The sequence below is a fragment of the Triticum aestivum genome, chromosome 3B, assembly GCF_018294505.1.
Source record: "Triticum aestivum cultivar Chinese Spring chromosome 3B, IWGSC CS RefSeq v2.1, whole genome shotgun sequence".
NCBI lineage: Eukaryota > Viridiplantae > Streptophyta > Magnoliopsida > Poales > Poaceae > Triticum > Triticum aestivum.
Window position 1 is genome coordinate 690,403,348 of NC_057801.1, and position 65,350 is coordinate 690,468,697.

Genomic DNA, 65,350 nt, shown 5'->3' on the forward strand with positions numbered 1-65,350 from the left:
GGGTTTCGCCTAAGAACCGCAAAAATATGACCAGAGGCGTAAACTGTGGAAGGGGGCACCGCACACGGCTTGGAGCAATTGGTGTGTCTTCTAGCCCCCCCCCCCACGTATATAAAGGAGGGAGAGAGAGGAGGCCGGCCCTAGGCGCGCCCTAAGTGGGAGGGAGTCCCACTTGGACTCCTAGTTGGATTCGGCCCCCCTTCCTTTTACCGAAGGAGGAAAGGGGGAAGGAAAGGGAGTAACAGAAGGAAAGGGGGGCGCCACCCCCTTCCCTAGTCCAATTCGGCCTCCTCCCTTGTGGGGGGCGCCAGCCCCTTGTGGGCTGGTTAGCCTCCCTCCAATGACCCATATGGCACATATCTTTCCCCGGGGGGTTCCGGTAACCCCTCCGGTACTTTGGTATGTACTCGATACACTCCGGAACCCTTCCGGTGTCCGAATACTACCTTCCAATATATCAATTTTTACCTCTCGGCCATTTCAAGATTCCTCTTCATGACCGTGATCTCATTCGAGACTCCGAACAACCTTCGGTCACCAGAACACATAACTCATATAATACATATCATCATCGAACATTAAGCGTGCGGACCCTACGGGTTCGAGAACTATGTAGACATGACCGAGACACCTCTCCAGTCAATAACCAATAGTGGAACCTGGATGCTCATATTGGTTCCCATATATTCTACGAAGATCTTTATCGGTCGAACCGCAATGTCAACATACGTTATTCCCTCTATCATCGGTATGTTACTTGCCCGAGATTCGATCATCGGTATCTTCATACCTAGTTCAATCTCGTTACTAGCAAGTCTCTTTACTCGTCCTATAATGCATCATCCCGCAACTAACTCATTAGTCACATTGCTTGCAAGGCTTCATATGATGTGCATTACCGAGAGGGCCCAGAGATACCTCTTCGATACTCGGAGTGACAAATCCAAATCTTGCCAACCCAACAAACACCTTCGGAGATACCTATAGAGCATCTTTATAATCACCCATTTACATTGTGACATTTGATAGCACATAAGGCATTCCTCCGGTGTCCGGGAGTTGCATAATCTCGTAGTCGGAGGAATATATATTTGACATGAAGAAAGCAGTAGCAATAAAACTGAACGATCATTATGCTAAGCTAACGGATGGGTCTTGTCCATCACATCATTCTCCTAATGATGTGATTCGGTTCATCAAATGACAACACATGTCCATGGCTAGGAAACTTGATCATCTTTGATCAACGAGCTAGTCTAGTAGAGGCATACCAGGGACATGGTGTTTTGTCTATGTATTCACACATGTATCAAGTTTCCGTTTAATATAATTCTATCACGAATAATAGATGTTTATCATGATATAAGGAAATATAAAATAAAAACTTTATTATTGCCTCTATGGCATATTTCCTTCAGTCTCCCACTTGCACTAGAGTCAATAATCTAGTTCACATCGCCATGTGATTTAACACCAATAGTTCACATCGCCATGTGACCAACACCCAAATGGTTTACTAGAGTCAATAATCTAGTTCACATCGCTATGTGATTAACACCCAAAGAGTACTATGGTGTGATCATGTTTTTCTTGTGAGAGAAGTTTAGTCAACGGGTCTGCCAGATTCAGAGCCGTATGTATTTTGCAAATTTTCTATGCCTACAATGCTCTGCATGGAGCTACTCTAGCTAATTGCTCCCACTTTTAATATGTATCTAGATTGAGACTCTGAGTCATCCGGATGGGTGTAAAAGCTTACATCGACATAGCTCTTTATGACGAACTCTTTATTACCTCCATAACCAAGAAATATTTCCTTAGTCCTCTTAGGTAACTAAGGATAACTTTGATCGTTGTCCAGTGATCTACTCCTGGATCACTATTGTACCCCTTTGCCAAACTCATGGCAAGGTACATAATAGGTTTGGTACACGGCATGGCATACTTTATAGAACGTATGGCCGAGGCATAGGGAATGACTTTCATTCTCTCTTTATCTTCTGCCGTGGTCGGGTTTTGAGTCTTTACTCAACTTCACACCTTACAGTACAGGTAAGAACTCCTTCTTTGACTGATCCATTTTTGAACTCCTTCAAAATCTTGTCAAGGTATGTACTCACTGAAAGTCTTATCAAGCGTCTTGATCTATCTCTATAGATCTTGATGCCCAATATGTAAGCAGCTTCACCGAGGTCTTTCATTGAAAAAAACTCTTATTCAAGTATCCTTTTGTGCTATCCAGAAATTACATATCATTTCCAATCAACAATATGTCATCCGCATATAATATCAGAAATGCTATAGAGCTCCCACTCACTTTCTTGTAAATACATGCTTCACTGTAAGTCTGTATAAAACCATATACTTTCATCGCCTCATTAAAGTGTATATTCCAACTCCGAGATGCTTGCACCAGTCCATAAATGGATCGCTCGAGCTTGCACACTTTGTTAGCACCTTTAGGATCGACAAGACCTTCTGGTTGCATCACATACAACTCTTTTCTAAGAAATCCATTAAGGAATGTCGTTTTGACATCCATTTGCCAGATTTCATAATCATAAAATTCGGCAATTGCTAACATGATTCGGACAGACTTTAACATCGCTACGGGTGAGAAAGTCTCATCGTAGTCAACTCCTTGAAATTGTCGAAAACCTTTTGTGACAAGTCAAGCTTTATAGCCAGTAACATTACCATCAGCATCAGTCTTCTTCTTGAAGATCCATTTATTCTCTATGGGTCGCCGTTCATCGGGAAAATCCACCAAAGTCCACACTTTGTTCTCATACATGGATCCTATCTCAGATTTCATGGCCTCAAGCCATTTATCGGAATCTAGGCTCATCATAGCTTCTTCATACTTTGTAGGTTCATCATGGTCAAGTAACATGACTTCCAGAACAGGATTACCGTACCACTCTGGTGCGGATCGTGCTCTGGTTGACCTATGAGGTTCTGTAGCAACTTGATATAAAGTTTCATGATCATTATGATTAGCTTCCTCTCCAGTTGGTGTAGGCATCACGAGAACGGATTTCTTGGATGAGCTACTTTACAAATTGAGAGAAGGTATAATTACCTCATCAAGTTCTACTTTCCTCCCACTCACTTCTTTCGAGAGAAACTTCTTCTCTAGAAAGTTTCCATTCTTGGCAACAAAGATCTTGCCTTCGGATCTATGGTAGAAGGTGTACCCAATTGTTTCATTAGGGTATCCTATGAAGACGTACTTCCCCGATTTGGGTTCGAGCTTATCAAGCTGAAGCCTTTTGACAAAAGCATCGCATCCCCAAACTTTAAGAAACGAAAGCTTAGGTTTATTAACCAACCACAGTTCATATGGTGTCATCTCAACGGATTTTGATGGTGCCCTGTTTAATGTGAATGCAGCTGTCTCCAATGCATAACCCCAAAATGATAGTGGTAAATCGGTAAGAGACATCATAGAACGCACAAAATCTAATAAAGTACGGTTACGACGTTTGAACACACCATTAAGCTGTGGTGTTCTAGGTGGCGTGAGTTGTGAAACTATTCCACATTGTTTTAAATGAAGGCCAAACTCGTAACTCAAATATTCACCTCCACGATCAGGTCGTAGAAATTTTATTTTCTTGTTACGATGATTCTCCACTTCACTTTGAAATTCTTTGAACTTTTCAAATGTTTCAGACTTGTGTTTCATTAAGTAGATATACCCATATCTGCTCAAATCATCTATGAAGATAAGAAAATAACGATACCCTCCACGAGCCTCAACACTCATCGGACCGCATACATCGGTATGTATTATTTCCAATAAGTCATTAGCTCGTTCCATTGTTCCGAAGAACAGAGTTTTAGTCATCTTGCTCATGAGGCATGATTCCCAAGTATCAAATGATTCATAATCAAGTGATTCCAAAAGTCCATCTGTATGGAGTTTCTTCATGCGCTTTACACCAGTATGACCTAAATGGCAGTGCTACAAGTATGTTGCACTATCATTATTAACTATGCATCTTTTGGCATTAATATTATGAATATGTGTATCAATATGATCGAGATTCAATAAACCATTAACATTGTGTGTATGACCTTAGAAGGTTTTATTCATGTAAACAGAATAACAATTATTATCGGTCTTAAATGAATAATTGTATTGCAATAAACATGATCTAATCATATTCATGCTCAACACAAACACCAAATAACATTTATTTAGGTTCAATACTGATCCCGAAAGTATAGGGAGTGTGCGATGATGATCATATCAATCTTGGAACCACTTCCAACACACATCGTCACTTCACCCTCAACTAGTCTCTATTTATTCTGCAACTCCTGTTTTGAGTTACTGATCTTAGCAACCAAACAAGTATCTAATACCCAGGGGCTACTACGAGCACTAGTAAGGTACACATCAATAACATGTATATCAAATATACCTTTGTTCACTTTGCCATCCTTCTTATCCGCCAAATATTTGGGGTAGTTCCACTTTCAGTGACCATTTCCTTTGCAGTAGAAGCACTCAGTTTCAGGCTTAGGTCTAGCTTTGGGCTTCTACACAGGAGTGACAACTTGCTTGCCATTCTTCTTGAAGTTCCCTTTCTTTTCCTTTGCCCTTTTCTTGAAACTAGTGGTCTTGTTTAATCATCAACACTTGATGCTTTTTCTTGATTTGTACCTTCGTTAATTTCAGCATCACGAAGAGCTCGGGAATCGCTTTTGTCATCCCTTGCATATTATAGTTCATCACGAAGTTCCAGTAACTTGATGATGGTGACTAGAGAACTCTGGCAATCACTATCTTATCTGGAAGATTAACTCCCACTTGATTCAAGCGATTGTAGTACCCAGACATTCTGAGCACATGCTCACTAGCTGAGCTATTCTCCTCCATCTTTTAGGTGAAGTTCTTGTCAGAGGTCTCATACCTCTCGACATGGGCATGAGTCCGAAATACCAATTTCAGCTCTTGGAATATCTCATATGCTCCATGGCGTTCAAAATGTTTTTGAAGTCCCGATTCTAAGCCGTAAAGCATGGTGCACTAAACTATCAAGTAATCATCATATTGAGCTAGCCAAACGTTCATAACGTCTACATCTGCTCCTACAATAGGTATGTCACCTAGTGGTGCATCAAGGACATAATTCTTTTCTGCAGCAATGAGGATAAACCTCAGATCACGAACCCAGTCCGCATCATTGCTACTATCATCTTTCAACTTAGTTTTCTCTAGGAACATATCAAAAAACATAGGGGAGCTACAACGCGAGCTATTGATCTACAACATAATTTGCAAATACTATTAGGACTAAGTTCATGATAAATTAAAGTTCAATTAATCATATTACTTAAGAACTCCCACTTAGATTGACATCCCTCAAGTCATCTAAATGATACGTGATCCAAATCAACTAAACCATGTCGGATCATCACGTGAGATGGAGTTGTCATCAATGGTGAACATCACTATGTTGATCATATCCACTATATAATTCACATTCAACCTTGCGGTCTCCAGTGTTCCGAGGCCATGTCTGTACATGCTAGGCTCGTCAAGTTTAACCCGAGTATTTCACATGTGCAAAACTGGCTTGCACCCATTGTATTTGTACGTAGAGCTTATCACACCCGATCATTACGTGGTGTCTCATCATGAAGAACTTTCGCAACAGTGCATACTCGGAGAGAACACTTATACCTTGAAATTTTAGTTACGGGATCATCTTATAATGCTACCTCCGTACTAAGCAAAATAAGATGCATAAAGATAAACACCACATGAAATAAAAATATGTGACATGATATGGCCATCATCATCTTGTGCTTTTGATCTCCATCTCCAAAGCAACGTCATGATCTCCATCATCACCGGCTCAACACCTTGATCTCCATCGTAGCATCGTGGTCGTCTCGCCAACTATTGCTTCTACAACTATCGCTACCGCTTAGTGATAAAGTAAAGCAATTACATGGCGTTTGCATTGCATACAATAAAGCGAAAACCATAAGGCTCCGAGCAGTTGTCGATAACTTTTACAAAACATGATCATGTCTTCACCATATCACATCACAACATGCCCTGCAAAAACAAGTTAGACGTCCTCTACTTTGTTGTTGCAAGTTTTACGTGGCTACTACGGGCTTCTAGCAAGAACCGTACTTACCTACGGCACAAAAACCACAACTATGATTTATCAAATTTGCTATTTTAACCTTCACAAGGAGCAACTGCAATCAAATTTGATTCAACTAAAGTTGGAGAAATAGACACCCGCCAGCCACCTTTATGCAAAACTAGTTGCATGTCTATCGGTGGAACCGGTCTCATGAACGTGGTCATGTAAGGTTGGTCCGGGACGCTTCATCCAACAATACCGCCGAATCAAAATAAGACATTGGTGGTAAGCAGTATGACGATCACCGCCCACAACTCTTTGTGTTCTACTCGTGCATATTATCTACGCATAGACCTGGCTTGGATGCCACTATTGGGAAATGTAGCATGCAATTTCAAAAAATATCTTATGCTCACGCAAGAGATGGATAGCAACGAGAGGGGGAGAGTGTGTCCACGTACCCTCGTAGACCGAAAGCGGAAGCGTTTGCTCAACGCGGTTGATGTAGTTGAACATCTTCTCGTTCTGACCGATCGAGTATCGAACATACGACACCTCCAAGTTCTGCACACGTTCAACGTGATAACGTCCCTCCAGCTCTTCATCCAGTAGAGTGTTGAAAGAGTAGACGAGTTTCGTCAGCACGACGGCATGGTGACGGTGATGGTGATGTGATCCATGCAGGGCGTCGCCTAAGCACCGCGGGAATATGACCGGAGGCGTAAACTGTGGAGGGGGCGCCACACACGGCTTGGATCAATTGGTGTGTCTTCTAGGGGCGCCCGCCCGTATATAAAGGAGGGAGAGAGAGGAGGCCGGCCCTAGGCGCGCCCCAAGTGGGAAGGAGTCCCACTTGGACTCCTAGTTGGATTCTCCCCCCTTCCTTTTATCGGAGGGGGAAAGGTGGAAGGAGAGGGAGTAGGAGAAGGAAATGGGGGCGCCGCCCCCTTCCCTAGTCCAATTCATCCTCCTCCCTTGTGGGGGGCGCGCCAGCCCCTTGTGGGCTAGTTAGCCTCCCTCCTATGGCCCATATGGCCCATATCTTTTCCCGGGGGGTTCCCGTAACCCCTCTGGTACTCCAGTATGTACCCGATACACCCCGGAACCCTTCTGATGTCCCAATACATCTTCCAATATATCAATTTTTACCTCTCGGCAATTTCGAGACTCATTTTCATGTCCGTGATCTCATCCGGGACTCTGAACAACCTTCGGTCACGAAAACACATAACTCATATAATAAATATCGTCATTGAACGTTAAGCATGCGGACCCTACGGGTTCGAGAACTATGTAGACATGACCAAGACACCTCTCTAGTCAATAATAACCAATACCGAAACCTGGATGCTCATATTGGTTCCCACATATTCTGTGAAGATCTTTATTGGTCGAACCGCAATGTCAACATACGTTATTCCCTTTGTCATCGGTATGGTACTTGCTCGAGATTCGATCGTCGGTATCTTCATACCTAGTTCAATCTCGTTACCGGCAAGTCTCTTTACTCGTTCCATAATGCATCATCCCGCAACTAACTCATTAGTCACATTGCATGCAAGGATTCATATGATGTGCATTACCGAGAGGGCCCAGAGATACCTCTCCGATACTCGGAGTGACAAATCCTAATCTTGATCTATGCCAACCCAACAGACACCTTCGGAGATACCTGTAGAGTATCTTTATAATCACCCAGTTACGTTGTGACATTTGATAGCATACAAGGCATTCCTCCGATGTCGGGGACACTAGTAGAAAATAGGGCTTTCGTTCGGGCCAGACTAGACCATTAGTCCCGGTTCAGTCACAAACCGGGACCCATGGGGGCATTGGTCCCGGTTCGTGCGGCTAAAGGCATTAGTCCCGGTTCAAAGGAACCCTTTAGTCCTGGTTTGAGACACGAACCGGGACTAAAGGGTGCGATGCCATTTAGTCCCGGTTCGTATCTCAAACCGGGACTAAAGACGAGACCTTTAGTCCCGGTTTCAGACACGAACCGGGACTAAAGGGTGCAATGCCCTTAAGTCCCGGTTCATATCTCAAACCGGGACTAAAGGTCCCATTTTCAAACTCTACCCCCTCCCCCCTGTCAGTGTCAAAACCGGCGGATCTCGGGTAGGGGGGTCCCGATCTGTGCGTCTTAGGCTGATGGTAACAGGAAGCAAGGACACAATGTTTACCCAGGTTTGGGCCCTCTCGATGGAGGTAAAACCCTACTTCCTGCTTGCTTAATATTGAAGATATGAGTAGTACAAGAGTAGATCTACCATGAGATCATAGAGGCTAAACCCTAAGAGCTAGCCTATGATGGTATGATTGCAATTGTGATCGGCCTTCTAAGGACCATGCTCTCCGGTTTATATAGACACCGGAGAGCTAGGGTTTACATGGAGTCGGTTACAAGTAAGGAAACATAATATCCGGATCGCCAAGCTTGTCTTCCACGCAAAGGAGAGTCCCATCCGAACACGAGCTGAAGTCTTGAGTCTTGTATCTTGACGCTTCTATAGTCCGAACGATGTATACAGTCCGGCTGTCCGGATACCCCCCTTATACAGGACTCCCTTAGTAGCCCCTGAACCAGGCTTCAATGACGATGAGTCCGGCGTGCAGTCTTGTCTTCGGCATTGCAAGGCGGGTTCCTCCTCCGAATACTCCAATGTACCTATCATGACGAACAGTGTCCGGCATCTCATCAATGTTGTACTCCTCGGCTTCAGTGTTTCAATAATGACCATTTCCACGTGTCTAGCAAATGCGAGGAGTCGAGGCATTTTTGCATTTGCCACCCTCGGTCCTTCGGGCTAACCATCTATTTGAAGAGACGGGGATTCCCAGATCCAAACCTCACTCTCCCTCCTCGAGCGAGCATCCAACAGAGCGCCCAGAAAAAACTATTCCAACATGGCCGGTTGTCGCAGCTCTTCTGCTCGCTCCCCTTGCCCCAAGCCAGGGGACTAGGGAGAGTGTTTAGTTTCCCATAGTCGTTTGATAAAGCTACAAACCTAAGGGCTCCTTCTGCCGGCGTTCATGGTCCCTGTTCGAGCCGGAGTAGCCACCTATAACGGCGGAGAACAGGCGGAGAGATCCCTCAATCCGTCTCCAGAGGAGCGAATATGCCTAATTCCGCATCTGTTAAGGGGCGTCGGGTTTCCTGTTCATCCATTTCTTTGTGGGCTTCTAGTGTTCTACGGCCTCCAGTTGCACAACTTTACCTCAGCCTCCCTACTACATATAACAGGGTATGTCGCCCTTGGTGAGCTATTTCTAGGCTGCGAGGCTCATTTTGGATTGTGGAAGAAGCTGTTCTGCCTTGTCCCCCGCAACCAGGGAGAATCCCTATGTCAAGTGGGCGGGGACGAAGTATGGCCTATCGCTGAGACCGGATACCTATCCAGTACTCCCAAGAAGGCACCAGATAACTAGGCTTCAGAGTGGTTTTATATTGACAACGCTCCCCTTTCGGATCCAGTCCGGACAGGACTCCCCAAGTTAAGTAACACCCCGCCGAGGGCACGTCTAAACTGGCGCCCCCGAGGCCCCCAAGAAGAGGATTCCAGGGAAGTACATTTCCTGATGAGCAGGATAAAGTTACTGGCCAAATCCGGACTGACGATAGTCGAGGTCATGGCAATTTTCATAATGCGGGGAGTGCAACCGCTTCAATATCGGAGCAATCCCATGTGGCACTACAATGGGACAGACAATGCCACCCGTTGTGGCCGTAAGGGTCCGGACTCCCTCACCGCTCTAGCAAGGATACTGTCTGACCTGTACAAAGGAGAAGGGGAAGACTTCCTCCATATCAAACCGCGGGACGGATTCTCCATGTACAATCCCCCCAACTGGGTAAGTCTTCATTTATTTTGTCGCTTAACTTATTGTGGCGTTCTTTGCTAAAGTTACCTGCATCGATATTTCCGAGCAGGAGCTGAGGAGGGCCGTAGAAGGAATCTCCAGCCCTTCCCCGCAGCCAGAGGACCCTGAAAGGGCCCTGGATCCAGGACTCGAAGAAGACCCAGATGCGGCCGTGGAGCTTGTCGATGGGATATTTTATCGGGCGAGCAGTGACGGCGCCTCAGTGGCCATTACTGCTGATTATCCCGGACTGCTACCCTCGTCGCCTGTAAGCCAAGCCGAAGACTCGATCCTCCGAAGAGGACTCTTTCCTGATGTCACGCCTTATCCCTGAAGTGTCGTGTTTTTGTAGAAGCGACGTTACGAACGCAGGGCCGAGCCCCTAGGGACCCATAAGCCATAGGCGTTTGGATTGGGCAGGCTCAAGAGGAAGGCGGTTAGGACCGACACGCCTCTACAGAGGTAAGGAAACCATCTGTCATGTAATTTATTGTTATTTGAAGTATAACAGTGCCCTTCTCATCCTGACAGGAAGAGGAGTATCTGGACTATATCCGGAGATCCTTCCAACCACGCCTCCACCAGTCGGACTCCAGAACCGACTTCGAGAGAGGAGGCGGACGTGGGGCTAATGCCGCATAGTCCTCCGACAGAGGACGCAGATATGCTCTCTGCCACGAATTCTGAAGTAGAGAGCGCCATGAATCACCGGTGTCGACCGGCCGTGCTTCGCCACAACATCTTTTCCGAAGAGGCATTTAATGCTTTCAATTCAGGAGACGCATATATCCGAGCTGCTCAAAGTGGACTCGCCCGGGCGATAGTCCAGTATACCAAAGATATACGGGTAAGAAAGTTTGATGAGCATGTATAGCAGTAGCCCCTGAGACTTGAAACGGTTGAAACAATAGTTTTAAGTATCAATTTATGCGCAGGTTCTTGTAGATAAGAATGAGCAATTGTCTCGGGAGCTAGAGGAGTGCAAGACTCAACTCAGGGCCACGGTTGCCAAGCTAGAGGAATCCCAAAAGGCCTCCTCCGGTAACATTTATCTTGAGTGTACGAAAGTGAACCGGTTAGCAACTGGCTGGTATGACGAATTTAACAGAAAATTCTGCAGATAACCCTGGAGTGAATCCGGAGGGCGGCAGGGATGACGAGTCGCATCTCCAGAGGCAACTAAAGGCCGGTGAGCGCATTCTTACACAAGTGAAGCATGATAAGAATACGCTCCAAGATTCCAATGTTCGGCTGGATGTGGAATTGAAGGACGTCCGCGTGCAGCTGGAAGACTCCGTGAAGGAGAACAGAAGGCTTCGCCGCAGCATTTATTGTAAGTGCCTAAACGAACTGTAGCATAGTTCAGCGAGGAAGTATATTGAAAAAGTTGTGTTTGTAGGAATGCTAACGGGTCGCCCTGAGGAGGAGATGCCCGCATCTGCAGGTGCTTTACTGCAGGACCTCTCACAACTGCATGAGCGAGCTCGGCAGGTGATGCAGGGCATTGCGCAGTCTCTATGGCCATCAAGCTCCCTACCAAATGGCATGGGGGGGGGGGCTTGTGGACATGCTTCAAGGAGCACGGCGGCGCTTCCGTTTGTGGAAGATATCAGCCTGCCGGCAAGGTGCAAGAGAAGCATGGGCTATGGTGAAGATGCGCTACACCAAGCTGGACCTGAACCATATGGCCGAAGTTGGACCGGCCGGGTCAGATGGGCAAGAAATTCCCGTGAGTCTGGTATATCACCAGGTGGCGTTAGCCGCAAAGTATTCTCAACAGGATTGTAAGCTAGATAGCTTGTTGGATGGTATAGAGGATGAATATAATCAGTCCAAATGACTGTGTAATTCGATGGACATAAGTATCCCCTAGCCGGATTAAAATCATTTGTCATGGCGGACCTTTTCGCTTCAGCCCCCGGATCCGAAAGTCCGGGGTGTGTCCGAATACCCGCTCGGTTATACAAAACCAGAGTATGCATGGAAACCAGGCGTAGGGGTCATAAGTGCTTGAACAGACAAGTACCCAGCTAGTTATGTTATATTACATGGATAGTAAGAAACATCTTCCAGGGAGAATAGATCCGTTAAGGGTTCCTTTCCCTGGGTAAGCATGTGTCAAGGCACATGTCCAGACTGCGAACCAAAGCGTAGGAAACAAAACTTCTAGGGATTAATGTTATAATAAACGAAGACATCTTTTGTTCACCGACCGAATATTCTCTTAAGGAAACTAGCTTTCGGCTTCACCCAGTCTGAGGTACACATCCGACTCAACCGGCAGTAACAATCGCAGAGGTGCTCCCCTTATGCCCTAGCTAAATTAACGGGAACGTAGGGCATAAACACAGGAGCCAGGCAACCCATCTTGGCCACGTCTTAAGTCATATCTATGCATATAATGGTGAAGAAAAGGCACACATGGAAAAAGAAACGCATGTGTGACGGGCAAAAAGCCCTAAAAGTAATTTATATTTAGCTTCCGTATAGGAAGCCCCCAGGTAAAGCTTACACACATAGTGCGTCCGGAGTAATCCGGGAGTCCGTACTGTATTAAATAATGTGTGTGAAAAGAAAAAGATCGAGAAAGGAAAAGGGAGGGAGCATAATTGAAAAAGGAGGGTTAAGGAGACGAACACTGAGTTCGGCGCTAGGCGTAGAATCTCCGGAGTCTGGCCCCGTTCCATGGGTTCGGCTCGAGTCTGTTATCAGACGCATTACGTAAGCGGTACGCTCCTCCAGTGAGAACTTTGTCGATTATGAAGGGACCTTCCCACTTGGGTTTGAGCTTGTCCTTCTTCTTCTCCGGTAAGCGTAGAACGAGTTCGCCAATATTGTAAGTTTTGGCCCGCACTTCTCTGCTTTGGTATCGTCGAGCCAGTTGCTGATAGAATGCGGAACGGGCCTTAGCAACATCGCACTCCTCCTCCAGGGCATCCAAATTATCCCGCCAATCTAACTCGGTTTCCTTCTCTTCGTACATGCGTACGTGATACGTCTCCAACGTATCTATAATTTTTTATTTCTCCATGCTACTTTATCTACTGTTTTAGGCAATATTGGGCTTTATTATCCACTTTTATATTATTTTTGGGACTAACCTGTTAACCGGAGGCCCAGCCCAGATTTGCTATTTTATGCCTATTTCAGTGTTTTGAGGAAAAGGAATATCAGATGGAGTCAAAACGGAACGAAATCAACTGGAGAACTTAATTTTGGAAGGAAACCCACCTGATAGACTTGGAGTGCACGTCAGGGGAGTCTCGGGCTGCCCACGAGGGTGCCCCCCTAGGGCGCACCCCCCTGCCTCGTGAGCACCCCGGAGGTCCACCGACGTACCCCTTGCACCCATATATACCTACGTACCCTAAAACTTCCAAAACAGAAGATAGATCGGGAGTTCCGCTGCTGCAAGCCTCTGTAGCTACGAAAAATCTCTCGGGAGCCCGTTCCGGCACCCTGCCGGAGGGGGAACCCATCGCCGGTGGCCATCTTCATCATCCCGGCGCTATCCATGACGAGGAGGGAGTAGTTCACCCTCGGGGCTGAGGGTATGTACCAGTAGCTATGTGTTTGATCTCTCTCTCTCTCTCATGTTCTCTCTCATGTTCCCTCTACGGCACGATCTTGATGTATCCCGACCTTTGCTATTGTAGTTGGATCTTATGATGTTTCTCCCCCTCTACTCTCTTGTGATGAATTGAGTTTCCCTTTTGAAGTTATCTTATCAGATTGAGTCTTTTATGAGAACACTTGATGTATGTCTTGGTGATCAACTTGCGGGTTTCGTGACATTGGGAACCTATGCATAGGGGTTGGCACACATTCTTGACTCTCCGGTAGTAGCTTTGGGGCACTCTTTGAAGTACTTTTATGTTGGTTGGATGAATCTAAGATTGTGTGATGCATATCATATAATCATGCCCACGGATACTTGAGGTGACAATGGAGTATCTAGGTGACATTAGGGTTTTGGTTGATTTGTGTCTTAAGGTGTTATTCTAGTACGAACTCTTTTATAGATCGATCCGAAAGAATAACTTTGAGGTGGTTTCGTACCCCTACCATAATCTCTACGTTTGTTCTCCGCTATTAGTGGCTTTGGAGTGACTCTTTGTTGCATGTTGAGGGCTTGTTATATTATCTATCTATGTTATTATTGTTGAGAGAATTTGCACTAGTGAAAGTATGAACCCTATGCCTTGTTTCCTATCATTGCAATACCGTGTATGCTCACTTTTATCGCTTGTTACCTTGCTGTTTTTATTATTTCAGATTACAAAAACCTTTATCTACTATCTATTTTGCACTTGTATCACCATCTCTTCGCCGAACTAGTGCACCTATACAATTTACCATTGTATTGGGTGTGTTGGGGACACAAGAGACTCTTTGTTATTTGGTTGCAGGGTTGTTTGAGAGAGACCATCTTCATCCTACGCCTCCTACGGATTGATAAACCTTAGGTCATCCACTTGAGGGAAATTTGCTACTGCCCTACAAACCTGTGCACTTGCAGGCCCAACAACGTCTACAAGAAGAAGGTTGTGTAGTAGACATCAAGCTCTTTTCTGGCGCCATTGCCGGGGAGGCTAGGTAAAGGGTACTCACACTCCGTCAACTAAGCTCTTTTTTGGCGCGGTGAGTGCTTGAAGGTATATCTTGAGATCTTGCAATTGAATCTTTTTGTTTCTTGTTTTATCACTAGTTTAGTTTATAAAAGAAAACTACAAAAAAATGGAATTAAGTTTGTCTCACACTCTTCATCTTTTTAATATCTTCCGTCAGAATGATGGAAAGGAAAATTGTGCTCAAGTGCTAGAAGAAGAAATCTATAAAATGTTTGTCACTAAATCTTTGAATGATGAGCATGCTTGCAATGTTGTTAGTATCAATTCCTTGAATATCCATGATGCTAATGATATGCAAAGCCACAAGCTTGGGGAAGCTATGTTTGATGAATATGATATTTTTTGTCCCCCAAGTTTTGATGAGAATATTTATTATGTGAAAGCATGCCTCCTATTTATGATGATTATATTGATGAAAGTGGATTTGGAAGAGTGTCAACTTTATTTAGTGATGATTCCACTATTTCAGAAGAGGTTCCAATTGATTATGACAACAAAGTTGCTATTTATGATGATTATTGTGATGACTTGTATGCTATTAAGGATAATAATAACCATGAAACTTGTCATCATGATTTTAGTTTTCAATTGGATTATGCCTCACATGATAATTATTTTGTTGAGTTTGCTCCCACTACTATTGATGAGAAGAATTTTGCTTATGTGGAGAGTAGTAAATTTTCTATGCTTGTAGATCATGAAAAGAATGCTTTAGGTGCTGGTTATATTGTTGAATTCATTCATGATGCTACTTAAAACTATTATGAGAGAGGAACATATGCTTGTAGGAGTTGCAATAATGTCAAGTTTCCTCGCTATGTGTTGAAAATCTTGAAGTTATGCTTGTTTTACCTTCCTATGCTAGTTGATTATTGTTCCCATAAGTTGTTTGCTCACAAAATCCCTATGCATAGGAAGTGGGTTAGGATTAAATGTGCTAGTCATATGCTTCATGATGCTCTCTTTATGTCTCAATTCTTATCTTTTATGTGAGCATCATTGTCATCATCATGCCTAGCTAGAAAAGGCATTAAAGAAAAGCGCTTGTTGGGAGACAACCCAATATTTACCCTTACTGTTTTTGTGTATCCACATGATTATTATACTGTAGTAATCATGTTTTATAGCTTTTGTTTCAATAAAGTGCCAAGTAGAACCTTTGGGAAGACTTGGGTGAAGTTTATATGATCTTGCTGTAGAAAACAGAAACTTTTGCGCTCACGAGATTAGCTGCCATTTTTTTTACTGGAGAGTGATTTTAGGTTGATTCTTTTTGCAGATGATTAATAGACAAATTTCTCAGGTCCAGCAATTTATTTCATAATTTTTGGGGTTCCAGAAGTATACATTTTATACAGATTACTACAGACTATTCTGTTTTTGACAGATTCTGTTTTCTATGTGTTGTTTGCTTATTTTGATGCATCTATGGCTAGTATTAAGTGGTATTAACCATAGAGAAGTTAGAATACAGTAGATATTACACCAATATAAATTTAGAATGAGTTAATTACAGTACCTAAATGGTGGTTTTATTTTCTTATACTAACGGAGCTTACGAGTTTTTGTTTTGAGTTTTGTGTGGTTGAAGTTTTCAAGTTTTGGGTAAAGATTCTATGGACTATAGAATAAGGAGTGGCAAGATCCTAAGATTGGGGATGCCCAAGGCACCCCAAGGTAATATTCAAGGACAACCAAGCAACTAAGCTTGGGGATGCCCCGGATGGCATCCCCTCTTTCGTCCTCGTTCATCGGTAACTTTACTTGGAGCTATATTTTTATTCACCACATGATATGTGTTTTGCTTGGAGCGTCATTTTATTTTGCAAGTTTTTGCTTGCTCTTAGTTAGAATAATGTTTTGAATCTTTAGTTTCAATAAAAAAGTCAAGGATAGCCTTTGCCATGCTTATTTTGCTAGTATACATGTTGCTGTTTGAAAACGGAAAGTTTACTGCTGTTGCAAAAATTCCCTAGAAAAGTAAGAGAATGGTATAACGTTGAATCTTTTTGCATATTAAGCTCTGAAAAATTTATTACAGTGGGAATTTTAGTTAATAATTTTTTGAGGAAGGGAAGTATTGTTACTCTTGCATTCTTTACAAACTGTACTGTTTTGGCAGATTGCTGTTATGTTTGCATTGTTTGCAGATGTTTGCTTGTTTAATGATTCTATTTGAGGATAGGAGTATTAAATATGCAGAGTCATTTAGTATGCAATGTTGAATAATAATTTTAGTGATTTGTTACAGTAGAAAATGATAAGGTTTTGCATTGGTTTATACTAACCTATCTCACGAGTTCTTGTTGAGTTGGTTGTGAATGAAGCTTTTGATAAAAAGAGAATTCATGATATGAGAGGAATTAAGGAGACAAAAAAGCTCAAGCTTGGGGATGCCCAAGGCACCCCAAGATAATATTTCAATAAGTCTCAAGCATCTAAGCATGGGGATGCCCCGGTAGGTATCCCACCTTTCTTCTTCAACAATCATCGGTTAGTATTGGTTGAGCCTAAGTTTTTGCTTCTTCATATGAGTTGTGCTATCCTTGCAATGTAGTTTCCTTTAGCTTTGCTTGCTGTTTGAATAAAGTATCAAGATCTGAAATTATTGATGGGGAGAGTCTTCACATAGTTGCATAATTATTCGACTACTTATTGATCTTCACTTATATCTTTCGGAGTAGTTTGTCATTTGCTCTAGTGCTTCACTTAGATCTTTTAGAGCACGGTGGTGGATTTGTTTTAAAGAAACTATTGATCTCTCATGCTTCACTTAGATTATTTTGAGAGTTGTTAATAGCATGGTAATTTGCTTAAAGATAATATACTTGGTATTCAAGATATGTGAAACTTTCTTTTGAGTGCGTTGAATACTAAGATAAGTTTGATGCTTGATAATTGTTTTGAGATATGGAGCTGGTAATATCAAAGCAATGCTAGTTGGGGTGATTATGAATTTAAAGAATGCTTGTGTTGAAGTTTGTGATTCCCATAGCATGCACGTATGGTGAACCGCTTTGTGATGAAGTCGGAGCACAATTTTATTTATTGATTGCCTTATGAGTGGCAGTCAGGGATGAGCGATGGTCTTTTCCTACCAATATACCCCCCTAGGAGCATGCATGTAATGCTTTGGTTTTTGATGACTTCTAAATTTTTGCAACAAGTGCATGAGTTCTTTTGATTAATGTTGAGTCCATGGATTATACGCACTCTCACCCTTCCACCATTGCTAGCCTCTCTAATACCGCGCACTTTTCGCCGGTATCATACACCCACCATATACCTTCCTCAAAACAGCCACCATACCTACCTATCATGGCATTTCCATAGCCATTCCCAGATATATTGCCATGCAACTTTCCACTGTTCCGTTCAAATGACACACATTACTTTTGTCATATTTCTTTTTGCATGAACATGTAGTTGACATTGTATTTGTGGCAAGGCCACCTTCATAATTTTCATACATGTCGCTCTTGATTCATTGCATATCCCGGTACACCGCCGGAGGCATTCATATAGAGTCATATTTTGTTCTAAGTATCGAGTTGTAATTGTTGAGTTGTAAGAAAAATAAAAGTGTGATGATCATCATTATTAGAGCATTGTCCCAGTGAGGAAAGGATGATGGAGACTATGATTCCCCCATAAGTCGGGATGAGACTCTGGACGAAAAAAAATAGAGTGGCCAAAAAAAAGGAAAAGGCCCAAAAAAGAATAAAAAATGAGAGAAAAAGAGAGAAGGGACAATGCTACTATCCTTTTACCACACTTGTGCTTCAAAGTAGCACCATGATCTTCATGATAGAGAGTCTCATATGTTGTCACTTTCATATACTAGTGGGAATTTTTCATTATAGAACTTGGCTTGTATATTCCAATGATGGGCTTCCTCAAAAGTTCCCTAGGTCTTCGTGAGCAAGCAAGTTGGATGCACACCCACTCAGTTTCTTTTGTTGAGCTTTCATATACTTATAGCTCTAGTGCATCCGTTGCATGGCAATCCCTACTCACTCACATCGATATCTATTGATGGGCATCTCCATAGCCCATTGATACGCCTAGTTGATGTGAGACTATCTTCTCCTTTTTTGTCTTCTCCACAACCACCATTCTATGCCACCTATAGTGCTATGTCCATGGCTCACGCTCATGTATTGCGTGAAAGTTGAAAAAGTTTGAGATTACTAAAGTATGAAACAATTTCTTGGCTCGTCATCGGGGTTGTGCATGATTAAATACTTTGTGTGATGAAGATAGAGCTTGTCCAGACTATATGATTTTGTAGGGATAACTTTCTTTGGCCATGCTATTTTGAGAAGACATGATTGCTTTAATTAGTATGCTTGAAGTATTATCACTTTTATGTCAATATGAACTTTTGTCTTGAATCTTTCGGATCTGAATATTCATACCACAATTAAGAAGATTTACATTGAAATTATGCCAAAGTATCACTCCGTATCAAAAATTCTTTTTTATCATTTACCTACTCGAGGACGAGCAAAAATTAAGCTTCGGGATGCTTGATACGTCTCCAACGTATCTATAATTTTTTATTGCTCCATGCTACTTTATCTACTGTTTTAGGCAATATTGGGCTTTATTATCCACTTTTATATTATTTTTGGGACTAACCTATTAACCGGAGGCCCAACCTAGATTTGCTATTTTATGCCTATTTCAGTGTTTCGAGGAAAAGGAATACCAGACGGAGTCAAAACGGAACGAAATCAACTGGAGAAGTTAATTTTGGAAGGAAACCCACCTGATAGACTTGGAGTGCACGTCAGGGGAGTCCCGGGCTGCCCACGAGGGTGGGGGCGCCACCCCCTAGGGCGCGCCCCCCTGCCTCGTGAGCACCTCGGAGGTCCACCGACGTACCCCTTGCACCCATATATACCTACGTACCCTAAAACTTCCAGAACAGAAGATAGATCGGGAGTTCCGCTGCCGCAAGCCTCTGTAGCCACCAAAAACCTCTCGGGAGCCCGTTCCAGCACCCTGCCGGAGGGGGAACCCATCACCAATGGCCATCTTCATCATCCCGGCGCTATCCATGACGAGGAGGGAGTAGTTCACCCTCGGGGCTGATGGTATGTACCAGTAGCTATGTGTTTGATCTCTCTCTCTCTCTCATGTTCTCTCTCGTGTTCCCTCTATGGCACGATCTTGATGTATCCCGAGCTTTGCTATTGTAGTTGGATCTTATGATGTTTCTCCCCCTCTACTCTCTTGTGATGAATTGAGTTTCCCCTTTGAAGTTATCTTATCGGATTGAGTCTTTTATGAGAACACTTGATGTATGTCTTGGTGATCAACTTGCGGCTTTCGTGACATTGGGAACCTATGCATAGGGGTTGGCACACGTTCTTGACTCTCCGGTAGTAGCTTTGGGGCACTCTTTGAAGTACTTTTATGTTGGTTGTATGAATCTGAGATTGTGTGATGCATATCGTATAATCATGCCCACGAATACTTGAGGTGACAATGGAGTATCTAGGTGACATTAGGGTTTTGGTTGATTTGTGTCTTAAGGTGTTATTCTAGTACGAACTCTTTTATAAATCGATCCGAAAGAATAACTTTGAGGTGGTTTGGTGCCCTACCATAATCTCTACGTTTGTTCTCCGCTATTAGTGGCTTTGGAGTGACTCTTTGTTGCATGTTGAGGGCTTGTTATATGATCTATCTATGTTATTATTGTTGAGAGAACTTGCACTAGTGAAAGTATGAACCCTAGGCCGTGTTTCCTATCATTGCAATACCGTTTACGCTCACTTTTATCGCTTGTTACCATGCTGTTTTTATTATTTCAGATTACAAAAACCTTTATCTACTATCTATTTTGCACTTGTATCACCATCTCTTCACCGAACTAGTGCACCTATACAAATTACCATTGTATTGGGTGTGTTGGGGACACAAGAGACTCTTTGTTATTTGGTTGCAAGGTTGTTTGAGAGAGACCACATTCATCCTACGCCTCCTACGGATTGATAAACCTTAGGTCATCCACTTGAGGGAAATTTGCTACTGTCCTACAAACTTGTGCACTTGCAGGCCCAACAACGTCTACAAGAAGAAGGTTGTGTAGTAGACATCAGTACGTGTGGCGAATCATGTATTATGTCGCAAGGTAGTACTGCTTCCGCACCGTACACCATAAAAATGGTGTATATCCGGTGGTGCAATTCGGCGTGGTCCGCAGCCCCCAGAGTACGGAGTCGAGCTCCTCGACCCAATGAGTATCCGACTCTGTCAAGGATCACACTATTCTGGGTTTGATGCCGCTCATGATGAGACCGTTTGCCCGTTCGACCTAGCCATTTGTTTGAGGATGATAGACGGAAGCATAGTCGAGCTTAATGCCCATTTTGCCGCACCAAGCTTTCACCTCATCGGCCGTGAAATTTGAGCCATTATCGGTGATGATGCTGTGAGGGACATCGTATCGGTGTACGACCCCGGATATAAAGTCTATTACTGGTCCGGATTCGGCCGTTTTCACTGGTTTGGCTTCTATCCATTTGGTGAACTTGTCAACCATGACCAATAAGTATTTTTTCTTGTGGCTTCCCCCTTTAAGGGGTCCAAGCATATCCAGTCCCCAGACCGTGAAGGGCCAAGTTATGGGGATTTTTTGGAGAGCGGTAGGGGGCATATGACTCTGATTGGCAAAGAGCTGGCAACCGACGCAGTGTTGGACAAGGTCCTGTGCATCTGCTCGGGCTGTCGGCCAATAGAAACCTGTACGGGAGGCTTTGCTGACTAATGCTTGAGCCGCAGCATGGTGCCCGCCCAGTCCTGCATGGATTTCAGCCAAGAGCTGCCACCCTTCCTCTTCGGAGATGCACCTTTGGAGCACTCCGGTGGCACTTTTCTTATAGAGTTCCCCTTCATGGACCTTGTAAGCTTTAGAACGCCGAACGATGCAGCGTGCTTCATTTTGGTCTTCGGGGAGCTCCTGCCTATTTAGGTAGGCCAAGAAAGGCTCAGTCCACAGGGCGATAACAACCATTATTTCGTGGGCTGACGATGTTATTTCGGTGGTGGAGCCTCTGATTATGTCCGATAGTTCGGAATCTGGGGATGTATTCGGATCCGTGCTGGTATTGCTGGACTCCTCTTCCCATACCACAGATGGCTTGAACAGCCTTTCCAGGAATATGTTAGGTGGGACAGGGTCGCGTTTAGCGCCGATGCGGGCAAGGACATCTGCCGCTTGATTGTTTTCTCGAGCCACATGGTGGAATTCGAGCCCCTCAAACCGAGCTGACATTTTAAGGACGGCATTGCGATAGGCCGCCATTTTTGGATCCTTGGCATCAAAGTCTCCATTTATTTTTGATATTGCGAGGTTTGAATCCCCGCGCACTTCTAGGCGTTGAATGCCCATAGAGACTGCCATCCGAAGACCGTGCAACAGAGCCTCATATTCGGCTGCATTGTTGGAGTCTGTGTATAATATTTGGAGGACATATTGGACCGTGTCTCCGGTGGGAGAGGTCAGGATTACGCCTGCTCCCAATCCGGCCAGCATTTTAGAGCCGTCAAAGTGCATGATCCAGTTAGAGTACGCGCCGTACTCTTTAGGGAGTTCGGCTTCCATCCATTCGGTGATGAAGTCAGCTAATACTTGTGACTTGATAGCCCGCCGAGGCTTGTATGTTATGTCAAACGGAAGGAACTCGATGGCCCATTTAGCAATCCGGCCCATGGCATCGCGGTTATTTACTATATCGTTTAGTGGTACTTCGGAGGCCACCATAATCAAACACTCTTGAAAGTAGTGTCGTAGCTTTCGGGATGACATGAAGACCGCGTATGCTATTTTTTGATAGTGTGGGTATCGGGATTTGCATGGGGTGAGGACCGTGGATACGTAATAAACCGGCTTCTGTAGCGGGAATTTGTATCCGTCAACCTCTCGTTCGACGATGAGTACTGCGCTTACAACTTGATGTGTTGCAGCTATGTACAACAGCATAGGTTCGCCGATATTTGGCGCTGTTAGGACTGGATTATTGGCCAATAAGGTCTTTATTTCATCGAGTCCGGCCGCGGCTGCATCCGTCCACACGAAGTGTTCGGTACGCCGAAGAAGGCGATAAAGAGGCAATGCCTTTTCTCCTAACCTAGAGATAAAGCGGCTCAAAGCAGCCATGCATCCAGCTAGTTTCTGGATGTGTTTCAGGTCTGTTGGTATAGCCAACTGCGACAAAGCTCGGATTTTTGTCGGATTAGCTTCAATTCCTCTATTGGAAACGATGAAGCCCAGCAGTTTTCCGGAGGGGACGCCGAAAACGCATTTCTCCGGGTTCAGCTTGATGTCGTATGTTCGTAGGTTGTCGAACGTAAGCCTCAAGTCATCTATTAGGGTTTCGACATGTCTTGTTTTTATGACTACGTCGTCCACGTATGCCTCCACTGTTTTGCCGATTTGATTTTCCAGGCATGTTTGAATCATGCGTTGATAGGTTGCTCCGGCATTCTTAAGCCCGAAAGGCATAGTGTTGAAGCAGAAAGGGCCATATGGCGTTATGAAAGTTGTTGTAGCTTGGTCGGACTCTACCATCTTTATTTGATGGTATCCAGAGTATGCGTCGAGAAAACACAGCGAGTCGTGTCCTGCTGTGGCATCGATGATTTGATCGATGCGAGGGAGGGGAAAGGGATCCTTGGGGCAAGCCTTGTTAAGGTCTTTGAAGTCGACGCACAGGCGCCAGGATTTGTCCTTCTTTGGTACCATCACCAAGTTTGCCAGCCAATCCGGATGTTTGATAACTCTGATGAATCCGACCTCAAGTAGCTTGGCTAGCTCTTCCCCCATGGCTTGTCGTTTGGGCTCTGAAAATCGCCTTAGGGTCTGTTTAACAGGTTTGTATCCCTTCAGTATGTTAAGGTTGTGTTCGGCCAATTCGCGTGGGATGCCCGACATGTCCGATGGGTGCCAGGCGAAGATATCCCAATTCTCACGTAAGAAGTCGCGCAGTGCGGCGTCCATAGCGGGGTTCAACTGTGTCTCGAGGGAAGCTGTCTTCATGGGGTCCGTTGGGTGGACTTGGTATTTGACTATCTCAACTGCGGGTTTAAATGAGGTGGACTTGGGTCGCTTGTCGAGTATCACGTCGTCCATGTCCATGGTGGCGCGCAGCAATGTTAATTCTTCTGCCGCTAGGGCTTCGGATAGTGCTTCCAAGGCTAGTGCTGCGGTTTTGTTTTCGGCACGGAGTGCGACGTCCGGATCACTAGCTAGAGTGATGATTCTGTTGGGTCCGGGCATTTTAAGCTTCATATACCCGTAATGGGGTATGGCTTGAAAGCTTGCAAACGCGTCCCGCCCTAGAAGGGCGTGATATCCGCTGTTGAAAGGAGCCACTTGGAAGGTGATTTCTTCGGACCTGTAATTCTCTGGGGTGCCGAATACCACATCGAGTGTGATTTTTCCCGCACACCGTGCTTCCCGACTAGGGATAATTCCCCTGAAGGTTGTGCCGCTTTGTTCAATGCGGCTTTTGTCAATCTCCATCTTCTTGAATGTTTCTTCGTAGATTAGGTTTAATCCGCTTCGCCGTCCATGAGTACTTTAGTGAGCCGAAAGCCGTCCACTATTGGGCTGAGGACCAGAGCGGCCGGCGCCCGGACGGACTGGAATTGGGGTTCGTCACTGGCATTGAAGGTTATAGCAGTGTCGTTCCACAGATTTATTTTTGCCACATGGCAAATTTCAGCGGAGCTTCGATGCGCTCGCTTGCGCCTATTGTTTGAGGCGAAGGTCCCGAAGACTGTTAGTACCATATTGTGTTCCTTGGCGGGATGTGGTTCTGCTTTATGGCTGCCGAGGAGATCCTCGCCACTCTTAGCTACCTGCCGGAGTATCCAACATGCTCTAAGGCTATGGGTCGGCGTTGCATTCGGCGTGCTGTGAAGCTTACATGGCCCGTTGAGCCATTCTTCCAATACGGTTCCACGCCCTGGGGCGGGTTTTGGTTTCTTGGGAATTGAGTTGGTCGACTTACGAGAGTTCGGCCGTTTAGTTCGGACAAAGGTTCTGGTGAGAGACGTACTATCCTAAAATTCTGTTTGGGTCTTCCAGGCACTTTCCATCGCACAATACTTCTGTACTATGGTTGCCAAGTCCGTAAAGTGCACTATGTCACGACGACTTATAGCATTAAGGAGTCCTTTGTTCGTGCAGTTTCTGCAGAAAAGAGAGACTACGTACTCCTTGTGGCAGTCCTTGACCTTGTTAAAAGCAAGGAGGAATCTGGCCCAGTAACGATGTACCGTCTCCTAGGGCTCCTGCCTGATACGGGAGAGACGGTTTAAGTCCGAGCAGGCATCGTTGCCTGAATCCGGATTCTGATCCGATCTGACGCCCGGGGGGGGGGGGCGGGAAGTACCGAGCCTGACAGTTCGGGATATGGAATATTACCTAATCCCTTCGTCCTAACGCCCGATTCTAAGTCCGGGACCTGGGTCATGTCTTCCTTTGGGTGGGTGTTCGGCTCACCGAGTTCGGTGATCCAGACATAATTCGTCCTTAAAGTTGAGGGGCAACCCACATGTGGTTCCTCCACTACCGCTATCTCATGGGTGGCCGGCGGGGATCTAATGTCCCTCTGGTCGGGTTTAAGCCCAATCCGGTCATAGTCCGTAGCGACTCCCAAAGCGGCGATGCAATCCAAGAGCTCGTTAAGAGAGGAGAGCTCCATCGGATCCATCTGTTCGGCAAGCTCCGAATCGATGCGAAGGTTATGTGTGACGACCCGAGAGGCCATCGTCGGCGCGACAGCCGATGGGATGGTCATAATGAAGCCGCCAAGCCGGAGAGTCTGGCCTACAGCCAGCGCCCCCCCAGAGGTGATGTCGTCCTTAACAACGAGACGAGCCATCGAGCCTTTGCAGTGAGGACATAGAGGAACTCTCAATGAAAGCACCAATGTCGGTGTCAAAACCGGCGGATCTCCGGTAGGGGGTCCCGATCTGTGCGTCTTAGGCTGATGGTAATAGGAAGCAAGGGACACAATGTTTACCCAGGTTCGGGCCCTCTCGATGGAGGTAAAACCCTACTTCCTGCTTGATTAATATTGAAGATATGAGTAGTACAAGAGTAGATCTACCACGAGATCGTAGAGGCTAAACCCTAAGAGCTAGCCTATGATGGTATGATTGTAATTGTGATCGGCCTTCTAAGGACCATGCTCTTCGGTTTATATAGACACCGGAGAGCTAGGGTTTACATGGAGTCGGTTACAAGGAAGGAAACATAATATCCGGATCGCCAAGCTTGTCTTCCACGCAAAGGAGAGTCCCATCTGGACACGAGCTGAAGTCTTGAGTCTTGTATCTTGACGTTTCTATAGTCCAGACGATGTATACAGTCCGGCTGTCCGGATACCCCCTTATCCAGGACTCCCTCACCCCCCGTGTGGATCGCCTTTTCAGTTTTGTAAAAAGCAAAAGAAAATGATAAAAACTTCAAAAATCAAAATCCTTTAGTTAGGAAAATTAAAAAACTTAAATTTGGACATGTTTTGCAAAAAAGTGTTATGAAAAAGTAAAATGGCCATATCTTTTGCATACGATATCGAAAAAAACGCATGATGTATCAAAAAAATTAGCACAAAAATCCGCATCCGATTTTGACCGCCGTAGGCCTGTTTGCAAATTTTTAGAATCCTCAAATTCTGAAAAGAAAAAAAGATATGCTCAAATTTCAGTTTTTTTTTGAATTTTGGTTAAATCTGGTCAAACTATGGTCAAACTACTTATTCAAGAAGTATTAGTGGTACTAAATAATTATTCAAGAATTTTCGTGTTACTAAATAATTATTTCAGTATTTTGAATTTTGGTCAAATTTGGTCAAACTGTGGTCAAACTATGGTCAAACTACTTAGTCAACAAATATTAGCATTACTAAATAATTATTGTTTTTTAGAATAATAGTTTCAAACTCTTGAGGGTTAATAGGATTGACATCTTACTATTGTCAGTAAAACAACAAGTGCAGACTTGGAAACGAGGGAGAATAGAACCCGGAAGTTAAGCGTGCTCAGGCCGGAGTAGTGAGAGGATGGGTGACCGGCCAGGAAGTTAGATGATTTGGAATGACAAGGGGTGATTAGAGATTAGAGGTTAAATTGAGCAGTGATGAGTGGTGATTAGAGATTAAATTGTAAAATAATTCAGAAATTTGAAAATCGGAAACAAATTAAAATAAAAAATTCAAAAAATAAAATTTCGTAAAAATAAAAAATTTCCTTAAGTCCCGGTTGGTGTTACCAATCGGGACTAAAGGTGGAGCTCGAGACAGCGGCCACGTGGAGGGCCTTTAGTCCCGGTTCATATAAGAACCGGGACTAAAGGGGGGGGGGTCTTCAGTACTGACCCTTTAGTCCCGGTTCTAGAACCGGGACTAAAGGCCCTATAGAACCGGGACAAACGGGCCTTTTTCTACTAGTGGGAGTTGCATAATCTCATAGTCGGAGGAATATATATTTGACATGAAGAAAGCAGTAGCAATAAAACTGAACGATCATTATGCTAAGCTAACGGATGGGTCTTGTTCATCACATCATTCTCCTAATGATGCGATCCCATTCATCAAATGACAACACATTTCCATGGCTAGGAAACTTAACCATCTTTGATCAACGAGCTAGTCTAGTAGAGGCTTACCAGGGACGCGTGTTTTGTCTATGTACTCACACATGTATCAAGTTTCCGTTTAATACAATTCTAGCATGAATAATAGATGTTTATCATGATATAAGGAAATATAAAATAACAACTTTATTATTGCCTCTAGGGCATATTTCCTTCGGGCCCAACTTCTAGTCACAATTTATAAGATAAGGTATTATTTAGGAAGCTCATGAGAAGGTTAGGAGTATGATTAATAAGCTACACCCGTGGGGTTAAGCCTTCGGTAGCCAAGTAACAACTGACAATTGGCGAAACTTTTGTACGCTAAACTGACAATTCAAGGCATAATCCATTGCTCAGTTGTGAAGTAGTCTAATCCCATTGCTCTAGGTAGAAGTTCAACTTAACAGTCTCCACTAAAAAGTCTGGTATATCGAAACATTGTTTGGACCAGATGACAAACTAATGTGCCTCGAGATCTAGTGGGGGATTGTTGAATTATTAATGGATTTTGGCCTATATAAGACAATAATTCTTGGTTAATCTAGAGGCGCATGTAGATGAATGGCAGGTGGTGGGAAGTTTAGTAGCACCTTTCTAGTTGAGGAGAGTTTAGAGCCTGTTTATAAGGGTTGCATGCCATTGGAAGCTTGGGAAGAGAAGAGGTACACGTGTGCTCGTCCTCCGCCGCCGCCCGCCTCGCCACGCCCCCCTTTTGTGCATGCGTCATGTTTCATGAATGAGGCGAGCCCATATGGCTACCCGACGACCTATATAAGGACGCGTTGGCCGGTGCAAGCGACTCAATCTCCCTCCTTGTGCAACCCTAGCCGTTTCTATTGTTCCTCTCACTGTGCTGCTTTCGGTGATCCATCCCGATGACCACGTGCACGGTTGGTCGGGAGAGCAGGTGCCTCCGGAACCCCGTCCTTCGAGATTCTGCCTGAGAGAAGGGCGATAAGGTTTTGGGGGAGCATCTCGGCGTGACTGCTCCCGATCCGTCCCTGTCTCCGTCCTCTTCTGTTTCGACTAATTCCCCTGCATCGACTCCATGAACGACGACGACGCCATGAAGAAGGCCGCGGAAGAGGCCAAAGCCGCAACATCTGCTTCGGCCCTTGTCTGGCCTACCAGAGGGTATAATTTGTTCATCCCCTACTTACTCGTTCATGTGTTGGTCGTATATCTTCTCCACATAGTTGTTTTGGTTCTATGTTTTATATGTGCTCACACGTTTAGCTATTGGTATGAGTTTCATATTGCGAATGCCATGTTTATGGTTTACTCGTGAATTCGATTAATAAAAAATGTGCTAATATTTCTAGCACATGTGTGGTGACATGGGTCGAGAATTGCTGGTGTGGCTTGATATTGATGCGGACACGCTGCATGTTTAGATAAATGAATAAAATTTAAATTATTCTCTTGGGTATATAGGATAAGATAGGACGCAGTCAACCATAATGCTATTGGACACCTAGCCCTTGGGTGGTCATAATAGATTTGCTTTACCACGATGAGCAAAGGACCGCATACCTACGCATGGGAGTTTGGATGGATGAGATAGATCTAAAGATGAAAATGTATTGTTGGTAGGACTAAACTGGAACCAGAAGAAGCTAGTATAAGATATTAACTAGCCAAAGAACGTCTTACATATTAAGATGGAGGGAGTAAGATACATGTGTCACCCATACTGGTGTTGGATACTTTGGGCAATTGTGCGACCATGCATGCTGTTAACTGCGCTCCAGCATTCCATCGGTGTTACTGCTACGTAATACGGAGTAATGTCGAGTAGTAGAGTGTGTGAACCGTGAACCGTCGACCGTGACATGACATGCGTATTTTTGGAATGGTAAATCAATGCTTCTCCTCTCTAGCACTAGCAGCTGTGTGCTGCAGGCAGAAAAATGAGGAAAGGGGATGCATGAGGCCGGCAGAGGTTCACGTGCTGAGGCCCGTGCTTGAGAGGGGAGCCTAGGTGAGCACGCCGCAGCTGATATCAGAACGAATGCTTGCATGGTTTGGGTAATGCAGGATAGAGATCGATCAGGCGCAGTTAATGACGCTGCTCCTCCTTCACCGATCGATGCTCCAAAGGGCTATGACCGCGTAGCGCGTACCAGCTTCAAATTAAAGCACCCACTCCTCCTCGGCGGGAGTCCATGTGCACGTCGCTGCAGCGTCCCCTCTCCTGCAAATATCCGTGTAGTGCTGGACATCCAGAGACAGAGACAGACACACAATGGCCGTAGCAATGCCAGCTGCGTGCTCGCTTCTCCTGCTTCTCCTGCTGGTTGCGCCGCCGGCGCCGGGCTCGTCGGAGGCGGCAGTCCAGCCGAACCCCAAGATCGTCAACTGGGTCACAGACAATGCCCGCGCCTCCACGCCCGACAGCTTCGGCGCCCTCATCTTCGACCTCTCCGTCGGGACGCCGCGGCAGACCCTCTCCTTCGTCATGGACATCACCGCGGCGACCACTGCAAGTACGCATGGGACTTCCAGCGCCGCGGCAGCGGCGCCATGTCGGGCTACCTCGCCACCGAGACGTTCAGCTTCGGGACCAAGTCCGTCCCCGGCATGGTGTTCGGCTGCAGCGACAACGTCACGGTGCGGGCCCTCGGCGGCGTCTCTGGCTTCGCCGGATTCAGCAGGGGGCCCCTCTCCCTCGTCTCGCAGCTCCACGTCTCCAGGTTCTCCTATTTCATCGACGACAACAGCTTCCTCAGCTTGGGCGACGCGGACGCCGCGCCGGCTATGGGCAACAACAGCACGCCGCTGCTGCCGGCCACGACCAAACAGGATAGTTACCTCTACTACGTCAATCTCACCGGCATTCAGGTCGACGGGGAGCTCCTCGCCGACATCCAGGCGGGGGCCTTCGCCGTCAAGGAAGACGGCTCCGGCGGGGTGTTCCTCAGCACAACGATTCCCTACACCTTCCTCCAAGAGGCCGCGTACAAGGTTCTGAAGCAGGAGCTCGTGAGCAGGATTCGGTCACAGGGCGTAGCTCCGATGAACGCCACGGCCGACGACCTGTGCTTCCTCAAGGAGAACTTCAGCAGCGTTAAGGTTCCAAGGCTAGCGCTGGTGTTCGACGGCGCCGACGCGGCGATGGAGCTCAATGTGAAGAACTACTTCTCCATCTACGACGAATGGCGCACGTGCCTCACCATACTGCCGTCGCCGAACGGCGCGGCGGCCGTCCTGGGCAGCCTGCTGCAGACGGGCAGGACCATGACCTACGACATTCATGGCGACGGCGGCCAGCTGACATTCGAGCCGGTGGCAGCGGGTGGCCCGGACCCGGCGCCGGCCCATGCGCATGCGGGTGCCCCTGCGCCGGCGCATGCGTCGCTCGTCATAACAGCCACTCTTCTGGCCTGGGTGCTCCTCTTCCAGCAGTTCTAGGCTTCTAGCTAGATCATGCGGCAATAATCCTGGAGAAGATCGATGCTGTTAATCGCAGACGATGATGCATGTGTTGTGTTGGTCTACGTGTGTAGTTCTGCGTTGGACATCTGCATGTGTTCGCTACCAAGCTAGCTATCCTCGAGTGCATGTCTTGTTGCTTCTTGCTTTAGCCATTGTAATCTCAGCTGTTCATGATCCCGCCAGTAAGACATTTATCGATGTTAATTAGTGCTCAGGGCATCTTCAACGCGGACCCTTGGACTGACCTCCGGATTACACGGTCCGTACGTGTTTTGTCATCCAATATGATCATGTATCGGTCCACCGACAGGGTCAGGATGCTGTAAACCCGAGACAAACTGTGGAAAGGGGGGCTTGGTGAGCGTCTTCGCGTCTGACTGCTTTGGCCCACCCAAAAAATTCACCCACATCTCCTGCGTTTTTCATCCAAACGCGTCATGACTGTCATTCAGAAATCTCGGTAAACATCATCCAGAAATCAGTAGGTGTTGCCATGACTGCTTGTCCTCAAAGGATCAGGTGACAGTAGAGTAAAACTCACGGGTGAACAAGTAGTGTCATGGACGACGCATATACATACCCATGGAATTACCGTAAGAAAAATACATCACCGTTGTTATATTTGTCGGACTGTACTCATTATCTTTTAGTACGTTTGGGATTCTTTTCTTCAACAAAGAGCTGTGTGCAGTAATTAGACAGAGAGAAGTTATACTCCCTCCGTTCCAAATTACTCGTCTTGGTTTTAGTTTAAATTGAACTAAAACCACGACGAGTAATTTGGAACGGGGGAAGTACTCCCTCCGTTCGGAATTATTTGTCGCGAAAATGGATGTATTTAGACGTATTTTAGTTTTAAATACATCCATTTCCGAGACAAGTAATTCCGAACGGAGGGAGTAGATAGCACGACCGAATACAAATCCTGCAACCTAAACAACGACGAGCCACCAAAGGATCCCGGCACATGCGCCGGCGACCCGCGACCAAGACAGAGTAGTAGCACCCCAAGCAAGCAAGAACAACAAGGACCACCAACATTTGTCTTCGCATTTTATTGATATTTTGTTTATGAAAGACGATTCTGTGGATTGGCATTTTACGAGGTTTTATGGCTATCCTGGGTGGGACAATAAGCATTTTACGAGGTTTCATGATGCACAGTTGTGTAACTTGGAGACATCTTGGGCTGATCTCTCCAAGTTACCGAAAAAGGCTTTTGCCCCGCTTTATATTATAAAGCAAACCGCCCAAACTAAGCATCCAACAAGGTTCCATACAAGGCCACACACACGCACACGGAGGTCCACCAGGTACACAAATAAGTCACAAGGATCAATGCCGAGGGCACAACACAACAAGCCCTAAACACACACATCACAACACAAAGCTACCAGACGGCCTAGTCAGGCTCTGGTGGAGGGGGCGGCAGCGGGGGTGGGGGGGTGGGGGGGGCACGCGGATCGCCATCGCGCGAAGGTCGGTGAGGAGGGTGGTGATGACGTCCTGGTCCTGGGGGCGGCTAAGCGGCCGCCAAAGCTGCAAGTAACCACACATTTTGAAGATAGCGTCAGTCGCACGTCGAAGAGGCACCTTCTGAATGACAAGTTTGTTGCGAATGTTCCAAAGCTCCAGGCGAGGATCCCAACGCGCAACCATCTAATATGGCGGTAGAGAGTAGGGGAGGCGTTGAGTTCCGCAAGTAAGTCGAGGAAGTTGGTATTGCACCACTGTCCACCGACCGTTTCGCGGAAGCAAGCCCACATGAACTGGGTAGCAGAGCACAAGAAGAAGATGTGGTTAGCATCCTCGATCGTGCCACGGATGGGACACCTCCCATCGCCCGGGCTGTTACGCTTGAGGACTTCAACTCCAGAGGGGAGGCGTCTACGGATCCATTGCCACAGGAAGATCGTGATCTTCAGAGGGAGGCGGATGTCCCAGATCAGGCTAAAGGGTTCCGGGGCCGTCGAGGGCGCAATGAAGGCGTACAAGGACCTCGTGGAGAAGCGGCCAGATGGCTCAAGGTGCCAAGAAATGGCATCCTGGTCCTCCTCGACGTTCATCGGCATAAGGGCCACGTCTTGGAGGAGGGAGTCCCAAGCAGCCACCTCGAGGGGGCCGAAGGGGCGATGGAAAGCAAGACGCCCTAAGTCAATAAGGGTCGTCTCGACAGAGACCCGAGGGTCGGCCGCAATGGCAAAGAGATCTGGGAATCGCATAGCCAAGGGGGAGTCTCCTAGCCATCGGTCGAACCAGAACAGGGTCGAGGACCCAGAGCCAAGAGAGATGGACGTGCCGATGCGGAGGACGGGCAGAAGCTGGATCACGGACTGCCAAAACTGGGATCCACCCGTACGCTAGCAAAAGGCCAGAGGTTGGCCCCTAAGGTATTTATTACGGATGATGGTAAGCCAGAGGCCTTCCTCCGCATTGGCGATACGCCACAACCAGCGGGTCAGGAGAGCAATGTTCATGCGACGAGATGACAAGATCCCAAGGCCACCCTGGTCTTTGGGTTTGCAAATGTCGGGCCATCTCACCATATATATGATACTTCTGCTTGTCTCCCTCGCCCGCCCAATAGAACCTCGACTGGTATTTAGCGACCTCCTGATGGAGGGTCTCATGGAGGCTGTAGAAGCTCATGAGAAACCAGAGAAGGCTAGCAAGCGAGGAGTTGGTTAGAATCACCCTGGCAGCTTTCGACAGCCATCGCCCCCGCCAGGGTTCAACCCGGTGCTGCATCCTAGTCACCGTTGGGCGGAGATCAGCCACGGTGAGCCTGGAGTCACTAATGGGTATCCCCAAGTAGGTCGTGGGGAAGGAACCTAGGCGGCAGTTCAGCCGGTCCGCAATGGACATCGCTTCCTCCGGAGGATAGCCAAGAACCATCACCTCGCTCTTATCGAAGTTAATGGTGAGCCCAGACATCTGTTGGAAACACAAGAGGAGGAACTTTAGGTTGGTGATGTCGGACGCGGAGCCCTCCACCATAACTATGGTGTCATCCGCATATTGGAGGAGGGAAACCCCTCCCCCACCCACAAGGTGGGGGACAACGCCGCGGAGATGGCCACAATCTTTGGCCTTATCAAGAATGACCGCGAGGGCATCGACAACCATGTTGAATAGAAACGGGGAGAACGGATCGCCCTGGCAAACCCCACATAAGGTGGGGAAGTAAGGTCCGATCTCGCCGTTGATGTTGACCGCCGTCCGACCGCAGGTGACCAGTTGCATAACGCGGGTCACCCATCGGTCGTCGAAACCCTTACGAAGCAGAACTTCCCGAAGAAAGGGCCAGTGGACAGTGTCGTAGGCTCTGTGGAAGTCCAACTTTATGAAGACCGCGCGGTGGTGTTTGGAGCGAACTTCATGGAGGACCTCGTGAAAGACCAGCACCCCATCCAAAATGAAACGACCTTGGATGAAGGCAGATTGGTTGGGGTGGGTGATAGAGTCCGCAAGAAGGGTCACCCTATTGGCGTACCCTTTAGCCAAGATCCTGAAGATCACGTTGATCACCGTGAACGGGCGGAATTGGCGACTGTCGGAGGCCCCCGGTACCTTGGGGATGAGGGTAATGATCCCATAGTTTAGGCGCCCAAGGTCCATGGTCCCAAAGAAGAACTCGTCGAAGAGGGCCATGACCTCCGGTTTGATGGTTTGCCAGAACATTTTGAAGAACGAGACTGGCAATCCATCGGGGCCCGGAGCCGAGGAGGGGTTCATGCCCTTGATCGCCGCTAGGACCTCATCCTCCGAGAATGAGGCCACCAAGGCGGCATTGGCCTCGTCGGAAACTAGCTGGGCGCCCGACCAGGTGTCATATCCTTGGGTTGTCATGGGTGATTTTAACGAAATTTTGTATTCCTATGAGGAAGAAAGGGGCAATGCTTGATCAAATATAGTGATGAGAGAATATCGTAACTGTTTGGGAGAGTGTGGTTTGGAGGATATGGGATGTATTGAAGATCCTTTCACTTGGAGGAGAGGCGAAATAAGGGAGAGACTCGATCGTGCAGTACGTAATTTAGAATGGGCGAATAAATTTCCTAGAAACGCAGTCATAAATGAAGAACATGTACATTTGATCATCGTCCTCTCATCCTGGACACAATTTTTTTGATGGCAATATGTTTAATCGTCCGCGGGGACGAGTGAAACAGTTTGAAACTCGATGGCTCCGAGGGGAGACAATTGGGGAAATTGTTCGTACAACATGGGATAAATCAAAGCTGGTGGGCCTTGGACCATCTCTCGCTGAGCATACACATGCGATGCAGACGGACTTGTATATATGAGATCCTGATACTCTGAAGGGTCCGAAGTGAAGAATTAATAAGTTTAAAAAAGAATTAGAGAAGCTGTGAAGGGGGCCTTTGAATGCAGACTCTCAAACATGACAGAAGGAAATTCTTGTCCTTATTGAAAATCTTTTGGAACAAGAAGAGATTTGCTGGTTACAATGTGGTTGCGCAAACTAGCTCTGCATGGGGACCGTAACACCTATTTGTTCCATAATGCGGCAACGGTCAGAAAGAAGAAAAATCATATCAAGAAACTCCTTGATGATACTGGTGTTTGGGTGCAAGACACGGAGTTGAAGGACCACATTAAGGGGTATTTTCTAACCTTTTTACCTCATAATTTACCCAACCGAACTCCGAGGTTACTTCTCTGGTCGAAAGAAAGGTAACCAGCGAGATGAATGTTGCTCTTCTCGCCCCCTATTCGGCTGAGGAAACCCAGAATGCTCTTTTTGATATCGGTGATTTAAAAGTGCCTGGCCCTGATGGCCTTCATGCTATTTTTTACAAATTATTTTGTTCTATGCTGGGAGATGATCTGACCGAAGAGGTCCTACATGCGGTGAATACGTGTTCTATACCGTATGGTTGGAACAATATAGCAATTTGTGATGATCCCAAAGGTAAATTCTCCGGAAAAGCAATCCGGACCAGTTTGTGTAATGTGGTGTACAAGGTTATATCAAAAATGATTGTTGCGCAATTGAAGTTAATCCTATCGGATATTATTGGCCCCACTCAGAGTGCCTTTGTGCCTGAAAGAATGATTACAGATAATATTTTAGTGGCATATGAGTGCTTCCATGGAATTAAAAAGAAAAGAGAGAGAAAAGAGGGTCTATGTGCCATCAAAATGGATATGCACAAAGCGTACTACCGAGTGGAGTGGTCTTTTAAAAGGAAATTTTGTCAAAATTAGGATTTCAGGAGAATCGGGTGAATTTGATTATGCAATGTGTATACACTATGGAATACCGTGTTTGTTTTAATGCTGAAGAAACTGAGAGATTTATACCTACTAGAGAATTAAGGCAGGGGGATCCTCTCTTTTCCTATCTATTCCTGTTACTTGTTATGTACTGAGGGTTTGACCGCCCTTTTGGCTCATGTAGAGGAGAATGACAATATGATTGGAGTAAAGGTTAGGAGGGATGCCCCACCAATTTCCAATCTTCTCTTTGTCAATGACTCTTTGATCCTTATGCGAGCTAGTGCCATGAATGTGGAGGCTCTGAAATCAATTTTGGATTCTTATTGTGTTGTTATGGCGAGTGTAGAAAAATCAAGCATCTTTTTTAGTCCCAATACGAAAGTGGAAGACAAGGAACAAATTTGCACAACTCTGAATGTAATGACCGAAGCTCTCAGTGACAAATATTCGGGCTTGTCAGCTAACATGGGTATGGATAAGAGTGATTGTTTTCAATCCATGATTGGTCGGATTATCATGAAAATTAGTGGATGGAAAGAAAAATTGTTATCTGCTGGAGGGAAGGAAACTCTCCTCAAGTCTGTTGTTCAAGCTATCCCCACATATGCCATGTCCGTCTTTAAAATTCCTCAAAAAAATTGCAAAGGAATAATTGATGCGATGTCACATTTCTGGTGGGGTGACGAGGACAATCCGAGGAGGATGCATTGGATGGGTTGGTGGAAGATGTGTGTGCCAAAAGATCAAGGAGATATGGGCTTTCGAGACTTACACTGTTTCAACCTGGCTTTGTTGGCTAAACAAGCATGGCATCTTCTTGGAAATCCTAACTCTTTATGTGCCGCTATCTTGAGAGCTAAGTACTTCCCTGATGGTGACCTGATGAATGCAAGTTTAAAAAAAGGATCCACCTTTACATAGCAATGCATTATGGTGGGAGTCACATCACTAAAAAATGGCTATATTTGGCGAGTTGAAAATGGACAAAATATCGACATTTGGAAAGATGCATGGATTCCGAATTATGCAAATAGGAAAATCATTACTCCTACTCATGTCAAAAGTTTCTAATCTTATTGATCCAGTCACAGATTCTTGGGATGAAGGTTTGGTGAGGCAAACCCTATGGCCCATTGATGCACAACGAGTCCTCGCGATTCCCCTTCTTATTCATAACATGCTGGATTATATTTCTTAGAGTTATACAAAAAATGAGTTCTTCACTGTTCGTTCAGCTTATTTGGTGTAGTGGAACCACCAACATGGAAGGAAATTGCAATACACCAACGGTATAGGACGAACCAATGCCAATCTCATTTGGGGTAAGATTTGGAAATTGTCTTGTCCGATGAAGGTAAAGAATTTTATTGGGCGTAAGTTACATGGAAATCTCCCTTGTCGTGTTACGCTTGCTAATAGACACATGAAAAATTTGCCCACATGCCCATCCTGTTCTAATGGGCCGGAAGATAACAAAGCATGTGTTGTTTCTTTCTTAGAAAGCAAAGGAGGTTTGGAATAAGTTGGAAATGCACGGGGTGATTAACAAAGCTTGTGCTATTGATCGTGCGCGTGAGAAGCTATTGATCGTGCACGTGAGGCGGTCCTTGAGTTCTTATTTCTTATGTCGGACCAGGATTTATCTATTTTTGATATACAGAATGTCCGTGAATTGATTGCCATAACCACTTGGTACTTATGGTGGGATCAATGTAAGTTGATTCATGAGGGTAAGCTTCAAGATGTGAACCAGACTTCAATGAGGGTTCGTGCTATAACGGCAAATTTTGTCAATGCTCACTCTCCTAATGCCTCCAACAAAATGGGGGGTGGGGGCTGGACTAGACCTCCAGTGGGTTTTGTTATGTTACAATGTGGAGACATCTTTTGAGCATGATATGCTTAGGGGCACAACGGGTGTTGTACTCAGAGTTGGCAAAAAAAAAACACCACTGTTGATGGAAATTGGAAGATTGATTGACGTGCTGATATTTTGACAGCAGAAGCCTTGACTCTAAAATTTGGCTTGTCTCTTACACAAAAAAAGGGGTTGTAATCGTCTTGTTATTAACTCTGATAATACGAAATCATTGATACAATGAAGAATGGTGGACGATCTGCGGAAGCGGCGACGACGGTTTTTGATTGCTATTCTTTGTCTTGTGATTTTCCTCACTAGTTTTGAAGGAGGGAATAAGGTTGCCCATGAACTTGCTAGGTTAGTGAAATTTTCCGTGACAAGGAATTGGTTTGAGGAGCCCTTGAATGATATTGCAGCTCTTCTTATACACAATGTAACCGTTATTTGCAACTAAATAAGGTTTGTTATATTTCGAAATAAAAAACAAGGACCATCAACAAGCACGAAAAAGCATAGATTATGCACCGAAGGACAAGCCCACTTAATATATATTCTGGACAATGCTCATTATCCAACGCTTGCTCACATCAGAACTACAATCTTCAGTTCTTTTTTTTTTCTGCTTGCACCTCCGATTAGAAAGGAGACGGCGGTACCATCGACGCCATCGACTGATGTGTCGATCCGTCCACTCTGACTGTGTTCGATGCGCCTGCTTAACTAGCCTTGCTCCATGTCCTCACCCTGCTTCGCCAGCGCCTCGTCGAGCTCCCGGATCACCTCATCGGCAGACGCGATGTCCGCCAGAAACTTCTCAGCGGTCTCCCGATGCCTGGCGTTCACCGAGCTGAACCGCGAGCTGAGCGGAGGGATAGTGCGCGGCTCCGGGAGCTTGCGCTTCGTCCCCGCCGGCGGTAGCTTCTGTTGACGACGGACCAGGCGGTCCATGGCCACTACCGCGTCCATCCTCTCTTCTCGTCGACTTCCTTCGCTTTCGCTGCCGCTGGGTGTTGCTGCGTTTGCTCGACGCACGGTGTGGGGCTTCGTGATCGCTTCGTTGCTTTATAACAACACAGGGTGCCGAGCCGAGCCGATCCCGACTAAGACTCCGAGTCTGACTAGGAATTCCACATGTGCAAAGTTAAAAAAAAAAGGAAATTGTTTGGCAACGGCGCACCGGCCGAAGCTTCGGCCGGTCGCGGCCACGCGCAAACGCGCCAGCGACTCGCCTAGCGACACGTAGGATTGGAGGGCCCGCCCATGTGCGTCTTCTCCCTCCTGCCTTTTCTCTTCTTTCTCTCGGCCATCTCTCTCTTCTCTCTCCCCGTTGCCATGGTCAACCCATCGCCCACGCCGGAGGCCTCCCAAGGCCGCCGCCGTCATGAGAATCAGCCGATCTGGCCGCCTTCGACCAGATCCGCGCGGATCCGCATGCATCGGAGCTCTGCCTACTTCGCCGGACCCGGCCACGCTGGAGCCGCAACCAGCCATGGCAGACTACAGCCCGCGGCGAAATCTTGCTGGAACCGGTTGTAACAAATTCACTCGCCGGTGGTAGCAAAAATCTACTACGGTTGCAGCAAAACGGCGTCATCGTCCTCGCGGGGTCGCAGCTGAGATAAGAAGTTTGAAGCTTTTTTCAATGCGGTTGTAACTTTTGTAACTGTCGGTTGCAACTTTTCATTTTTCGTCCATGGCTTCGATTCCACGGTTGAAACTTTTTTTATAGTCGGATGAAGCTTTTTTCGTCGCTAGATGAAGCTTTTTCTGTCAACGGTTGTAACTTTTCTTGGTCATCCATGGCTCTAGTCGTATACTGGTTGAAGCTTTTTCCGTAGCCGGTTGAAGCTTTTTCTATCGCTAGTTATAGCTTTTTTGGTCGTTGGTTGTAGCACTGGGCATCTTCCCCGGTGCTCGATTTTTTGTTTGCAAGATACACACCGGGGATGAGCGGCGGCGAGCATGCCGGCGAGCTTCAGTCGTTGCAACCGGAGCTACAACGGTCTCAACAAAAGCTTCAACCGCGGGGTGGGGCTGTTGCACGGGGCAAAGCAACAACGGCGAGCGGCTAGCAGTTACAATGTTGCTGCAGCAGCGACGGCGAGCGGCTACGGTGACCGGCGGCGAGCACGGCGACGAGGACGATCGGGGGCGGGGGGGAGGGGAGAGGGGAGGGGCTGCGCAACGCTTGGAGCGGCGGGGGCGGTAGGAGGCGCGACGCCGTGGTGCGAGGTAGAAGATGATAGGGCGAACTTGTTCAGCCGGATCCAACGGCCCACTCGCTCAGATCCAACGGCCGCGGTGCGACCGGCCCAACAGTTGGGCCGGCGCACCGGCGCAGATCGTTGCCCAAAAAAAAGGAATTCCACATGTGCACGTGTGCCTAGTTTCCCTTCTCCTTAGCGTGCAGAGATGGGTCGGTTTGTGCGCTGGAGAAGGGCTTTGGCAATGTCACTATGGAAACTGATTGCCAATGAGCGTGCTCGTTGTGGCATCAGGGAGATGATCGGTCTGCTGTAGGCCACATCTTCAGAGAGATGAGATCATATCTCTCGAATCTGCAGGGATTTACTTTTGTTTTTGTCAGTAGGAGTGCTAACTTTGCTGCACACTTGTGTGCTAAGGAGGCACCTAGGCTGGAGACAAGATCAAGTCGTGTCTGCGTGTGTGCAAACAGAAGTTGAGCCGCAAGCTAAACTAAAATGCCAAGAGGGCGGTCTTCAAAAAAAAAGTGAAAAGGAGAGAAGATGCAACCGTCAGTCCGTCACTATCCACGGCCATTTGCATATTGCTACCCTCATGCCCTCCAGGCGTCCCCGTCGAAGCCATTCACTCAGACCATTTCTGTTATGCAACCTGCTGCGCTACTAACATGTTACACGTGCAATTGCAAATAAGAAATCATAAGCTAGAGAGGTAAAAGCTCATAAGTAGGAACGCCACGGCACACATCACATATAGGTTCTGAACTTCATCATGATTCACCAAGCAAAAGGGTGCAAACTTGCAATTCGGATGAACCTCCACACCTGACAGGCAGGCACAACAGACGCTGAAGTTTTCACAAGCTAACCTGAAGCTGTCGTGTCTCCTTCACATGTTTTCGCCAACCTGTACTTATAGGTTTACCTATGTTCTAACCATATAGTAAGTACTATACTCCTGCTACCTTACCGTACTGTGTTTCCTGTTTTTACAATTTCACCCACCTTTACTCATTGACCAAATACTCGTTACTCTCAGTGACTTTTCTCCTAGGGTGTTCACATCACTCCATCATCATTACATAAGCTAGGCAACCAAGAAACAGACCCTCTCCTTCGTTTGCCACGTGATGCTCAATGATGGACATGGAGGATATGTATACAGCTTCAACTTTTGCCTTACGAAGACAGGTCTTGCTGAGTTCACTTTTCAGTGCATCAATCGACTCTTCGAGTTCGATGACCTTCCTTGTTCCTGATCTGATATGTTTTATACTGTCTGAATCGGGCTCCTTTGTCTTCTGCTTCAGCTTTGAAAGCCTGTCATCAATAGAAGCCTTTCTAGCTTGTAGCATCTTGATTTCAGACTGATAAAAAGCTTCCTCAATTATGACGTTCCGATACTCCTGTAGTACAAATGATCAAAGAATAAGAACAATTAGAACGTGTTCTATCTGACAACAAAGAATGAGAACAACCAATGCGTTAGAATCAGTTTGGGAATGAGAACAACCAATGTTTTTTCTGGGCACAATCAGTTTGGGAATTCAAGTATATTCCCAGCCTCTAACCAGCCAGGTTATGTTTTTGAGCACCATATGCAGTTGGGGGGAGGGAGCCTTGGCAATTTTCAGCAGACATGGATGAGTGTTCAGAGAACTGGTCAGGGGACAGATCATGGCAATTTTGGAACTGGTTTTGTAAGTGTAGGTGCTAGTAGCAATGCTAATGGAAATTTTGAGACTGGGTACATGGGTGCTGGAAATAGTTGCAATGCTAAAGAGAATTTTCGGACTGGTTTTGTTAGTGCTGAAGCATGTAGTAATGCTAATACTGATGCTAGTAGGCCCCCTTTCATCTGCTATAAGTGTGCTCCCTGGGCACGGAGTTAAGGACTGTAAAACTATGTTGTTTTGTGTTAATTGCACTAAACGAGATTCTCATCTATCCCGCAAATGCATTCTGCTGACGCAGCCCAATGTTTTACCTCATCAAGTTGAAAGACGGTCTGGTATGCCCTTTCAATCTCCTCCTCAGTTAACTTTTCAATCTCCACCTGAGTTCAAAAAAAGAAACAATTTAACCTATCAAGTCAGAAAGCAAATAAGGTTAAATCAAAATCAGAACGCAATCACATGGAATTATTTGGTGGGAATCTCTTCAGCTAGTCTCCTACAAGATCCCTGACGAACACACTTCAGAGAACAGGAAAAATTTCAGAGAACGGAGAACAGAGAGACAGTTTTGGCGATGCGTAACACCCTTCAAACTTGACCAATCTTTTTGGCTCTTTCCTTTTTTTTTTTGCGTTTACCAAACTTGACCAAATCCTAAGCTGCGCACGTGCCTTTTCTCCCATACCATCCCATGGACTAAATCATGTGAAGCGAGATCCTAATCTTACGGCACTGTCAACCGTGTACAGGCACACATTCATACTTCTACTTATTTGATGCAAGGACTAAACAAGCTATGACACGAGGTAAGCATGATCGTGCGATACAAAACCTGATCAAAGGAAAATAAATGGGACAACAGACCTAACACTTAAATTATCTCCCTTAAGTTTGTTGTTCTTGAGCCACTGCTTTCATCCCAATCTTCTTTCTCATTTGAGAGAACTTCAGTTTTCCAAGTACATTTGGAATGATGTCAGCCAACTCCTCGTCAGTTATGACATGTTCAAGCACGATCTTTTCCGACTAAACACACTCACATATGAAGTGATAGCGTGCATCGATATACTTGCTTCTACATGACGAACATGATTTTTGCTCAACGAGATTGCTGACTGATTGTACACCTTCAGCATTACTTCCACCGCTTCTTCATCGAGCAGACCACTCAGCAGACGTTCCAACCAAATTCCTTGGCATGCTGCTGCCGTTGCAGCAACATATTCTTCTAAACACAAGAAGAGAGCAGCAATATTTTGCTTCTGATAAACCCAGCTAACAGGATTCGAACCGATATAAAAGATCACACTCGAGGTACTCTTCCTGTCATTTCTGTCACCGGCCAAATCACTGTCACTGAACCCATTGACTTGCAGTTGATCTGCTGCTTCTTTCTTATAACCGTAGTCATAATTCAGTGTGCACACACATGCCGCAGTACATGCTTCACTGTAGTCAGATATTTCTTCAGTTGGTCTCTCCATAAACCTGCTTACTATTCTGACGGCAGAACATATATCCAGGTATGTATGCACAAGGTAACACAGACTTCCAAAAATGCTACGGTAATCAATTGCATCAACAGGGAGGCTATCACTTACTTTACTTAGCTTCAACTTTGGCTCAATTGGAGATGAATCCGAGTTGCAGTTCCCTATGCCACAGCGACCCAGAATCCTTCAAATATATGCCGACTGGCAGAGCGTGATACCTTGAGAGGACTGCTTCACTTCCATCCTAGATCACTCATACTAACTTTCCTCTTGATCCGCACTTTGAAGTCATTGATCACCTCTTCCTTCTCTCGGTTATGACCAGATCATCTACATATACCCCAACCAGTAGCTTTGAGTTACCATGGTTCCTCTTGTAAACCGCTGGATCAATTCTCAAAGCCAAGGGTAATGAGAGTCTTGTCTAAATTGGCGTTCCAGACACGTGGTTCCTGCGGCAGCTTGTACAAGGCCTTGCAAAGTCTTAGTATATTGTGCTCATTTCCTTTCACAACAAAACCTGGAGGCTGAGAAACAAACACCTCTTCTTCCAATTCTCCATTGAGAAAACCTGGAGATTGAGAAACAAACACACCTTCTTCCAATTCCCCATGCAGAAACCAGTGAAGTGAGGCGTCTCTTCACTTCCAATTTATTACCCTGAATTCTCCTGCACGATCAGTTCTCAGCACCTTCGATTTGTGTCCTGATTCGAGCTCTGCTGCAGCCTGAAACTTCACTGTAGCTGCAGCTGCCTCATTTTTACTTCTGAGGAGGAACACCCACATATACCGTGCAGGTCATCAACTAGAAGCAGAAAGTATTTCTTCCTTCCATGTGTTTCTGGTATAATGGGGCACAGAGGTCACAGTGCAGAAGTCCATGTGGTTGATCAGCTCAGAAATTTGCTTGGGATGGGAACATCGGCGCTGCTTCCCTAACATACAGCCATCACAAGTCCTTTCTTGCTTGTCCAGGAGAGGCAGTCCAAGCACCACCCCCTCTTGAAACATCTTCTTGGGATAGATGGAATTTATGTGCGCAGACCTAGCATGCCAGTGCCACACCTCCTCGTCGTGCACCGACTGCATACACACCGACTCCACATGATTAACATGGAGATAGTACATCCTGTTTCTGGCTTGGTTTACCTTGGTGAAAATGTTCCGCTGCCGATCAAACAGACATTGCCCCATCCTCAACTTCAGTCTTGCATCCGACCTCATCCAATTGGCCTATAATGATTATATTAATCCACAACCTGGCGATATAATACACACCTGTGAGAATTCTGTGCTCACCAAAGTGTCAACACAACTCCACGGCCACATATTACCACTGCAGATCCATCTCCAAAACGAATTGTCTGACTGACTTGTCCAGCTCGGCGAACTTGTCAACTCTGCCTGTCATATGATTGTTGGCGCCAGTGTCTAAGCACCAACTGACATGGTGCTCTCCCATGAGCTGAGGCACATATCAGCATGCGTATCGTTCGTTATATGTGTCGATGGACTCAAACTGATGGAAATAAAACCCTGAATCATCATTTCTGAACTCTCGCCATCAAAATTTCACTCCCTTCACTCTAAATCTGACATCCCAACCCTCGACACCAAACTTCGTGCCACAGCGCACAATCACATTCTCCAAACAACCTACCCAACTCCACAACGCGGCATGCCCCACCCTCCCAGGCCAGAGGCCGCCTGCCCGCAAGCGAGCGAGACGCGGGGCCACGAGGCCATCTACCGAGAGCGGAGCGGCCTGAATACGGGGCGTGTGAGACCTCGGAGATGGGAGATGGGGAGTGGACGCACCTTCGGGACGAATTGCTCCGTGGGGGGAGGTGGCTGCGGGGCGGAACCCCCACCCTCGCTGAGGCGCCGCCTCTCCTCGCGGGATCTCCGGCACAAGGCCCTGGAGCGAAGACGGTGGCGCTGGATCCTCGCTATGGCATGGGTGAAGTGGCTGTGCACCTGCGGCCTGTCGCGGGGTCTGGTGGAATGGAATGGGGGGAGGGGCCGAGGGGGTTTGTTGTGACCGTCTCCTCTGTCACACAGCTACTACTCTGTCACACAGCTATCATGGGGAAGAAGAAGAAGGTCGTGCCGTGGGGACGAGTTTTTTTTTTCTTCTGAAAGAGTGGGGACGAGCATTAAACACTTCCATTGTGTGCTGCGGGCCGTCCGTTTAGCCCGTGCCACGTGCCAGGCGTATTTTTAAAATCTAATGAACATATTTTTAAAATCTATTGACAAAATCAACTTAAATAATGTGAAAATCTTATATTTTAAAAATATTTTTTTACGTGCCTTATATGAATGTTCATATATTTGAAATGAAATCTTCACTTTATATTTAATAAATGTTACCGTATACAACAAAATGTATTTATGTGATGTTAAATTTTTTGTCATGCAACTGTAGCCCCTCATTAGAGTTTCTCTTTCCCTCTCTCGACTACAGCGGCTAGGGCACGTCCTCTCCAATAAACCCGGGCATGGACAACCCGGCCTGGCAGCCCGACCCGACCCCGGCCCGAAAAACCCGGGCCGGGCCGGGCCGGGCTTGTGTTCGGGCCGGGCTCAGGCTTGGAAAACAGAGCATGGCTAGTTTTCGGGCCGGGCTCGGGCTCCAAAATTAACTCGAACGAAAGCCCGGCCCTACCCGAGCATTTGCTGCGAAGAGGCTGAGAAGCAGCGATCCAGCCCAACAGGCTGGCCTTTTAGCCCACAAATCACCTAACCCTAATGCCTACCCCATCGCTCCCCGCTCCCGCACCCGCACGCACACCCCGACCAGTCCACCTTCCTCGATCCCCCTCAACTGGTGGCGGCGATGCAAGTCCCCGGCACTGCCCCGACTATGGCGAGGCCCCGGCGCTGATGTACCTCGTCGGCCTGACGAGCGGCTGCTGCGGCCGCAGCCCTGACCAGTCCATCGTCCTCGAGACCCAAGTGCCCAATCTCCTCGACCTGATCCTCCTCTAGGGCCACGCATCGGCGGCGCTTGCTCCCCATCAGACGGCGGTGCTCCCTCGGTCCCTCCCCATTCGACTGTGGCGCTCCCTCCCCATCTGACGGCGGCGCGCCCTCCCCATCGGGGGCATAAAGTGTCTATTGTTGTTTCATATTAACATCACCGTTGTACACGTTACCATTGATTCTTGTATTGTTTGTTTTGTAGAAATGAGCACCACAGGAGGTGGACCTTCAAGTTCTCATGCAGATGAGTTGTCTTGAGATTCGGTTTGTATTCATTCATGTCATTGCTCATTTCTATCTAACTTACTATCTTGTCTTGTTTACCATATATCAGTTATGCACTCCTTCACTACCTTGTTTTGTTTGTTAATATCAAACTTGCTTCCGTGTTTCATGCCATTCCTATTTTTCTTATTTTCAACTTGTGCTTTCATCCAGGAAAATGATGAAGTTGACATAGCTTGATGGAACAAGGAAGAGATGGATGATTCAAAGGAGTCATCAGCTTGTGGCATTGAACTTGATATTTGATATCTTTATTATGTAATCGATTTGTTGAACCATGTTGCAGACTTGTCAAACTATGTTGCTTGTGGACTTATTGAACTATATATGCTGTTGTTTGTGGAATGCAGCTGTTTTGTGAAATATGTATATGCTGCTGTTTTGTGAAATATGATGCTGTTACTTAAAGATCACATGTATATACCGTGCTACTGTTTATAATGTTGTTGTTTGCTGAAATGTGTTGTTTCTGTAACTTGGTGCACATCAAGATCATGAGTTTTCGGGCTTCGGGCCGGGCTACGGGCTTCGGGCTTTTCAGCCGGGCCGGGCTCGGGCTTGTAAACGTGATTTTTTGTCGGGCTTTTTTCGGGCTCGGGCTTTACATTTTAGCACCGGGCTTTCTGGAGCCCGGCCCGAAACCGGCCCGGCCCGAGAGATGCCCGTGTTTACTCTCCAAGCTTTGTCGACAAGACCGTGGGTCCATCTCCCTTCTGTCTGCCACACACACGCGACCAGTGACAAGGAAGGGGGTACTAGTGCCTCAGCTCTGGTTAGTAATTTAGTTTTTTTTTGCATAGGCGTTCAGGATGATAGTGTCACTTCATCTTCAAGTTGGTCTTGAGGGCTCTGATCCTTCTCAAGTTCGTCATGACGAAGCTCCTACTTAGATTCCTCCTACCTCCTTTGGGCGGTGAGGTTAGGTGTTTCTTGTTGTCTATGCGACGACGAGATTTGGTGTAAGACACTTTAGATCAATTCAAGGGTTCAAGGACGACAAATTGCGGCTCTGGGATGCTGCTCCTTAGGGGCACGTGCACGAAGACTTCCCTGACTATTACCGACAAGGTCAAGCTGGCTCCAGTAAGGGAGTGACTACAACAGTGCGCCAGTGACTCGTTATAGCGGCGGTGGCGGTCGTTTCGGTGATGTGTGGTCCTTGATATAACTTCTATTATGTTTGGGGTGCTTTGTACTTACCTTTATAATATATTTGGATCATTTTTTCTTAAAAATGTCCCATGTATTTAAAAAATCAAATATTTCAAAAAAAATGTCTATATGCATCTAGGTATACATTTGTGCATTTTGAAAAGATGTTAAGTCTTTGCCAAAAAGGACATACTGCTTCCTTTCTGGTTTATAACTTATAAGGTTCATCTTCAAATTTTAGTTTTTCTATTTTATAAGTCTTATTTCTATTATTTACCATCACATGTTCAGATTTTGAGGTGCATTAAATTAGTGCATGCAAGGATCTAGAGAATAGTCACCGATGCATGAAGAAGTTCTTAGAGATTTACAAGTTATTTACTGATCAAGAGAATAGTCATCAATCAAAATCCACATACCTGTAAAACTCTCGTAAACCTATATATGTATGTGTAGCATTACTACGGAGGACACGTTGTATGTGGAAGGGAAGGTCGAACGAAACGGACGAAACGACTACGGACTCCATTTGATCTACGACGATTCTGCCACGTAACGGTTCCTGAAATTTTCCTTTCCTTTTCAATCTCTCGCCCGACGATCGAGCAGCACACAGTCGTCCCCTAGCCTAGGCCCTACACCCGCCGCCACCAGCCGCCCCATCTCCGGTCACCGGTCAGTCGCCCCTTCGCCGGCCAACACACCGCGCCGCGAATCCTCCTCTTCCCCGAACGCGCTGGCGCGCCTCCCCGGAGCCTCCCCCGACCGCCAACGGCTAGGTAACGCCCTCTGCCTCTCTCCCTCGTTTTTGCTTTGGGTCCATGAGCGAACCAGGTAATCTCCACGATTGTTTGCTGGTTAGATTATTATTAAGACGTGGAGTTTCTACACCCAGGAGCATTTGCTCCTGATGTAAACAGTAAAATAAAAAATGTCAAAAAATTCTGAATTTTTTTTGTGGCATACTTATACAAATGTTTGTTGTGCACGTAAATTTTTATCGCGAAATCACATTGGTGGAAGGTGTGGTAAAAAAAACAAAATCGATGCTCTGAAAATGTTACTAAGCATTTTGGAGCTCCGATTTTGTTTTTTTCGGCACGACTTCCACGAATGTGATTTTGTGATGAAAAATTTCATGCACAAGAAACACTTGTGAAAGTATGTCACAAAAAAAATTCAGATTTTTTCGAATTTGTTTTCTATTTTTTTGATTTTACTGTTCACACCAGGAGCATTTACTCCTGAGTGTAGAATGGTACATTCCGTCTAAACAACGCAATCCTGCCACCCTGCTACTGCTAGTGCTATCAAGGCGGCAACAACTCTCACCGAGCTGGGGATGGTCAGCATAAACAAGGCAGATATCGTTGAGCCCGCCGACGAAATCGACCCTCCCATGGATCCCAGTCATGCTCTTGCAGTGGACAATTGCGTCGACGCGAATCCGGCAATGGAAAAATCAATTTCTCCTTCGCGGCCCACAAACGAGAGACAGGGGGCAGAGGCAGAGGAAATTGAAAACCTCCATGTTCAGATCAGACCTCTCAAATGTAAGTTGAACAAGGTACCGTATTATCGTTCTATACGCGATGAAAGGCAGCAGGTTGAGGTCTACCGCCGGCTCTCCCGGTACTACACCCAAGCCCATGAGGTACCAGTTATCACTTTATCATGGTTAGCTTTCACAGTTTTCATGATATATATTGCTTGGTTGGTTCGTCCTGTGTGTGTATTTTCGTAGTCTGATGTCTCCGCCTTTGCGTTTGTGTTCATCTACGGTCCGCTCTTCTACTGCAGTTACCCTCGCCCGGAGAGGAACCAGATAATGCGCAACTGGGCAAGGAACTCGAGCGTTGTCTGGATGCTTATGAAATAAATTTCCTCCAGCGCGCCAAAGACAATCCTGAATGGTACTTCCATCCTGAACAATGCAAGCTTGCCGGCTTGGAAGACTACCAACGGCTAGTGCTTCGTGATCATGTAGGTCAACAATTGATTTCTCCATGCCAATTAGTCTAACTTTCATCCATGCTGACATTATCAAACTTGTTCCCAGAACCAGTTAATGGGCATTCTGTTCTAACTACTCTGAGGTTGGGGATGGACTTTGTTTTCGTATGGTTGAATGTTATGATACTCCTTATAAAGGAAACTGTTAATGTCCTTTTATTTTTTTGTTTTTGAGACAATGTTAATGTCCTTTTATGATAGTCATGATTAACTCAGCAAGTGCCCATGTTTCTTTATGTGCTTGTACTAGCAGCAGCCCAAGTGACATTTCCTTTCTGCAGGGTATGTATGGAGATTTGAAGCAATACCGCCTGTATTATCATACCTACCAGGGAGATGTAGAGTATGTCCAGTTCCGTGAGCAGATGGCGGAGCAAATTAAGGTAGGCATGATGCAGTAAAGTGTAAACCATTGTATTCGTCATGCTAAGTTGGTCTGATAATGTTCCTTTTTCCATGTGACAGTGGATTGACAACGAAGCAGCACTCTTCGGCGATCAGGTACTCCTCAAAACCTCTTGCATTTCTAACTACACTGTGCTATAGTGTCACACATGAGCATGGTAACCATTTAATTTTGTTGTGTAGCGGCTGAGAAACGAGCTAGAGGCTTTTCTTCAAACACTGAGGATTGCGATGAGGTTTCCAAATATTTTCGGACGCTCAATTGTCTCTGCCTTACGTGTAATGCGCTTCTCCCACCTATTAATTTGGTTGCTGAAATAAGTGGTGATGGTATTTCACAATTCTGTTTCCAATTTCAGGAGCATCTATATAGCCTTCGGTTTGACTTTAACCACCGGAAGGACTTGGATGGTGTCTATCTTGAGATATGGAAACGGGTTGCTAGGAATAAGGTTATATTATCCGGCCAATCCTCACAATTAAGAAAATTCATGATATCTTTTCCGTTGTGATATTGATATCCACTCGCCTTGACATTGCTTAGATGAATTTCGGTGATGCTTTGAAGCAACTGTATGAAGAGAACATTTTCCCGTTCCGCAGACCTGACATCAAATTAGCACTCGATAGCTATCCAGGCCCCAGTTGGATAAACTCTAGTGTAGGTTCATCTTCGTCAAGGATAACAATCTACTTCTTCAGCTAATTACTTCACATATGGTTTCGTATTTTCATTTAATAATTTCGCTTCACTAATTGTTCTGTTTGTTTCTTTTTCCAGTATGATACTTACGTGGCTGGCATTGATGAGGGGGTAAGCATGCTTTGTGTGAGATCCATGCCTGATTCGAATCATTTACATTGATTTAACACTGCTCTATATGTAGTTCTCGGAAGACGAAGCTCATCCCTTGATCATAGAGGCCGTTGAGAAAATGGTTAGTTGATCTTGCTAGTTTTGTACTGTAGTTAGGAGTTGTTTCTTTGTGAACTTGATCTGCCTCCAATTGGCTATATTTTCAAGTGGATGCCAATATTACTTTCAGGTTGAGAAACGGAAGAACTATTTGGATTACACCAGAAAGAAATTGGAAATCGCAGCACGTATTGGTTTGAAAAGTATGAACAGACTTTACTATACTATTTACATGTCTATTTAATACGATAATAATGCAATTTCTGAAATTTCTTGTATAATTTTGCCTAAAGCGAGCAGCTTAGAGGTCACTGCACAAGGCGGGGAAAACCATGGTGATGGGAAGGCTGCAATAGTGAGCCGAGGGAAGCTATGCCATGAATAAAGAATGGCCTATGTTGCTGGTGCCGAACCTGCTGATTCCACCCTGTGCTCTGTCGCATGAGCTCCTGGTCACTTTGTGATGTCATCATCTCTATCTATGCGCTCCATGTATCCAGGGCACACACTTTGGAGCAGATGTATTCGTCTTTCCGCCGGTGAGTGCCAGAGTCCAATTCACCTTGGCTCCTCTGGAGCAGATTGACACTGCTATATTGCTATGTTGCTATGTTATCACAATAATTCATTTCCAATATGGCGATCTTATCACCAAGTACAGCAAACACCATTGAAATCTTAAGGTGTTTCTGTTTTCTAGGAATAAGCACATGTACGCCTCTAGCCACTCTCGCAGTCACACACAAACTGCTTCCTCTATTCCATGCGCAAGTTTACTGATCAGTAGAATGAATCTTCGCTGTGAAACATAATGTTTTGTTGTCTCCTTTTTCATAGAGTTTCGTTGTTTAATGACATTGGATGTTGTCTCTTTGAACAAGCTTATTAAATGGTTTTGGCGACCATGGTTTTTCATGTACTAGTAATGCTGAATGACCTTGACATCAGCAGAGTAAATTGCAAAAAACCACCACAATTGGGTCAAAGTTTTCAATGCCTCAGAAAAAAACCCACCGGAAAACATGCATTTTGATGGGTGTTTGATGACATTTGCACAAATGTGGTGGTTTTTTGCAATTTACTCAACATATCAGCAATTTATTCTAGGCTATTGAATAGTTCTATATTTCTATTATGGAAGGTGCGGTTGCGTGGGCGAGCAAATGGGAGTCGAGCCCCTGCTGTCCGTGGCGTCCATGGACAAACGGGAGGTGTCAAATTTTGCAATTGTGGTTGGAGATGCTCTTAGAACTATCCGAGCAAATGTCAAATGAGATATTTTGCCCTACTCATTGGCTAGTGTCCTGGGGAGAAGAATGATCACTGCTGCATGGTCCTTGGGAACTCTTCTTAAGAGCGAAGACATATGCAGCTTAAAGCTCTCTCCGGCCTTCTTTTGAGTCCTTCCTCTGGTCCTGGACAATGCAAGGTGCTTGAAGTGTGCTTACGAACAAAGTTTTTCATCGGTACAGCAAATCTTGCCATTAAAATGGATGATAAAAAGTTAGTCCCTCTGTGTGCGACAATCAATTTGGAACGGAAGGAATAAGTTTTTTTCTTTAAAAGGAGGAGGGCCCCCGGCCTCTGCACCTGGGCGATGCATACGGCCATTTTATTAATTATTCTTACAAGACCTTACAAAGTCATATAACAGTAAGACTAAAGCCAGCAACAACTGTCGCTACTCCTATTCAACTGATGAAGGGGCGCTGGGCCTAATACCAAACAGATATCGCAGCTAGGGGTGGGCATAAAAAACCGAGATCCGAAAAACCGACCCAAAGTATCAGGACCGAGACCAAAATGACCTGAACCGAATAAATCGGTTGCTTTCTCGGTGCCCAGATTTAGAAAACCGATTCTAGTTCGGCTACTTTCGGTCGTCATCGATGGCTAACCGAATACACCGAGGTACCGAGGGCATTCCTACAATGGCCCAAAAAATAGCCCAACCCATTACGTGAAGTCACCACTTGCCTTCTCTCTATCATCATCGCTACAGCCCCAACCCAAGGCTCTCCAATCGGGAACCCTAGGTTGCGAGCCTACCAGGCTGCAACCCTTCCTGCTCAGCCGCCACCCCTCCAGCCCTCCATACCCCACACCCTCCTCTCCACCGCAGTAGACGGCGACGATGTCCGGCAGCTTGCGCGGCGCGCAGGCGCAACAGTGATTCTTGGGCTAGCACAATCTCCTCCCCCCCCCCTACTTCCCCAACGCCCTCACTTCCTCTTTTGCTTACATTGGCGGCCGGCGAGTGTGAGATAACATCCAGCTGCACCTACTCTTCCTTTCTTTAATATAATCTTGTGTGTTCGTCAATCCTTTTTGCCATGGAATGCTCGCGATTGCCAATTTTTCTGGCTAGATTCAATTCTGTTCGGTTTATTCGGTCAAACCGACACCGAACCGAAATTCCTGATGGATCGAATCGCCGGGTTCTTCGTTTTCAAGATAACCGATCGGTGACCAATCTCAGAAAACCGATTTTTCTATAAAACCGATGAACCGAACCGAACAGCTCGGTTAAACCGAATGCCCACATCTAATCGCAGCCAAACCTAAACATCTAAGACCTAAGGTTCTAACCAGGACGCCTGCTGAGTATGGGGCATCTACCAGTCCGGCGCACTCCTCAACTAGGACGCCTGCCGGGTATAAGGCCGCCGCAGCCACCTACCACCAATCCATCTTCAGTGTTGTATTGCTGCACCACCTTGCCCGGCCTCTCTGCCATCGACGCCACCACGACGTCTAATGACGTCACCCTCCTGCGCGAGTCCCTCGCCACAAAGCGGGCGCCGAATCTGCACTGCGTCACGCCACCGAGAAACGCCATCATTAATGTGCAGGATGAAACACCGCTCCACCAATTATTCCATCCACTGGTCCCTCGAGCCCGTGTACACCTCCAAGAATGACGCCACAAGAGGAAAACAACACAATAATGCCGCCGTCATCTGATCTACTGATCTAGGGTTTCCCCCGGAGGTAGCAGATAGTGGCCTGAAACTTCTCAACAACGATGCCTTCAACAAGGGAACGACACCAAATAGTGCCGCCATCGCTGGCCTCGGCAGCAGCCGCGAGCAGGTCTTCACCCAGATCTGTTCCAATGGCCTCCATCAAGCGTCTTGCGCACGGATCGTCCACCACCGCGGCCGTCGTGTCGCTCGTCGCAAGACCATAGCCGCTGATACATCCTCCGTCGTGGGGCCGCCGCCCCGGGATCCAGCCCTCGTTGGCCGCCAGAACGAAGCCACCGAGCCCCATCGAGGGCGACCAACGGGGCGGAGAAGCTAGATCCGACCAAGCCCGGCCATGATCCGGCATCTCCCCGCGTTGTAGCCACTCCCACGGCCCTGCATCTCGCCCGCACCCGAGGCGACGCAGGCAGCGCATGCACGCACAACGCCGCGGAGAGGGGAAACGCCCCGCCGCCACCTTCCCTGGGGCGCGCGCGAACTTCGCCGGCGGCCCCTCCAGCGGCGGCGAAGCGAGGGAGGGGGCGAGGGGACCTGGCGGCGGCGGCACTAAGTACAAATTTCATCGGTACAGCAAATCTTGCCTTTAAAAAAGGATAACAAAAAGTTACTCCCTCCGTGTGCGACAGTCAATTTGGACCGGAAGGAGCAAATACAAATGCAGGTCCCAAAAGGACGGAACTGCAGAGCACGTATTTTATCGCACGAAGCGGCTTAATCTGCCTGCTCCACGTCGTCGTCCTGCGCAAAGGCCTCCTTAAGCTTCCGGATGTTCTCCCGTACGGTGCTCATGTACGCGTGGAACATCTCGGCCCTCTCCTCGATCTCTCCAGGGCTCGTCGTCCATATCGAGCTGAGCGGAGGGCACGCGGGCGGCTCCGGGATCTTGCGCTTGGTCCCCGCCGGGGGCAGCTTCTGGCGTCGCAGCAGCATGCGCTCGACCCTGTCCGTGATCTCGTACATGTTCATCATCTTCTCCGGCCGCCGCGCGCGTTGTTTGGTCACGGATGGGAGCTGTGGGCTCTCTCCCGTTGCGATCGATCGATCTTTGCTGTGGCGGCTCCCGTTTCTGGTTACTTTATGGGTACTCCCATGATGTCCGATTCCTCCTCCGATTCGAGCTGCGTGGAGTGACCGGTGCCGTTTTGAATTCAAAACGCGTGGCACATTCTTTTTTTTTTGGACGTCGATATCCACCACACGTGTGGTATATTCGACATGTGCTTACACATCGTGTGTGGTCACGGATCGGAGTTGTGGCCTGTCGCGTTGTGTTATGTGTGATCGACCAATCTGTGGTGTCTCGCTTTATACTCCTACTCTAGGGGTGTGTTTGGTTTAAGAACGAAGTGAAATGGAATGTCATGGTTCCATTTTAATAGCACGGGTCGGTTCCGTCCTTGTGTTTGATAGGAGCAATTTTGAAGAATGGAACGGTTATATGTTGGTGTTTGGTTCGAGAGATGGAATGAAATGAAATTGTTCATCTCATTTGATTAGATGGATTCATACTGAATCAGATTCTGATAGAAAACTAATGAATGCTAGTGAACACTTGATTATATCAACTAAGAGGTACATATAGACGTTGCAATACAGATACACAAGATCAAAGAACGAGAATCTATCATAATCAGAGAGCAGAAAAATCATATCACGCAACACACACACACACACCAACGTCCAGGAAAAATCAGATCAGGCACCACTGCTAGAAACAACTATCTGTCAATAGCTATGGTCTGCAGCTACACCATGACGGCCGAGTTCGCGAGGTTGCACTTTGAGCGCCTTCAGAAATAACAGATCGTTAAGAGGCATAGGAAGGAGGAGCTGCCGCTAGCAGGTGAGGCCGGAAGGCCGCCGCCGGCCAGCCACGAGCCACTGCTCCACTCCTCCTTAGCCGCTGCCCGCAGCAAGCAGCTATGGTCTCTCAGATGTGTCCGCGACGGGATGACCGCTCATCGTTCTTTGCCTGGATGTGTGCGCGGCGGGATGGCCGGCTGTGAGGAAGAAAGACGAGTGAGAGGAGAGGCGACGGGGAGGTGAGGGACAGCCGGCGCTGGGTCGGGGGAGTGTGGCGGCGCTGGGATTTGGAGGGTGCGCGTGAGTCGGGGAGGGGGAAGAGGCGCAGGGTCCGCTCGTTCCGCGTGGTCCGGTCGATTTGAAGGTATGCCTTGGTTCCGCATATACAGAGAATATTCGTTCGGTGGAAACAAGTTGATTCCATTTCAGTGATGTACCGAACGCCGGAACGAGGCCCAGGTACGGGTCAGACCCATGCCATTCCACTTGGTGATTGAAACTGAACACATCCTAGGATGTCCGATTCTGGCTCTAGTTCGTGCTCCGTGCACAGGTCGTTTTTTTTACGGAAATGTTAACGCCCACACGTGTGGGCGTTCACCATCTCGACCACACGCATCCATCGCCGTCCAGTATGTTTTGCACGAATCTTGGCACAGTCTGATCGATTTTCTATGCCACGTAGGACAAGGCGTGTGTGTGGTGCGTGAGACAGGTCGCCCGCACGCCGGTTGCCCCTCCGCGGTCAGCGGTTGCCACCCGGGGGCGTGCGGTGGAACTGCCATGCGCCCGCACGCCCCACGCCGACCGTGGTTGACGTCAAACACGTCGCGCACTTCGCCCCCCTCCCTGTCACGGTTCCATTTCCTCATCCCCGCAGTCACTCGCACAACCCACTTCGCATTTCAAACCATTGGGGGAGAAGTCGAGGGGAGAAGGCGACGACGAAGGCGGAAGAGTCGACGGTGTTCGCGGCCGTCGGTGGTGCTCGCCGGACCGGAGCGGCTTCGCCGGAGCGCCTGCAGATTGAAGGTAATGCTCGCTCCCACTCTCGCAATCCTTGCCCGCATTTCCCCCCTTCCCTCCCCGTTCGATGCTTCGCTCGAGATTCGTAGGGATTCAGGCGATTTGGCGATGCGTCGGTGTTCCCGCCGGCGGCGGAGTCCTGTGCTTGCCGTATTCAGTGGCACTGGGCAGTTTCGTCGCCGCCGCGGCGGCGGTCTCGCCGGTGTGGTTTTGCCTGTCCAGAGACACACACTGGTTGTGCCTTGGGATTGGGCCATTGTTTTCCGGTCTGTTGGTTGCGTATTGATTCGAATTGGTATTTGTGATCAGTTCGGGGAGAATTTTGAGGTTGAATTTCAAGTCATTACAGTTGCCATTGAACCCTAGATCTAGTTTAGTGTTTCTGAAACTGCAGTATGAAGGCAAACCTGGTAGCTTGATTACCTATCATGAGTGTATGGGCAACTAACTTCCTGAATGACTGTTGTAGTTGCCACAAACATGCTTTCCCATGCGGCAACTAATTTATTGAATGACTGTGATAGTTGCCACAAACATGCTTTCCCATGTGGCAACTAATTTCCTGAATTACTGTGATAGTTGCCACAAACATACTTTTCCATGTGGCAACTAATTTCCTGACTTACTGTGATAGTTGCCACAATCATGCTTTTCCATGTGGCAACTAATTTCCTGCAAAATACTGTGATAGTTGCCACACTGTATGAATTGTAAAGTGTAGTTAATTGGTAGTCACTGCAGTTTCAGCAATCAATTGCACTTGATGGCAACTAATCTGCACATCAACTGTGTCTGTTGCCACCTGGATAGTATATTCTTGTGGCAAATAGAATGTGAACACACCTTGTCTGTTGCCATATTGTAGACAGGATAATGTGGTAATTTGGCTTCATAACATGGCAACTAATTTGCAAATCAATTATGTCAGATGCCATACATATGCTTCCCATATCGCAACTATTTTGTCTGACCACAGCATGTCTGTTGCCATATTACAGTCAATACAGGGTATAATGTGGCAAATTCATTGTACGACAGACGCAATTTTCGTGTTTTGCCATGATGACTTGCGATATCTGAACACACTGTGGCAATTATTCTGGTTCTTCATTATATGTTTTTCATTGCTTTTCTGTATTATGTGTTACATTTTAACATGGCAATTTCAACCAAGCACATTTTTTCTTCTGAACACATGGCAACTCATTTGGTGTGTTTAGGACAAGGTGTGAGCTGCCACATATTAGGCTTTGTGCAGTGGAGGATTCTGTGACTTTCAATAAGTACTATATTGTGCTAACATGGCAACTTCAACATTTTGTTTTCAAGTGCATTTACGATCTATACACTTTTTCAAATGTAACCAATGTGCTTAATTGCCACATTTATGTTTTCGACAATCACAAGGGGTGCGTGCATGTTCATGCGATATTTTGCATTCACTAGTTGACATTTTCTGTTATGTGGCAACTGCTTACTTCCCTGCATTCTGTTTTCATTTTCCACCGTGACAATTTGGTCTGTTCCTACCTCAGCAGAATGGCTCGTGTTCATCGTCATAACGATGATGATGATTTCATGGATCCACCACAGCATAATCGGGCAACTGGACGGAGAAAAGAGGGCGATGAGGTAACTGTCCACACACCCCTCCTCCTGCATATGTTATTGGTTGCCACCTCGAGCTTTGCAGTCGTCTTGTCATGACCTAGAATTTCATGACAGTGCAAAACATGGCAACAACTGATTCTTTTTGTATGTTTTTCGCAGAAGAAGAAACGTATTCGCAACAGAGCCTCCCAAGAACGACTGACTACATTGACTGACAGATTTACCAACGATCAGAAGGGAGCTGCTGCTGAGATGGGTATGCAGGTTCTGATGAATGTTCGGTGCACGAATCTTGTCAACCTTGTATGCGACTGGCTTGGTGAGATTTACGACCCCGCCTCCAGGGAATTTGTGATTCCGGGACGTGGAAGACTACCGTTGAACGAGGAATATGTGTTCTGCACTTTGGGTGTGCCTTGTGGACAAATCAAAGACCCGTACGAGGTCAATAACGAGATCGAGGAAGCGCTGTTCCCCCGTTTTTTTTCCTGGGTTGGAATCCATGCTGAACACGTCTGTACTGGCAGATTCGCTGCAGGCCATGACAACCCATGGAAATGTTTTTAAGATGAAGCTACTCATGTACCTCATCTCAGCTGTTTTCGCGCTGACCACTTCTCTTCACCCAAGCAATAAATGCTTCCCCATCCTGGTGAATGATCCATCTTTACTAATTTATTTTCCTTCAATCTTTTTGCTCCGATGTCATGTGTAAAGCTAGTCACTGCCAGTATTTTTTGATGTTTTTTCCATTCGATTTCTGATGCGGCAACTTGTTGTCCTGAAATTTTTTGCGGTGCAGGCAAAACTGGAAGATGTGAAGAACATGAATTGGTGTAAGTTCATAGCTGACTTCCTGCACGATGCATTCTCAAACAAGATGTACCAAAAGGGTCGTCGACTGCATTTAATGGTATTTTTTACGAGTCTTTTCTGTGAACACTCTTTTTTAACACCCGTTTATTCATGCATGGCAACCTGATCATAACAAGATGGCAACTGCCATCATATTATGATGGCAACTGCCATCATTACAATATGGCAACTGCCAACATTACAATATGGCAACTGCCATTACATTATGATGGCAATTAGCACACACAGATGACAACTTCTTCTTTTTCTGTTTTTCATTCACTTTAACTTGATTATCATGGGAACATAGATTATCCTGTTTTTTCCCGCAAAGTACCATGATGGCAACTGATATTTTATTTCTTTTTAAAATTGTTGTACATTAGCTCATGTACGTCGACTGTCTTGATCTGTCCACAGTGGATTTCACTGGGACAGGAGGCCCGCCGCCTACGCACAAGTTTGCTGTTTCTGCGTGGACTATCAACGCTGTCAAGACTGTGCTTGCTGCAGACAGGGTAATGATACCAAATATGGAAAACTGCAGGTTAGTTTTGGTTTCTTTCTCTACACGGCATGCTTATAAATTTGACATGCGGCAGCCGTCTGTGGTTCACAAGAGATGACTATCTTTGTTAGCCATGGCTGTCTACGCATGGTATCCATGTCTCACTCCACATGGCAACTATGTCGTTCGTGTTGAAACTTACATTCACGTCTTTTTTTCCAGTTTTACAACACATGAACTGCTAGTCGGTGTTCATCATTCTCTCTTACATCCTAGCTTTTTTTTTGTTTTTCCCAGCTGATGGCCAAGCATGCTATAGGCTACAGCGTGTTTGGGGGGCCTCAAAACTTTGGAAAGTGGATGGACGTGCACTCAGCTCCGTCTTACCCTACTGAGGTAATCAAAAGATCTACATCTATGGTTTTGCCTTGGATTATTTTTGATCTCGCGCAAGTGACTGTAATATGGGTGGTTATTTCTCCTTCTTTGTTTCGTGCACAGGCGAGGGCACATGTTGAGCATCTAATTGGGCAGTTTGCATCCGGAATGACCGGCTTACTTAGGAAGTTGATTGAGGGGTGGACGTCTCTTAGTGGCTCTGACAGTGACGCGGTTGCGAGGCAGTTTATTTCATTTGTCCCAGAACGGACACATCGGCCAACTGGTTGTCGTGGCCGGTATGACTACAACAGTTCCCAAGAGCTTGCTGACACACAAGATGAACTAGATGGAGATGCTGGTCTCAGCAAGGATGACGACGATGACATGGAGAACGCGGAAGAGGACACCGATGATGATGAACATGCTGAAGTTCGTGTAGGTGCTAACAAGGGGAAGGATGCACCAGATGTCCCCCCCACCGGAGAAAGTCAAAGAACATACGGCTGTGGGAGGCGAGGGGGTGTTGCCATCAAAGAGGGGGAGGTCTCCAGAGGATGTTGGGCAGGGTTCTCCTGGCAAGAGGTCTAGGACCGATCCCGTAGCTGCCAGGAGGAGGTTCAACTTTAATTTTAGTTTTTTGCTTTATCTGTATTTTTTGGAACAGAATGATCCCTTTTTGCACTTGATTTTACTAAGCGCGGCAACGAGTATGCTGTCTGACAATTGCCACCTTTTTTCCTCCATCTTTCACGTGCAGGGAGGCGACAGCTGGTGGACGAGCAGTTACGAAGAAACATGCACCAACGCCAACCCGTGCTTCTACTCGTTTAACCAAAGGCGCCCCCATTGCTGGTGACACCCCTTCCACCAGGTCATCTCCTCGTACGACGACGTCCAACACCGGGGATCCTGTCGTGTTGCCAGACCTGAGAAAGCAAGTCAAGAAGTAGGTTTTCCATGCGCTTTCATTGACATAGTGCTATATTTTTTGTTTTTTTAATGCATCCGTTCAGCTTGTCACATGGGCTTCTGTCATCATCCCCATATGGCAACTGCTGCTTTTCAAAATGATTTTTCTTCCCTTTTATGAGTGCATGGCAACTCCTACTTGTTTTTACATGGCAACTGCTATCTAGGCCAAATGGCAACTCTCACTGTACCCTACATGGCAACTGCCATCTTTTCCATTGGCTTGTGTGCTCATCCCATACCTAGTTTTGAAATTGCATTACTGGCAGATCAAACATTTTTAGCATTCTTCAAGTTGGCCAACATGGCAACTATTGATGGACTTGCATGGCAACTGCTAACTATGCCACATGGCAACTCATATTCCCCTCACATGGCAACTACCAGCTTTTCCACTTATTTTTCATTTTTTTAGATTTTTACCATGGAAAATATTCTTTGTTCATTTTTAATACCTTTTTCATGTGCTTTCATTTTTGTAGGGTGAAGAAGACTACTGCATGCCGGGCCAAGCATATCAGTAGGGACCCACTCGAACGCCTTCATTCAAAGTTGTCAATAGGGGGCAACTCAGATGTTCATGAGGCGCCAGGCGACAAAACTGCTGCTGCACCGTCAACTGTTCCCACTAACTCTGACGCAAGTGGCTGACCATCTCCGCCTGCTGCAGATGTGTAGGCTAGAACAACGGGCATCCATACATCGGGGAGTGACGAGTCGGTGTCTGCCAGGACAGCTGAAATATTGCCCACTCTTCTGGCAATGAAGGATGCTGCTGTGAGCCATGCCACCCCACCAGGAAGTGTTGAAGTGGATGCCCCCGAGACCAACCTAAGCAAGGAAGATTCCCGATCGTCTGACACTGATTCCAAGCGCGTGCGTGGTGGCACTCCTGTGCCCACGATAGAAGTTGCTGAGGCGGCAGTTCATAATGATATGCCATCTGCAGGTGATAGTCTTGGCACAACAGCTCCATCTCCTGGCGGTGCAGATATTGCTCAGGCCACTGTTCCGCGTGCTGGTCTTCCACCTAGGCGTCGTAGCCCCCGCAAGCAATCAATAGTCGTATCCAACGCACCAGCTGCAGCTAGGAGCAGCAGAGATGAGTCTGGTTACGTCCCTGCGTCCACACTGTTCCCGCCAACTGCCAAAAGCAATGTTATGGAGAAACTAGAAGACCAGAGTACAACTGATGCAGGTGCCAAGCCAGGCACGAGTGATGAAGGTGAACGTCTGGAGCAGACCGCGCCTTTACCCGCAGTGGAAATCCCCAGCTTAAATCTGCGCACTTCCAAACTCTCAATCAACATCGGTGTCCCCTACAGCCCCAACAAGAGGATTGTCAACAAATCTACGCCCGTCACCACTGATAGCACACCCCACCCTATTAACAAGCCTGTTGATTCTGCAACGGCTGATTCAGATATGTTTGTTGATCTTTCACCATTGGATTCTGCCCCGCAAGTTGTTCGCGGTCCGGCCAGTAGGCATGAGAGGCACCCAATGGCCTTCACCCCACCGAGCTTCAGCCTTGGCGTTAGTCAAGATCAACCAGTGGCTCAAGATTCTATGCCAGTTGCCTTTGCTTTTCCAGGAGGCATGCCTGCAATGATGGCGCAGCCAATGGTTGAGGGCAGGAAGGTTGTCAAGTTCGTTGAGCCGATCGTCCAAGGTATATTTTCTTCTGCGCTTATCTTTTTTCTTTTATACACCTGTGCAGTATGACTTTTATCCCAATCAATTTTTTTTCTTTTTTTTGGTTTCTCATATGTGATGGCAGCTGACATGTGGTGAGATGGCAATCAAATTTACTACATCATCTCACCTACATTTTTGTTGCCATGATGTAGTTTCCATTAGGGCAAGCACATTTTTGCACTAGTGTTGATAAAACATGGCAAGTGTACTTGTTCTCACATGGCAACTATAACACTCTATATATTTGTATTTGGACTTGCTGTAGCATGTCACCTGCATTTTTTTGTTTCCATGCTACATTTCTCATCCGACAACTACATGAAAACTGGAGTTGGAACAACATGGCAACTGCAGTTGCCTTAACATGGCAATTACAGTGCAAAAGACACCTGGGAACTGGATTTGCCTTCACATGGCAACTGGAGTACGCACAACATGGCAACTATAGTTGCTTTCACATGGCAATTACAATGCAATACACCTGGCAACTGGAATTGCTTTCACATGGCAACTCCCCAATTTTTGTATCTACATTATATATCATGCACCTTTTTTTATTCGCTCTACTTTTGTTTTGTTTTTCAGGTATCCTAAACCACATTTTCATCCTTGCAGGCACCCCTGAGGAGATTTTGCCGTCTCTTGATGAAGCTTACCGTAGGATTGAGGAGGCAGCATTGCAGAGGAGGTCCTCACGAGGTCAGGGGCAATCAAGTTTCAATGTGCCTGCAGATACGGTATCTGAGGATACCATTAGGAGTGCCACCCCTGGTTCTGTGAGGCAGCAGAGGGTAGTTCACCCACCCCCCGCGGAAGACTACGAGCCTGAAGTCAGGGCCACGAAGGAACAAATCCAACTGTATGATATTGTCAAGCGATTTTGTAATGCGAGGGCCAGCAGCAAGCACATGAAGGAACTGAAAGCGTAAATGACCTCACCACATAATCTCTCATTTTGCCTTGCTCTTTTTTACCATTCACCTTCTTCGTACTTTCTATACATGATCCGCTTTACGTTTTAGTTCTTTCTCTTTTTACTTAGTAGACATGATTCTTTCATGCTATATCATTTTCATACAGCTATGTTTGGACAGAACCAAGGTTATTCAATGTGAATCGACGTACGTCGACCTGGGTGATCTTGCTGAGTCCGTGAGGCCAAACGGTAAAATATCAATGAATGTAGCTGCGTGCGGGATTGACTACATCAACAAGCATATGGATATGTCTCCCGACAAAACAATCATGCATTACAGTGTGACCTGCAAAATATGGAATGGTGACTTCTACCACAAAATCCTGAGGAAGAATTTTGCTCAACACGGTGAATTCAAGCTCACAGTGAAGAAATATGTGAGTTCTCCTTCCCTGTTTGCACTGTTTTTCCACATGGAATGGTTTTTTGCCATCATCTGCACTTTTTGTTCATGTGCCAGATGTTTCATGTGGCATCAGCTGCCGTGCAAACTGACTTTTTGATTTTTTGCATCCCGTGCAAACTATGTGGCAATTTCAAAGTAAAATACATGACAAATTTTGTTCATACATGGACGACAACTTTTCTTGTCCCTCTGTTGTTCTTCATGTGAACTTTGCTTCTCATTTCCTTCACTTTTACATGCAGGTCATGTTTCCCATGTTCCAGGAGCTTGCACCACACAACCCACACGACAAGTGTGGTCACCACTATGCGATCTGTCTTGACCTGAAGAACCAACGCTTTGAGGTGCTTGATTCAATGCATTCGGCAGCTGATGCAGACCTTACTTCACATGCTGAATTCTTCATCAACAACATCAAAGAGGCATGGAACCGTCACTATGAAAACTCAAAGGTCCAGATCAGACATTCCCCGATTGAGTACGTGGCGACCACGAATCAAGGGAACACATAATTTCCTACCCCCTCCTCCATGTTGTTACATCTGAATTGAAGTTTATCCTTTGTATGTCTGTCCTTTTTGCGAGTTCACCTTATTCTTTTTCTTGTGCAGGACGGACTGTGGCTTTCACACGTTGGAATACTTTGCAAAGTGGGAAGGTAGACTTGTCCCCGCTGTCACAGCTGCAACGGTCGTTGAGCTCCGGAAAATTTACACATGGAACTGGTTGACGAATGAAGATTTCAACAAGCGGTCCCGAGCACACGAGTTCATGGAGGAAGCTGTGAAGAAAGTCATAAAGAAGTACAAGTGATCACGTGGCGTTACACACCTGACGCATACCTTACATTCTGTTGCTGAGGAATGTAAGGTACTATCTTTTGTTTCTTTGTCAAAACTATGTTCGTGTGCTATGTTACGACTGCAACCCCGCGTAGCCTAGTATGTAGTGGTGGTGTGTGAGCGACATTTGAATATTTTCTGTAATATATGTGTGGATGTGAACTTATTTAGGCGTGACAGCAGATATGTTTTATGTTTATCATTATTATTATGGTTTCATCGTTCTGTAGCAACAGTTTGCTGCTACTAATGCGTCTACGATGTTTTAAAACATGGAAAAATGTAGTTCATCAGATATGATTAGTGAAAGTCATCGTCGTTTTTCGTTTGGCGATGCAGATTCATTACAAATAC

At 46.4% G+C, this 65,350-nt stretch overlaps 1 protein-coding gene and 1 pseudogene across 1 annotated transcript; one reads left to right on the forward strand and one right to left on the reverse strand.

The window, feature by feature from the left end:
• Positions 1-29,504: 29,504 nt before the first annotated feature.
• Positions 29,505-30,889, forward strand: LOC123066085 (aspartic proteinase nepenthesin-1-like; annotated as a pseudogene).
• Positions 30,890-40,761: 9,872 nt separating this feature from the next.
• On the reverse strand, positions 40,762-46,199 carry LOC123067707 (uncharacterized). Its single transcript, XM_044490389.1, has 4 exons — positions 46,071-46,199; positions 44,997-45,239; positions 41,995-42,063; positions 40,762-41,413 (listed from the first exon to the last, which is right to left on the reverse strand). Exons 1-4 carry the CDS (start codon positions 46,197-46,199, stop codon positions 41,072-41,074), a joined length of 783 nt encoding a protein of 260 aa, XP_044346324.1. The 3' UTR covers positions 40,762-41,071.
• Between the last annotated feature and the right edge of the window lie 19,151 nt (positions 46,200-65,350).

What these genes read in the sequence shown, in the direction of transcription:
- LOC123067707 (XM_044490389.1), bottom strand. Translation starts at nt 46,199, where the DNA reads ATGGGGAGCAAGCGCCGCCGATGCGTGGCCCTAGAGGAGGATCAGGTC. An exon ending in CGGAGCAATTCGTCCCGAAG is followed by an intron (nt 42,064 to 44,996) that starts GTGCGTCCACTC and finishes TTTTGAACTCAG; the next exon opens with GTGGAGATTGAAAAGTTAAC. An exon ending in CCGTCTTTCAACTTGATGAG is followed by an intron (nt 41,414 to 41,994) that starts GTAAAACATTGG and finishes TTTGTACTACAG; the next exon opens with GAGTATCGGAACGTCATAAT.